The sequence below is a fragment of the Indicator indicator genome, chromosome 16 (assembly GCF_027791375.1).
Source record: "Indicator indicator isolate 239-I01 chromosome 16, UM_Iind_1.1, whole genome shotgun sequence".
NCBI lineage: Eukaryota > Metazoa > Chordata > Aves > Piciformes > Indicatoridae > Indicator > Indicator indicator.
In genome coordinates this window covers 5,199,008-5,270,807 of record NC_072025.1, presented here as the reverse complement: position 1 = coordinate 5,270,807, position 71,800 = coordinate 5,199,008, and the positions used below count along the sequence as shown (strand labels likewise).

Sequence of the window (71,800 nt, the reverse complement as noted above, 5' to 3'; positions counted from 1 at the left end):
AATTGTAGATTAATGTCATGGAGTAATTTTTGTGTGCTTGGACTGTGGAAGCTTTAACACTAAAAATTACTGTTGTTTGATTACATATAGAACTCAGCATGTATATTTGCCAAATTAACACTAAGGAAAAAAAAGTGAAAAGGGACCTTCTATAGCTGCGGGCTGTAATAGTCTATGGAATAATGGATTTGCCGTAGATGGGAGACAAGTGCCTGAGCTGGTATCTGTTAGGTGGTTGAATCATATTTATGCCCCTCAATCATGCTTGAAACACAGCTAAGGAGAAATAACAGGGGTTACCTCACTCCTGTCTTACTGCAGGCAGCTGCTGAGCATGGCCTGGCAGGGTGCCTAGCAGCAGTGGTGCCCTGGCTAGCAGGTTCCAAAGGGCTGTTCCTAGGTGGAGGTGAGGGGAAGCCTGGAGGCAGCTGAAAACAGAGCTGGAAAGGAAGCTGGTGGCTCAGGCCTTGCAGGATGACAATCCCTTAATGAATGATTTGGGGAAAATTGGTCGTTTTCCTAAGAGGAAAGTGAGAGCTATTGTAGTGATTTACACTATTAGAGATTGCTGTTTATAGCTTGTCTAAAGGCTACAGTTTTAAAATTAAAGCGATAGCTCTTTGCTGTCATTTTAACATGTTTCAGTAATGCTGTTTATTTGTATAGTGACTTGTAACATCCTGTGAGGAACACATCATAAGGAATACATAATGAGGGTGCCTTACACCAAGAGGTAATTATTCATGGAAAAAGATGAGGAAAAACATTTACTGAAGTCCTCTAGAATAGCCGTATGTTCTAGTGCTACTTGAGACTGTGTGGAAATAATTTTTCTGTTGTATGAACAACAATTTCTTATTTGACACTTTCAATGCAACATGTAAACATTTGAGGCCATGCACACTACACTTGTGCTTTATGTATGGTATCCCTTCAGCAGGTAAACACTCTATTTAGAAACCCAGCTAATTCCAAAGTGAATTTAACCCAGTCCTTGCAGAATGAGGCTACCTGATTGCTCCATTATAGCAATTCCCTAAGTGTTACTACATTCAGGATGTGTTTGTGTAGAAGACTTATGCACCTACTGCTAATTGAGGACCAAGAACGCCAGGGCTCAGACCTAACTGCTGGAGCCGTCGGGTTCAGCCTCAAGGGTTACACCCCCGTTTGCCTGACATTACACAGAGAAGTGTCTGGCAGAGGGCTTGGGCTGGTGAGGCTACGCGTTACCCGCAAGGTCCTCCGGTGCCTCATGAAAGGGAAAGGCAGCTGCAGGGCTGGCCGCGCTCGCCCATTAAAGGCTCTTAACCGGGTGATGCTCGTTCGGGGCGTGAGAGATCGCGATCGTGCGTGCGGCCACCCCATGCTGGCTTCGGCCGCCCCATGCTGGCTTCGGCCGCGTGCTGCTCTCCGAGGCGGCCCCGCCGGCAGCAGACCTCCACTCTGGTAGGGTCGGGTCAGGCTGTGCCGAGCCACCACAGCCTGCATCTCCCATCGCGCTCTGGAGCGCTTCCGGCGCGCCGTGACGCGAGGCGGCGCTGCCTGCCGTTAGTGGGCGTGGAGCGAGGAGTCGCGTCGCTGCCTGCTTCCCTCCCTGACGCGGCCGCCCCCTCCTGCTGCGGCGGCGAGCCCGAGGGAAGATGGCGAAGACCTACGACTATCTGTTTAAGCTGCTGCTGATCGGCGACTCGGGCGTGGGTAAGACCTGCCTGCTCTTCCGCTTCAGCGAGGACGCCTTCAACACCACCTTCATCTCCACCATCGGTGAGGGGCTGCTACCGGCCGCCGCCATCGCGGGGGACGAGAGGGGTCCGGGCGGGGGGCTCCGCCGGGAGAGAAGCGGCCAGGAGGGAGGGAGGCCGCCGCTCGTTTCGCAGCCCAGGGCTGGGGTCTCTACTCGGCCGCCTCGGCGTGTCCGCTGTGGGCCCCGTGCGATGGGAAGTGCCGGGCCGCCGCCGTGCCCTGGCCGCCGCGGGGGGAGCAGGACCCACCCCGCCCGCGCTCGGGAGCGCCGCCGCTTCTGCTGTCCCCGTGGAGGCGGCAGGGGGCCCCGGTGCGGGCAGGCCGCGGGAGGTTGGGTTTGTCCCCTGGGTGGAGGGCGGCTTAGTGACGCGGCCCTTGCCAGGGACCCGGAGGACGCGAGCCGGCCCTCCGGCGGCCCCGGCACCTCTCTCTGCCCCGGCCACAGCAACAGTTGGCTCGGTCTTGGCCGTGCACAGCTCTTGGGCCGTTCGGCTGTTGTTCTACTGTGGTGGAAATGATGTTGCTGTAGGGCTGCCGGAGCAATGGCGTGTGCGGGGTTGCAGCAGTAGCGAGCCCTGTGCGAGATCCACGACGTTGCACTGGCTGAGTTACAGGATGATCTTGCTGTCGTGATTTTTTCCCCTTGCTCTTCCTTTACTGGTCGTTTTATGTGTCGACGTGAGTTTTCAGAAAGTGGAAGAGGATTTGGACTGCTTGAGCGCTCTGTGGGTCATGCGAAGCTGCGTAGTGACAGTGACTACGCTGCGCTCGGCATAGTTGAACCCAACTCTTCTCAACGCGTTTGTGTGTTCCTGCACACGCAGCTCCCGTTTTTGAGAATATGAAATAGTTCTGGTCAAGCTCCTCAGTCGGCTACAGACAGAAGCTCTTTAGTGACTAGATGGAGATCCTCCTTAACAGAAGTTGACTTTGGTAATACATTTGGTGGTGAAAAGAGGGTTTCTAAAGCTTAGCTAACCTTTTCTAATGTCATTCAGATACAAATATGAACAGCAGACTGTTTAGATACATTTCTGTAAGATTTGTCAGTCTTAAACTACTTGCTGCTAAACTGAACATAAACAGACTTGAGATTCATAGTTACTACTCATAGTTGAGGTCACTTTTAAAATAAAAAGTACAGCTTCCAGGATGAAGGGGTGAACTGCGGTGGAGGTTACTAGTATTTAGGAGGGCAAAATCAATCCTAGCTTTGAAAAATAACAGGAAGAGAGTAAGTGGAACCTTCATTGGAAGGAAATTGATTTATAGATGAAGAGGAATAATGTGTGACTTGTTACCCAAATGCCGTATTCTCTTGAGATGTTTTGTTGTGCTGAACTTGATGCTTAGGGAGAAAACAAGCTTTTGTTCAGGCAGATGTGATTGACTAAATAAGGTATAGCTGGTATTTCTAACAGTTTAAGAACAGATTTTCTGCATTTCAGAACAAAATTTCTGAAGGATTAAGGTGACACACTCATTTTCTGTCTGCAACCATTTTCAGAGTGCTCTATCACTAACACCAGCTAATAAAGATCTGAATAGAATTTTACCTAAATAGGTATTTTGCTATATCTGCAGTAGAATAAAAGGCTTAATAAACACTAATATAAATACTGTATGGTTTGGGATTTTTTTTTTAAGCCTACATTACTACTATGTTAAGTATTAAAGACCTCTTTTAAAGAGATAGCTAACATAAATGTCTGTCTTCCAACCATTTTCTTGATGTTTCTTGAACTGCTTTGCCTCTTGATATTTCTTTTACTCACTGATTCACTTTGAAGTCTTGAGGATTGTGAACGTCATTCTGGTTTTTTTCTTACCTTATTTAGTAAATATAACAATTGCTTTCATTTCCTTCCTTTATGTTTGTTTTCACAAAGGTCCTGTCTTCAACAGTCTTGAAGAAACTTAGTAATAATTGAGACATACTTCTGATTCTGTGGTTAGCATTTGTGATTTCACAGTTACGTTTTCCTTCTTATAATTTGTTTCTTTCAGTCCGTTTTATTTTTTAGGAAAGGACCTACAAACAGGAAAGTTGATTGTGCAGGAAATAGTGAAACTGTTCATGAAGTGTTGACTCATGCTTCAATAAAAAAAATACTTGGGCTGTTTTTTTTTTTTTTTTGCAGTCTTCATCATGTATTGCTTGTATTGCTTTTTGGTCAATTATGCAGATGAATTTGTTTGAAGATGTGCTCACACTTTCTCTGTGAGTGCCTGGTGGCTGCTCAATACTAGTCAGTTTTACAGTCATTGATGATACATCTCCTGAGTATAGGTGCATTCCACTTTCAACAAGTCTGAGTTTTTAGTTTTTATTTTTCCCCTTGATCGACAAAGCATAGCCAGCCATGGTGTGGAGGGAGATGCAGGGATGCAGTGCTTTTCCCAAACTGGCACCCTGCCAGTTGAAATTTTAAGATCTTCAGATTAACATTCCTAATTGACTACACTGAGTCTCCCTGAAGTATAAGCTGCCAGGCTGTTTTGTTTATATATTTTTCCAAGAAGTGGATTCTACAGTATCATGGTACTTACCATTACAGTGTGTGTTCAATTCATAATGATTTTAATTGGCATACACAATGTTATGTGCCCAGCAGTGGTGCCCTAGTTCTCTGGTCTGGCTCTCTGCAAACAAGGTTGGAGTTGGTTTAACTGTAGAAGTCTGAGAAGGCATACACTTGGGCGGTGCTGACATGAAATTTTATTCTTTAATGTAGATGTATGTATGTATGTATGTAGATGCTGTTTGTGAGTGAGGTGAGTCATTTAGATCGTAACTACATGTGGTTAAACTTTGAACTATTTCAACTTTTTTTTTTCTTTCATTCTACATCCAGAAATTAAAGCAAACTTTGTTGCTGTGATGAAAGAGCCTGTATCATGTCCAAGCACTAAATACCTTTCTGATAATTTCCTGCTCCTGTTGTTGTTAGTAGTTTACCTGAAATTAAACCATAACACTTCCGTTACCAGAGCAATGGATACAGTTTCCAAAAAGAAAAGAAGAAAGTGGGGCAGATGTGGAAATACTACTTTTGTTTTACTTTCTTAGCCTTAATGTTCATAGTGTAGAAATAAATCAATAATGAATTCTAGTTACTTATTATTTGCATGATGTACTTGTGTCATATTTTGCAGATTCCCTTCTTTTCTGCTGTCATGCCAAACATGCCTGTAAGGCTATATCCTTGTAGATTGCTTAGAGGTTTACAAATGGCCCCTTGACTTCTCAAGAATTTGATCATTCCATAATGATGGCTGTACTGATTCAAACATCCTCCAGTCTGGTGTCCTGTGGGCAACTTTAGGCAAGGCAAGTCATTGGTCTTCAGCAACTTTGCATTTTCTATGCAGGGCTCAGTAGCTCTGTTTGGAAAATCTGTAAAAAGGGTTAGGATCATAATACTGCTTTGACTCTAGTGAGGATCATCTTTTCACTGCTAACATGGAATAAAACTCTTTTTACAACACAACTGTGTTATGTAAGGTAATGTTTTTCAGTTTGCTTCCTGAGTGGAAACTTCTGCTTTTGCACAGCTCTGCACAGAAAGTGAAGTGCAGTTGAGTCAGCTGGTTTTCACACTTCAGCAGCTCTTAAGTAAAACTTATCTTGGAGTATCTTATGTGCATTTTGCTAGTAGCTTGCGAGGTGTACAAGAATTAGAAGCATTAATCGAGCAGTCTCTAAATACCTTAACTTGCTGTTCAAGTAGTGCTGTGTGGTAAAATTAGATTTGGTTTATCATTCTAAATAATGTTTATTCTTTGCATTCCTTTCAACTTCTTGCTTAAACTTGTTTCTATGAGAGCAAAGTAATATCTTTTAGCTGATAGCATTTCTGACTTGTTTCAGAGTCAGCAAGTCTTTCTACTAAAATTTATAGTATTTTTTTAATCCAAAATGATAACAGCGTTTGGCAGGAAGTTGCCCACATGAGACAGTACTGCCTCTGAGAATTAGAACAAGTTGTTGATTTTACAGAAGTAACTTTTCCTTCGCTGACTTCTTGCAAAATAGGACACTACTCCAGCAATCAAGCACATCTGTGCTGACCTTTGAACACTTTGATGAAAATCCTTTGACAAGCAAAATTATCAACTTCCCTTTTGCAGTGAAATTTCCATGTCTGTAATGTGTAATGGAAATTGTTTAGTGTACACAGATAATGCCTCACTGAATACTTTTATTCTTCTGCCCGCTGTTACTTGCCTGAGAGACAAAAAAAAATAGTGGTTGGCTTGTTGGGTTGTTATCATCCTCCCATTAAACTTCAGTATTCCCTATCCTTATTCAATGAGTTCTTTGGGGCTTTTCCAGGTATTAGGAGCTGTAGAAGAGCAAACACATCAATGATAGATGAACAAAGGGAGGGAAGAGTCACGGTATCAAAGTATATCAGAGGCTGGAGGGGACCTCAAGAGATCATCAGGTCCTACCCCTCTGCCAAAGCAGGATCACTTAGGGTAGTCTGCACAGGAATGCATCCAGGTGGGTTTTGAAAGTGTCCAAAGAAGGAGACTCCACAATCCCCCTGGGCAGCCTGTTCCAGTGCTCCGTCACTCTCACAGTAAAGAAATTTCTCCTCATGTTGAGGTGAAATCTTCTAAGTTCAAGTTTGAACCCATTGTTCCTTGTCTTATCACTGTGAACCACCAAAAAGGGCCTGGCCCTCTCCACTTAACACCCACCCCTCAGATATTTATACACATTGATGAGATCCCCTCTCAGTTTTCTCTTCTTAAGACTAAGTAGCTCCAGAGATCTCATTCTCTCTTCATAGGGGAGATCCTCAAGTCTCCTAATCATCCTTGTGGCTCTCCCTTGGATTCTCTCCAGCAGTTCTCTGTGTTTCTTGAACTGGGGAGCCCAAAAGTGGATGCAGTATTCCAGGTGTGGTCTCACCAGGGCAGAGTAGAGAGGTAGAAGAAGTTCCCTAGACCTGCTGGACACACCTTTCTTGATGTATCCTGGGATGGCTCTGGGCCACAAGAGCACATTGTTGTTGCATGGAGAACTCGCTGTTCACCAGCACTCCAAGGTCTTTCTCTGTGGAGCTGCATGTTGTTACTCCTCCCCAGATGTAGGATTACCCTTATTAAACTTCATGCAGTTTGCCTGCACCCAGCTCTCCAGCCTGTCCAGGTCACGCTGGATGACTGCACAGCCTGACGGGGTGTCAGCCCCCCCCCCAGTTTTGTATCATCAGGAACTTGCTGAGGGTGCGCTCAATCCCCTCATCCAGGTCATTGATAAAGATACTGAACAAAACTGGACCCAGTACTGATCCCTGGGGGACACCACTTGCTACAGGCCTCCAAGGTAACTCCAAGTGCCAGGAAAGCATTGTCACTACTATTTTATTGGTCATTATAATAAATAATGGTCATTATAATAAAGTAATTCTAAACAGGACTTTGAAGTGGCTGAGACTAATTGTCTCAGATGGCAACGCTGTTCATGTCTACAGAATGAAAATGCGTGTCTGAGGTTTGTAAGATCTGGGACTTGGCCATCTTTTCAGGACAGTGTGAGAAGGAGGTCAAGGGTTTATGTGGGAGTGGGGGCAGACAGCATATGGAGGTAAATATGAAACTAGAAGAATTGTTCCGTTTTCAAGGTATCTTCTAGGTAGTCAGCAAGGTATTGTCCTGATGTCAGTCAGAATGTGTTGTAGTTGGAGACTTCATAGGTTAAGAGCATTGAAGTTCATGTTTCTTGGGACACCTAGCTGGTAACAAAAGACATCAGACTTGGATTTTCATCTGCTGGTGAGATTGCGTTACCCTGCAGCATTCTGCAACAGGCCAACAACATAAGTGGAATTGTTTGGCTTTTATTATTGCAGCTTTCTTGTTGGATATTACGCTGAAAGAGTGTGGCAGATGTCTGGCTGCTCTGTGCCTGTTCCTAACTGGCAGATGGAGGTCTATCTTGTTTATGTGGTATCTGGATTTTTGAATGACAGGAGGGCAGCTTAGAGCTGCTTTTGTGACTTAGTTTGAATGCAAAGTTACAAATACAGACTAGTATCGAATGAAAGTACAGGCTTTGAGAGAGGTTTTGAGGACAGTCTGTTGAGGAATTTTTAGTTTACTTTTTTGGGAAAGATGCAATAAGGTGTCCTTTTAGTAGAAATACATCTTGAAGTGACTTATTTCAGAATTTAACTGAAATTCATATGTGTTAAATAAATACTTCTAGTGTTGCTTTATTTCACATTTTATGATAGAAATTAGATGTTTACTTGTAATGCAAAGGATGTTATATTGATTTTTACCTTTAATTGGACGTTATGGTAGCTTAAGTGCTCAGGCTAACTGTAGATATATGAAATAGATCTTATCCTTTTCTATTGTGATTAAACTACAAATAGTAGTAACTACAGCTGAGTTGCACTGTGTGAGACTCTTGTACAACCAGCATTGATCCAAGGGCTTTTAGTTACTGCACTTTGAAGTTGAAACTTAAGTCAGTAACTTCCTGTCCCAACAGGCATTGAAGTAGGAAGTAATTTAGTGCCTATTAAAGGGTTTTGACAAATAATTGCATGTAGTATGAGTTTAATCTTCTGGTTTATAGTAAGCTTTCCTCTGAAATGTAAACCATGACGCTTTTGATTAGATTCAATGAAATTTTAAAAGCAGCTACAGTACTGCATATTTCAGAAGACTTCTGCTAGGGAGAACAAGTTTAAGATAATCTGTATTAGTTTTGCTGCTGCAGTACAAACTCTATTTCTTTGGGGATCGAATAAAAAATCTGATGCTGAAAGTCAGTGGCATTCTTTTATACATATAGCAACATCTAAGAACATGTAAAGCAGACTGGTCACTGATAGGAGTCTGGCACCAAACCTGGAACTCAGGAAGAACAGGCCAAGATTAAGAAATTGTGTAAAACGAAGATGACTATTGGCCAGGAAACGTATGTGCTACACACGCACCAGTTCCTTCCTCCTTTCATCTGCCAGAGAGAAATAGCTTTCCTTTAGTGTCTGTGTGGTATAACTTCTTATGGGGTTAAGGATGAAGTGAGGTGTCTGTGTCAACTCGAGCATGGAATGAAGGAGGAAGGAGCCAGAGTAACTGCTGGGTAGCGGAAGTGACTAGAGAGGAGTACTTAGAATATGCAGTGCAGGAAAAGGAGCTGAAGTGGCCATTTAAAAAACTTTGCATGATGGAGGAAAAGAAAACTGTTATGCTGGAAAGACACATACGGCTTTTGGTAATAAGATATGTAATTTTAGCTGTTAATTTAGGTAGTAAAAGTCTTTTAAGAGAGGCCTATTTCATCATTCACATACGAAGTTAAATAAAGCAGCCCTTCGTCCTTCATGTCCTTTGCTTCCCAAACAAGGAAAACCCCACGTACGTACCCTCATGTGAAAACATGGGTTTAAAGAAGTCTCTGATAAAAATGATGTTTCCAGAGTGCGATCTTTAAAAATAACTTAAGCAACTTTGGCCCTTTTTCTTTTATCTGGCCTGATTTTGCTGCCTTACTAGATACTCTGCACACATGCTTCTGAATCATGACTGTATTTCAGACTCTAACTGAAATTCTTAGATTAGATTATTTACCATAACAAAGGTAATTCTTACTGCATGAGACATTTGTTCATCATAGGTAACCAAGATGCTTTCAACCGGAATGTCAGTTACAGAGCTAAGAACCGTTGTTGATGAGTGCTTTGCTTTTTTGGTGTTTTTATCTCTGATTGTGCTTCTGGTAATATCCATATTCTATGCACTTATCCTTCCAGCTTTAGCAGGTCTGTGCCCTCTGAAGTCCCATTTGTGACTTAACCATTTCTTCCTTTCCTTTCTGAATTCTGGAACACTGTATGCTTGCTTTTTATGTAGTGCCTCTTCTGCTGTAAACAGATGATGTTACGGCCTCCAGAAGTCTTTTTTCCCTCACTCCAAATAACCAATTTAGTATACACATCCCAATCAAATAGGAGCCCTGAAACTTGGAAGAGGCTTTTTAAAAATGTGTCATCTCCACAGTCATCTAGACCAAAATTAATGAACAAAACCAAACCTGACTTTTTTGACTGTCTTCACAGTTGAGATGTAGTATATGAACAGTGAGCAATTTTAAATCCTTTGGGGCAAGGCAGTGTTGGTTACATAGAAATTTTTTAGTAAGGCATTTTTCAACCTTTTGGATGCTTAAAATGAAAACTTTGGAATGAAGTGAGCTTTTAATTTTTTTCCCCTGCTAGCAGCAGTATTCAGTTATCTTGGTAAAAGACAGCATTTTCTATGTGTTCTCCATCTACAGGTATCTGATTTACAGGCAGGAGGTTCAGGATCATCTTTTGCTATTCTAGAGGGTTCCGCTTGCAGGTTTTTGGGTCTTAACTATTGAATGATGCTTTTGATAAAGACTCATCACATGTTATATCATATTAAGCACTGGACTTCTGAAAGAATAATCAAATGTTTGTATTCCTAAGCCACCCTCTAAATGGGAAAATCTGGTGTTGATATCCATTACAACATGTGGCAAAGTTGTTGTGTTTTTTTCTTGTCCAGTAGAAAGCCATATGCAGCACATCCCAGAGAGCTGAGGGAAACGAGCTTCAAAGTAAACGATAGACGCACAAATCTCCCATTGCTGTGTTACAGGTTAAGTGAGTATGGGGCTGGGTCCTTGGGAGATTGCTGTAGCCACAGCTGGGATTGTGAAATACAGAGCAATTCCTGTGTCAGCATGGGGCTGGGGCTGGTCAGGGACATCCTGGTGTAGGATTCACATTAAAAACTGCTTGCACGTTCTTGTCGGCCATGTTTTGGTTTGCATTAGCTAGGGCTCTAATTTAGTGATTGGAACAATGGAGTCTGTGGTCTGCTACTTCCAGGAGGACTGTTACCCAAGTTACACCATCAGTTCTCATTGCAAATGATGGTAAACTGAATTACGGAACTCACTGAGATGAAAACTAATCTGATCAAAAGAGAGAGGATTTGGTTGTGACTTGTCAGTGGAAGCATCTATTCAAGCTAGCTGTGAAACTGTAGCCTCAACTCAAGTCTGGCCAGTTTGTTGCTCTCCAGTTGCATGTTAGCTTGAAAAGAGCATGGTCTCAAAGCAGCTAAGTTACTGCATTCATCTTAGAGACAGTCTATAAATAATCCTTAAAATAAACAAACTTTACTCTCTGTATCAGTAGTGCAATTTTAATCTATTTCAAAATTATTTTGGATGAAACTGAGTTACCATCAAGTGTGGCTTATTTTCTATTCAACACAGAACAAGGGGTAGATGTTGGTTAATTTCTGTACACTTTCACAGAGCTGTCCTACTGAAGTTGTAAACTCTAAAAGACTTTCTGTAGGGACCAAACCCTGTTAAAGTTGAGCCATTGTGACAGTTGGTAACTTTACTCATGTCAGGCAGTAATGAGTTTCAACTGTTACATTGTTTCATACTCTTTACATTTAGATTGAGCATTTTTTAATATTTGGTGGTATTTTGGTGGACTAAGCAATTCAAAAGCTGCTCAAAGCAATCTAAATTCTACATTAAAAATGCTGAAAAGATAATTTCACTTACGATCTTCCAGTGTTCACACTGAAGCACTGCAGTGATGGTTGTGGTGGCAGAATTCATAGAAGCACTCTTATGAACAGGTGACTGTAGAGCACTGGATTCAAATCTTAGCATGATAATCAGATCACACTAGGATATTGAACTGTCAGAAATCTGTGTTTCAAAATGTAGTTTGATCTGATTCTGATGATTATAAGTTACATTCTGAATTCCTTGTTCTCTTTTAAACAAAAAGTAGTCTGTCCTAAGAAATAAGCTTACTGTGGCTGAAGAGACACATGCTGAATCAAGCAGCAGTTTGCTTAGCATTATGAGCTTTGATCTGATCTTGGTAGTAAGTTTCGAGGTCTTAGGATCAGGAAGCTGACTTACGTTCTATATACACATGGCACCAGCATTCTTTACTGCCTTACCTACCTTTAGTCATTTGTTTATTTTGCCCATGTAGCGTATTTAAACTTAATCTTACTAAGTATTAACATCTTTCAAGGGGCAAGACTACATACTGCAGTGTAAAGGCCACCGCCACCAGTATTAGATTTTTGTGTGTGGATGGATAGTAAGATGAAGAAGGGACAGTTAACCTGAAGGAGCCTGTTCAGTCCACTCTGTTCAGTAACGTTTTGTGGATTCTTAAAGGGTGTTCAGAAGGAGTAGAATACAGCTTTGTCCCTTTAAGTTGTGAAAAGATGAATAAAACTGGTTGCACTTCTGTGTAACTCTAAAATAAATGAATCTTCAAGTTTGAAAAATGTGGACCTTCACCCTGGTGTGTTGCTTGGTGTTAATCTGCTGTATTTCTGAATGGTTGCAATAAAAGGCTACTGTGCCTTTAATTTGCATAGTGATACAAGACGTTGCTGAGGTCATCTGAAAATGCCTCACAGATATTACTAGGGACTAAAGCCAAAAGTTCAAGTTCAAAATGACTAGACTTTGTTCTTTTGCGTGAGGCTGTATGACACACTGGTGTGTTGCAAGTGTTCCCCACCCTGCCTTTTACAATGATTTTTGTTTCTTACTTTGCCATTTCTTATGTTTACTGAAATCTTTAAGGAAAGATCCATTATAAAAGCAAATTTCTGAGGCTTCATTTATTTACCTTTATAAATTGAGTATACTGATGTTGCACAAGAAAATATTCCTTTAAGAACACCATTACAAAGAATAATTGTGTATTTAGTCCAAACCCTGCAATACCCACTGTTGATAACAACAACAACAAAAAGTAATCCCTGTGGGGAAAATCTACACAAACAAATTGCTATCCCTCAGCTGTTGGATGCATATTTAAAAGAACAAGTTTCTGGAAAAATGTTGACCTCTAGGTCTGTCTGTGCTAGGAATCTGCATGAAGGATGTTGAAACTCTTCAGTCTTTGTTTATGTGTGTCCACACAAAGCTTGTGTGTGTGATTTGATATTGATATCTGCCTGTCTGTCTTGCACTTGCAGCAGTTGATTCTGAAACACATACTGACAGGCTTGTCATGGCTCTCAAATTCAAACCTAACCTTTGGAAAATCAGCAGACAGATACCATCTGTTACAGGTGTGCTTTAGTAGTACTACTGCTTACTAGTTCTGATGTTCAGCTGTGCAACATAGTCACTTGCTGTTCACAAGAAGCAAAGCCTGTAGGGAGGAGTATTTTAAAAGTAACTCTGTTTCAGAATTCAGCAATCTGAGGGTGATGCATAGTGGTTTTTTTCAATCATGTTCCTCTTCTCGCTTCTTTTATGTGAAGGTAGGTTACAAATCTCCTTGCTCATTTCTAACTTGCTTTTAATTCAGACTTAACTCCAAGTGACTGCAGGAAAATGTTTTAATTTCCTTTTGAGTATGTTAAAGACTCTTACATGTTATGTCTCTTCCAGCCCTGCCCCTGAAAAAAAAAAAAAAACAAACCAAAACAAACCCCCCCACAACTCTACATATAAACATAGCAGGATAGGAAGGATCAGTGCTGTGAAGTTGGAGCAAGTCCAGCTTGGAAGTTGATGCATAAATTCCAGTTGTTCTGATGCTGTATTGCTCAAAAAGGATCATGAGACTTTGTACCTTGACTCCTTTCCTCATCTTGTAATTAATTTTTTATTGTGGTCTACGTCAAATGATGTTAAGTGCCACAAAGTTTCTGTTTATCGAGGAATCCTATTGGGAAAATCTTTATTTCCATTTAGTTTTCCTTACTGCATTCTAACTTCAAAAGAGTAAGGTAAGATTTAGATAAAAGAGGGTAGGGGTTTTGGGATGTGAACACCATGCAAACCATATTTCTTAATTTTTACTTCAATAAACAAGATCAGATGCTGCAGTGCATCTTTTACATTCTTTGATAGATGGGTCTAAAATTAGACTAGCAAGCAAATAGTAATTTTTTCACAGCTTCTTTGCAAATTTTTGGTGTTTAATCACTTTTTAAAATTCCCTTGGTTTGTATATTTAAAAAAAAAAAATCAAGCCACCAAAACCTACCAAATCCATTAAATGACAGTATATTTAGTACTGATTATTTTCTTTATTTGATAAAATATTGCTTTACCAGGGAAGGAGAAATACTCTACGCTGGTAGATACACAGCCTAGTGTATGCTATCAGAGGATGACATTTATTTGTGTCCCGAAAGAGGTTCATTTCCTGGCTGATTTCTTGAAACAGCTGCACCAGAAAAATATCATTAATTATATAGCTTCTATGAACTTTGAGAAAACTATTAGATCAATTTGAGTTAAAATCAACAGTAATTGTAATCTGATCATACAGCTTCCTGACATGTAAGGTTCAGCTGCTGGAAACTGGTACCAAACCACATGCAAAATTATTTTCAAATGGTGGTTAACTATGTAATACAGGTAAATATTAAATTTTTTAATATTTGCTTGCCAGTGGCTACTAAGCAGTTGGGAGATTTTATCATTAATTTCAGTATTTATTTTCTGTCTGTCTTGCAGTACTTACATTATTCAAGAACACAGCCCTTCTAGTACCTTCTTGCTAAGCAGACTGAAGATGAAATAATCTTTACCTTCAGGAAGTATCTGCTGGTACTATTTTAGTGATTTCCTTTGGTTTCTTTATGCTGTGGCATTTTCTGCAATAGAAATTTTGTTTAAAACAAGAAACAGAACAATCTGTAAGTCTAAACAGTGGTACTTTGTAGGGAAATGTAGTGGAGACCTATCTGAAACTTGTTCTGTAGCCCTGAAAAACCTGAGATGCTAGCTCTGGTGACTACAGGGTTAAAATCATGCATGAAGGGACAACGAAGGAGTTAACAGTGACGCCTTGAGAGTGAGCTACTGTTCTAAAATTGAAGTAGCAAAATGAATTGTTTCAGCACCTTCGCTCTGTTTGTCACAGAATCAGAGAATTAACCAGGTTGGAGAAGACCTTCAAGATCATCTAGTCCAACCTATCACCCAACACCATCTAATCAACTAAACCATGGCACTAAGGGCCTTGCATTCCTGGAAGAATTGTGCCCAACTAGTGTTGTTAAAGTTTGTAGCTGGAAATATTTAGTATTGTAATGCAGCTCTTTGGAACATTTCCTAACATCTCTGTAAAATGATTGCATTACAGCTTAATTGTGGGTAAAATCTGCATAGGTCAGCTGGAATAAGAAGGAATGTGTAACTAGGGTGTGGAGTGGTGGTGGTAGAAGAAGTAGTAATGGCAGAAGAGCTTTCACTGTGTGAGATGAGTATGTCTTCTTGTCTCAAACTAGGAGGCTGAGGTGAGATCAGTCTCCCTGGCCTCTAATGTTTGGCTGTGTGGTGATGGACAATGGTATCCTAGCCAGTGAATTTCTTTAGCTTTACGTCATGACACAAGGTAAATACAGCAACATGCAGCTCTGGTGAGTTGTTGTGTAAAGCCTTCATGTGGTATTAATGACACTGAGTTTTCCTTAGTGTGCAGATTTCTCTGCTCTGGGTATTCCTTGACAGCGTTTACTTGGAAGTTCTGGCAGAAAATGCCCTCAGTAAAGGAGAGAGGTGGTATCCCTGGCCTATAGTTAGTAAGGATCTGAAAAGTAAGGATCTGTAAAGAAAACAATTCCTCAACTACTTTTGCGTCATGCTGCAAGGGAAATAACACCAATTACAATCCTAACCAGTGTGCAGCTTGGGTCTCAACCTGGCCATCATCCTTGCAGACTGGAAGTTTGTGATTCCTGCAACAGATGTTCCTGTATCCATATTAGATAAGTGCTGACTTGCTAGGTGGACACCAGTGTGTCAGACTTGTGTAGCAGCACCACTCAAACAGTTAAATAATTACATTGTTAACCTTTGCCTTCTAAGAATTAAACTGGGTCAGTGTTTGCTAAGAGCGTGTAAAACTTGTCTTCAGATGGACATTCAGACGTTTCTGGGCTTTGATGCCCTACTGGAACGAGCAGCATTGCACACTGCATTTTAAAACTGAGAAAGCTGTGTGAGCCTTTGCACTCAACCTTACCTTTATGATCTGCATATGACTCTTCTTTATTAGACTGGAATGTCTTTTCATGCTTTTGTATCCCCATGTGTGATTGTGCAAAATAAGAATTCATTGATAAAGGAAATTTTCTGTCAACAATTACTTTTGAAGTGCTATAGTCATTGGAGTGTTAAAACACTCCAATAGTGTAATTTAAGGTTAACTGTAACCAAAATGTTGCTCATATTTAGCCATGCAAGTGTACTTGGCAGGAAGTGGTAGCGCATGTCACCAGGCTTGCTCTACAAATGTTTGCAGCTCACCACTTCCTTTTACTGAAGGGAAAGAACAAAAGGAGCAGCAGTTTCTAGTTGGTTTTGGCCTCTAAAAAGTTTCACTTGCATTTGTTAAACTTCTTAGTGTCTAACAAAGGTATTTATGGCCTTCCCCATTGTAGTCTTCTTTTAGCTTTAAAATTCATCTTTATTTGAGAATTTTGGTGAAGTTCCTACTAGAAATTTTACTTTCTGAGAAGGTCTGGGTTTTTGTGCAGATCCCAAGTTTTAGAAGCAATTGAGAAATGGATGTACAAATAATTTTGGTGCTGCAAGGGAAATTACTAACCACAAGAGACCAGTCTGTGCAAGACATGGATTGGTGCACACATGACTGCAGTGTAAGCTTGCCTTCTCTGAAAACCATCCCTGCAGAAGTCTTCCTGCTTATGCTGATGTGTCTTCACTTTGGTAGTTGACAGTAGATACAGAATTTACTTTAAAGAACAGTAGTCTCTGAACCTAATTTTCGTGATAGTTGTTACACTTAATTGTGAGACTTCAGGTTTAGACACAAAGGAGTTTTTAAAGATGATCTTTGCTGTTGTGCATGATACAGTACCCTTTCCAGTAATCTGTATTTGTGCTTTATAACCTTTGAGGCCAAAAGAAAATCTCTTCAGAGCAAAGGTTGGTTGTTTCCAGACATGAATACCATCATCTGTGATTTCAGCAGGTGTTGCCCCTAGTTAGGAGAAGAATCTTTACAACGAGGGAGACAAAATCCTGTCCAATGTGAAATGGAAACACTTAACCAGAAGTCTGTTACATATAGTAAGGATTGTTTTAAGTGTGCATCATTCTTCTGTGATTTTTAGAAGAATGCAAATAATGGAAGTATCTTTTTGCCTGTAAATGTACTAGTGAGTCTTGGGAAATTGCAAGTGTTGCAGTAGTCATAGCATTTTAAATGAATACAGTTCATTTCATGTGCCATTAAAAGTGCTGATGTGGTGTTTTTGCTCATAATTTGTGTTCTGACTAATGGGCTAAACTACATATTCGTAGCACATTAAGATTAAATGGCTGAAACTTGGTATTTTCAGTATATTAAAATATTAATATCACAAATGAGAAGAATGAAAAGTTGAATAGTTAATGAATATCCGTATTTCATATTCAAATGTTACTTCAGTATATTAAAAAAATCCCATAGCTTCCTGTTTGTGATGGATGAATTCTTAAAGCTAGAAACAGTGTTTTCCCAAGTAAGATGCTCTTAAATTACATATGAAGAAAGAAGAATTTAAATAATTTGCATACGCCCCAAATCTTTTAAATGCTATGTATAAACATCAAATATCTGTTTGAGACTCACTGAAGAAGAAATGGGCTATTTGTTTCAAAACAGATAAATTGGATGAGTCCATGGAAGTAGCTGTCCTTGGGTTGAAAAATATGGCACTCACATGGTGGGACTTGAGCAAGTCTCAATATGAGCTCTGTTGCAGAATCACAAAAGTTAAAAATAGTCTAGGGCAAAGGCTAATCTGTTTGGAAATGTTAGCTTTGATTCAGGCATCCATTTGATCCCTCAAAACCATAAAAGATGTTATTAAGCCCTTCTGAATTAATTACTTCATTTTTCTACCCATGGCTTAAAATCTGTCTTCAAAATCAACCTCAGAACTGATGGCTATCATGACTAAGTGTAAGAGGGGGTAAGGAGATAAGTGTTTTCTTGATACCTTTTGAAGCTTCCTAGAAAATCTAAACTACTCCTAAACTGGTATTCTTGGAAAAACTCCCATGTATGGTCTAATTCAGTCACCTTCAGTAACTATCTGTATAGCCCTCCTTTCCTGTGATGCTTTGCTGTTTACTGTGATGTCTGAGTGGACTTGCATTAAACATCAGTTTTCAACAGTAGATGCCAGTTTTATGAAGGAACGAAGAGACTAATAGTATATATCTTTCCTTTGGAGGTTCTGGGGAACTGACTTGAACTTCAGGGGCTAACCAAAGTTGGGGAAATATATATTCAAGGTAGTAACCTTACTGGTATGAAATGGAAGAATTTTGAGATGGTGCCTGAGTGAGTCTGAGTTTGGTCATTTTTCATTGCATGGAATAATTTGGCCTTGACATGCTGGGTGCAGCTGAAAACCTTGGTGTTTCCTCATCACTTCCTGGCATTTGGAAGAAATAAGTTCCTTTTTTTTAAATTTTAAAAAAAAAATTCTTTTTGGCCTGAATTCACTCTTACCAAATTGTCAAGAAACTGAATGCTTCCTTTTACTGCAAAACTTATGGTAACTCTTTTCTTTTGTCAGGAATTGACTTTAAGATCAGAACAATAGAATTAGATGGAAAGAAAATCAAGCTACAAATATGGTAAGTATTCCAGAGTAACTCAGGTTTTTTGGTGAGTATTGAATTAATCTTTGAGCAGGAGTAGTTCCTAGCTTTTGAGCCTGGCTGTACCAGAAGTTTTCATACCTTGTATTCCTTGACCATTCAAAAGGTTTATACTTTTATATAGCTTGCTCTTGGTGTGGTTCTGCTTCAGTAGCATAGGAAATAGCCTGTTCACATGCAAACATTACAGCAACTTCCCATTTTATTAAAAGCTCTCCTGTTAAATGTGCTTTTGGCTATTCTGTGTGAAAGAGAAATGTTAACTCTGTAGCTGTAAACTAAAATATGTAACCTAATCAAATGTAATCTCCTCTCGTACTTGGATACTTAGTCGTGCTCACGGAGGCACAGGTGAGCAATAAAGCTCCCATTCCTTGCATGGTGGGTTAGTAAAGTCTGATCTTCCTGTTGGTAGCAGATGAGTATTTTTGGAGTAGCATTATTACACATGCCAAGCTCTTCAAATGCTACTGGTGAATGTAGGGTTCTTGCTGATTTCTGAAGTTCTAGAAAAGATAGATGTGGCTCTGAGCAACCTGATCTGGTGTGAGATGTCCCTGCCCATGGCAGGGGGGTTGGAACTAGATGATCCTTGGGGTCCCTTCCTGACAATTCTATGATTCGATAATTGTGGTACTTGAACACAAGCCAGAATTCTTGTGACTAAGGAAGTGAAGTACAAGAAGTACAGTTGTTGTTTTTTCTGTAACATAAGTCAAAAATCTGGTTTTGGCAGGCCATTGGGGATCAGCTTCCCCTAGGTGTGACTAGTACCCAAACCCTTTGGACCTCTTGTTCACTTACAGACAGATACTGCTTTGAAGTCATCTAAGATAAAATATCATACACTAAGGTATAGTGGCTGATTTTGATAGCTAATTGTTCATGAAAACTCATTCTCCTAGAATGCTTTACTGATGCATGTTTTAACCTTTATTTAATGCAGGACTTGGATGCACCAGAGCTGCCTTTTCCATTATTCTGGGGAAGGCTGTGTAGCACTGAGTTTATTGCTTGCATGAAAACTTGAATGCTGTTGTGCCATATTTCTGATGCTGCTATAACCACTGCTGTAAGTGTAGGGTAGGTTGGGAGTGAGGAAGGTGTTGATGGCTAAAGAAGCTTGTGCAAACACCTTCACAGGATCACAGAATGTTAGGGGTTGGAAGGGACCTTGAGATCACTGAGTCCAACCTGCCTGCCAGAGCAGGACCATCTTCTGAATGTCAGGGTTTTTTCATAGTGACTTAGTACCAATATCTTGTTCCTTGTTTAAAAAGACATTAATAATTAGAGAAGACTGTAAATATCACCTCCCAACAAATATTATTTTTACTGGGTTTTTTAGGGATACAGCAGGCCAGGAGAGATTCCGCACAATCACAACGGCTTACTACAGAGGAGCCATGGTGAGTGCTCTCACTTCAAAAACATTAGGCACAACTAGTGGTTTGCTCTTCTGGTTGTATCATGTGAGTCTTCTACTGGTGGATTAGATAATTGTAACTTGAGATGTGGGGAATAATGTTTATGATTTGGTTGGGTTTTTTGGTTTAGTGATGTTTTGTTCCTCATTTTTAAACCTGGTACTTTGTCTAGTCCTGGTCTTGTGATAAAATGTAAAGGCCTATTAGTTTTTTTAATGTGGTTAAAATTTTTTGCGGATTATAACAAGCTAAATTGCCAAGTTTTAATCAAATAAGTTTTTTTTTAATGGACTCAATCCCTTTAAACTTTGAAAAGTTTGAGAAGTAAGTAATGAATTGTTTTAATCCTAAAAGCGTATTTCACTGAATTGCCTTTTTTCTTCACCTAGTAGAGGATGCAGAATTTGGGCTAGAAATACAGTCACTGACAAAAGCTACTGTTATGCTTTCCCCCATTAAGAAGGACTTGAAGTCAAGTAACTGACTTGTAGCCAGCACTCTTTGTGGTACAACTGCTTGTAGTGGTTCTTAGTGCTATGACTTGAGAAACTTTGTTGGAACACTGTTAACTTTATGAACAGATCCATAGGCTGGCTGTGGGTCCAAATACATCTACTGTTATGCAATGCAGATGGGGAGAAATAGTGATAGTTGTGGCTCTGTATTAGAGCTTTCTAGTAATTACAGAAATTTGAGCAGTGGTATGGTCTCCTTCCCACCACCCAGTCCATGGCCCAAGGACTTTTGTTTGTCCTACAGGGAATAAATGGGAAGACCATAAGGAATGAAGGTGAACCTGGCAATCTGTCCCTAATGCAGCTGCTCTGAGGTTTCCCTTGATTTGCTAATTGTTGAGAATCCATTCTAGTATATGTACATAACTGTCTAAATGAGCTCAAGCTTCTGAGAAAACATGTAGTGTCAGTTGTGCTGTATCTATCTACTGGTCCAGGCAGACTGGATTTCACAGCTTTGTCATCTTTAACTGCTTAAAGCTGCTGCTTTTGAACTTGACTTTTAACAACAGAGTCCTAGCTGCTGTTGTCAGATTTCTAAACTTTCCCTGACTGTGGGCTCATAATTTAAAACGGTATCTTGGTGGTGTGCTTGACCTCTAACAATGGCAAAAGGTGTTAAATAGTACTGTTTTGGGTAAATTCTCAGCAATGCTTTGAGAAAGGATTGTAGACATATGTTGACTTTCTTGCAAGTATAATCAAACCAACAGCATACATCAAAAAGTCAACCAACTGTGCTCGCTCATCTAACTTAGATGTTCTTCATTTCATTTAGGGAATTATGCTGGTGTATGACATCACAAATGAAAAGTCTTTTGACAACATAAAAAACTGGATAAGAAACATAGAGGAGGTAGGTGCTTTGGAAGGTACTTCATACTTGATCCCTTTTAGGATATCCCTGGGACAAATAAATCAAGTAATCACTTTCATTACAGTAGCCAACATACATGGCCAAGTTAGACTGTGCAGTGAATGCAGCAGTGGTGATTGAGGGGGAGAATGTTGTCTTGTTTATCTAGGGATAGAAAGTAGAAAACTAGAATTTCAAAAGTAAGCATAAAGTGCTCTTACTGTATGACTTTTATTCTTTTTTGCCTTTGGATGTTTCTACGGACAGGAAGAGGCAAGACCTTAGACTGGAATGGGAAAGAGCAAGATCTTAGGGTGCCTACCTTTCATTGAGATGACAGATCTGATAAATTTCAATTACTGCTGTGCTGTATATCTGATCAGAGATGTTTTACTTTTTTATTGCTCTTGGGCAAGCTTCTTTGCTGCTAACTTACTGTAAGTTATTTAGTGGGACATGCTGTCGAGTGTGGATAGGCCATTATTAATCTAGAGGAGAAATCTTGGTTTTACTGAAGCTGTAATTGGTGACAGAATTTTGGTGGGGGTTTCGGTTTTAGTGGTTCAGTGTTTTGGTTTGCACAGATACTGGGGTGTTTTTTTTGTTTTCTCTTAAACATAACATCCATGGGCTTTTCTTTAGTATTATTCTTTGGCTCTTAAGCAAAATCCCTGTTTTAGTGACCAATTTGAGCCAATAGCAAGTGGGCTAGAAAAGTTCTTCTGCTGAATTTATTATTACTTAAGAAGTCTTTTATTAATAATCTATTCTAAAAGTGTAAATGTATCACATAATGATACTCCAGCCCAATACCCCAGCTGTCCATGCACCACTTGGAAGTAAAGTTTGTACTGTTTTATTTTCAGAACGGCCAAATGCCTGTGCATGTGTACAACTTCGTACAAATCTCATGGTACTGTATTTGATCTGGAATAATGCTCAGGCACATTAAATCTTGGAGTATTTATTCCAACCTATTGAAATATTGTCTATTTCAAAAGTTAGTGTCTTTCTCAGTAATGCCTTCACATTAGGTAACTCATTAGAAATAAGGTACTCGTTTGTGAATGAGTTGGGCACATATGTTTCTTTTAAATAATGATGCATTTTGTTCCTGAGAGATTACTTTTTCTTGTTTCAGCATGCTTCTTCAGATGTAGAAAGAATGATCCTGGGTAACAAATGCGATATGAATGAAAAGAGACAAGTCTCAAAAGAAAAGGGGGAGAAGGTAAGCTTTGGTGACTTACTTTATTTAGAAGCATACTTTTCTTAGGATTTCAGCTGTTGGGTGTTTGGTATTTTTAGGCATATGAGAGATAATAAGCCTCAAATTTCTTGTTTCAGAAACTTACAGGACACCAGATTTGGGTTGGCTTTTTGTTTTAAAAATAGCACGTGACTCCAAGATAGCATAAATTTAATGGTACTACTCGAGGGGAAGATTCTGTAAAGAATATTGGCTTGCTATGGCATGAAGTATTCTAAATCTCAGTACAAAACTTTCTGTATAGTTTGATCACATTGTACTAAATTCACCATGGTGATTGCTTGTCATAAATACTGTTATTAAAGCTTAAGTATTTAGTTGTTCTGCACAGCAAGTAAGAGCACTATAGAATCTTTCATGTACACAGCTAAAATAGTGTAGTTGCTAGTAACACAATTTATGGGATAGTTGTATATAGTTATCTGGCCAAGAAATGCACATCAATGAAGATTTTATCTAAATGTTCTTTTAGATCCTAAATTAGTCTCTTTCTGAGCAATTAATTTCTTTGTTGGTTTTGAATTTGCATGAAGGTATGGCCTGTTCTAAGATTTTGTCTAATTTTCCAGAACTTAATGTTTTCGCAAGAAAAAAGCAGAAACGAAGCTTGCTTGGTTTTGTTTTTAAAGCCTGCTGTAGTATACAGCATCTATTCTGTTATGATCTTATGTGAAACATTCCTTTTACAAAGAAACTTCAAAAACACTGAAAAACTTAAACCTCTCTTCCAGTTAGCAATTGATTATGGAATCAAGTTTTTGGAGACAAGTGCAAAATCCAGCATAAATGTGGAAGAGGTAAGAGGTGGATGTTACCCATAGGTATGTCTATGGAGGCATGTTCCAAGATCTGCTGGACTTTCTGACCTGATCTGGAATGTGAAGACCCAGCTGTGTTCCTGTGTCATATTCTGTATTCCCCTCCTCTCCGATCCCCCAGTTTTGTTTTATTTAGAGAGCTACTTTAAAATCCAGCATTTCTTTTTTCTGGTAATGTCTGTGATTGTTTCAAAAATGTGTGTTAACAGAGTGGTTTACTGGTAGGGTAGCAACACTTGTTTAGACTTCTGTGCCTTGCTACTTAAAGGGCAAGTGGGTTTGGACTGAGAACAGATGTCATTTTAGAAAAATGCTTTGTGCAGTCAAGATTCTTTACTTTCAGAATAGCATGTTACTGTGTCAAGGAGCCTTCAGGTTACTACTGAATATGTGCTATGCAGATGAGACTGGAGATTTGTATGTTACCTGGAACATCTTCGTAGACTGTCATGAGCTAATGTTAGAGGAGGTCTATAATGCTCTACCTGTAGACTTGCAATCCGTTTTCCTGCAAATAAATTTTGTCCTATAAAAACAAGATTCCCTATGTATGAGACCATAGGAAATGAAATCAGAAGGAAGAGTGGCTCAACACCAGTCTGTCTTACAATGAATGACATTGGAGGAGGATCTTAACTCTCTGAAAGGTGTTTAAAAAAAAAAAAGAGGACATGGAAAGGCCAGTAAGATAAATCCATTCAGATAAGGCAGACTGGTTCTTAAATCTTGTTCTTGTACCTTTCCATGACTATGAGACACCTTTTAAAATTTCTTCAGACATATACTAAATGCTGATCATGCGGCCAACAAATTAACTAGGAACTAAAAAGATTATTGCTTTAAAGTAACACAACTGATGCAATGCCAGCAAGTGGGTTTTTTTCTGATTGCAGAGTAACTGTTATACAATGCATATTTGCATTGTGCTGCATCTGGAATGGTGCTTGACCTGATTTTCAGTGACATGATTCTTACAGTAGACACTGGAAGTGTGAACATTAGCAGCTAATACCAGTGGTGGATAGCAGTAAAAGTACTGATTTTCTTCTTCCAGGTGATTAACTTGCTCTTTCTTGATATGTCCTGCAGTTTCATTTTTACTCCTGTAGGTCATTAAATGTCTGAAATCAGTTTGGGCTTATTGCAAACAACTTGACTATTTAAATATTATTTTATATTGAGAAACAAAGAAGTAACCACATGAATAGTGGAGAAAGCATGAAAAAAATGCAGCTGATATAGGCACTCAGCAAGTAACAACTCGGTTTCTTTCTACTGAATGCTCAGCTTGTGGGAAATCACACAATTTTGTGATATTCTTGCAATCAGAAGTGAATTAATATATTTCATTTGTTGGATTTATTTGCATTAAGTGTCTGCCTTTGGATATATTCTGAACACAGTGAGAGGGAAATAATTACAGGGTTGTGGGTTTTTTCCTTTCTTGGGAACTGCAGAATTTTTCTGTTGCAGACCTTTCTTTGTTCCTTCATACATTAAAGTCTGAGGTGCCAAAATTTGCCAAATTGGTTGGTTGATTGATTTAAGAGGGATGGAACCAAAAGTAACATTATAGATAGCCAGGACTGAAATCTCTAGGGGACAGAAAACAAGCTAACCTTAACGTGAATTCCCAGGCATGCTATCCTTAAACCTCTATTGGTTTCTAGTTGTGGTGCACAGTACACTTTTGAAAGAAAAAAAAATATTAGTGTAGGCAGCCTTCTCTTTGCAGATATTTTTCCCAAGAGATCTGCAATTAGAATGTCTGCTCACTTTTTTCAAAGATTGAAGGGATGGAGAGTAAAAATAAATATTTTTTTTCTTTTAAAGTGAGCTTAATGCAGTTTTACATAAACATCTGTGGTACATAGAGTGCCTTGTAGCTCCAAGTGCTAGCAGCAGCCTACAGAATATTGTATTGTTAATATATCTGGCTACTCCAAATCCATCATAATGTGTCTTGTGACTAATTATTTTTTTATTATTTCTGCTCCTCACCAGGCATTTTTCACACTTGCACGGGACATTATGACAAAACTCAACAGAAAAATGGTTTGTATTTCCTATTAGCATACAAACTAGACACCCTGAAGCTAAATATTGGTTGACTGAGTAGTAGCCCTACCAGAAAACTAAACTGCTGGGGGTTACAGCGGATGCTAGAATTGAGCAAACAATGCTTTATGGCACTTTATTACAGATCAGAGTGCAATTACTCCTTACTTTGTGTGAACATTAACATTGGGTAACCTGAAACTGATAGGCTTTATTAAATGACAGATTACATAGGCACTCTTTCAGCTAACAGTTGAGCTCTGGATTGCTAGATAAATGTTTCTTTTTAAAGTAGCTAGTTTTATTGTCTGATTAACAGACTGTGGATAAATGAGGATGCAAGATGCAACAAACCTCTGCTCTGGTTCTTGCTTTGCAAGGGGTGGAAGTGGGAAGGGAAATAGGAAAGCTGCTTCCTCTTCCTTCGTTTGATGATATTGATTCTCTCTTCTCTTTCAGAATGACAACAGTTCATCAGGGGCAGGTGGGCCGGTAAAAATAACAGAAAATCGATCTAAGAAGAGCAGCTTCTTTCGATGCACGCTACTTTGATGAACTTCTAATGACAGACTGCAGCACACTTAGAACCTTTTCTGCTTCTTTGAAAGCACAGGGTCACAAAGCCTCAGAAATAATACCACCAAGCTGCTGCTGAGAGCTCCATTGAACGTAGACTGCGATACACAAAATACCGAGTGGATTTTGCTCACTAAGCCTATTCGCCTGTCAGGCTCTTCTTTCTGAGATATGGAAGCTATGAAGTGGAGACACAAAGAGTTAACTGTTTTCCTTTTTTACTTTCTGTTTTACTGCCTGTTGCAAAAGCTGCTATGTTTCTTTTAACTTTGCACATCCATATTGGCCTCTTAATGCCTGTTACAGCACAATCTTACGTTTATATTTGCACAGTTTGACTTGTAAGTAGGATTCTTAACAGATTTGTGCAGATTTTTTTGTTCTCATTTTGAACAAATTTGTTTCCAAGGAGGAGAGCCAGGATAAAAAGTTAAGTCTCACTTCCATTATTTTCTATGCTGTATACTTGTGGCCATGGCTGCAGTATGGATGTTGACACTCTGGTGATGAGAATCACTGTAACAATTGGCCTCTAACAATTTGTATGGGTTTTGTCTTTTAGATGCACAAATCTGTTCATGCAGAAGCTATGGCTTCTATTCTGAATGTAGTATGTGGCTTTTCTTTCTTTACCAGACTTAGCAAAGTTGCATTCTGAATTGCCAGTCACTGATTCACAGATGCACCTTTCAGTTATTCAGATAAACACAGTGTCTTTCCTCACTGAACTTCCCTTTGGTAGCTCATTCTCTGCACCTTTGCTTGTTTGTGATGAGGAATTACACTCTGGAGTTGAAATGATTGGCACGAATTGGCCTCATCACTATCACTTAAGTGGCTTGTGGGAGCTGAAAGCATGAGTTTTAAGTTACATCTTTGTGGATTCATTTGTTCAGAAATGACTACTTCTAAAGGTGACTTCCATTTCTACTGTAATTCTACGGAGAGTTTAATGTCTGTAAACACTGACCCATGCAACAGTGGTGTCCAATAACTAGCTTCCTGTGAAGTTGCTGAAGTTTATCAAGTTCTGGCACGAAGGAAATGGTCACGTGAGGGCTGTAATGTACTACTAGTTATGCAGCTAGTGCTGAATGTGTGAAGCCCTCTTTGGTCTGCTCAAGCAGTTACCTTTCATCAAAAACTGGTACAGTGACCTAGACTGTTAGAAGCAGAGTTGAAACGTAGTTGCCTTTTTTACTCAACTGAGCGTTGTATAACTTAGTCTTTGTTCTACTACTTTTTTATTGTCTTCTGAAAATTTTCCTCAATGAGCAATTAAAACAGGTGCTTTAGTTCTGTTGATGTGCCAAACTTGGACCATTGTAAGCTTTAACTACAGTTTGTGTCCAGCATGCTTGCCACTAGGAATAGATGTGTTCTGTCATTGTCAAAGTTAACGTCTGACATGCTTGCTTTTGCTTCACTACATTGTCTAGAGTTGCGAAGAGTGAGTTGGTTGTTAACCACAAATAACCACTTGGTTTTGTGGGGTCAGGTACTAAATTTGTCATCTCTGAGTCTGTTGTAAATACTTTGAAATGGAATGGGCCAATAGCGTTAGATTTAAATAATTGATTTTAAAAAGGTTTAACATTAGTAGCTGGTTCCATAAAGTTTTAAGTGGTTATCAACCTGGCCCCACGTGTAGTTTAATAGAAACAATTATTGTAACGTAGTTGCCTTTTTTACTCAACTGAGCGTTGTATAACTTAGTCTTTGTTCTACTACTTTTTTATTGTCTTCTGAAAATTTTCCTCAATGAGCAATTAAAACAGGTGCTTTAGTTCTGTTGATGTGCCAAACTTGGACCATTGTAAGCTTTAACTACAGTTTGTGTCCAGCATGCTTGCCACTAGGAATAGATGTGTTCTGTCATTGTCAAAGTTAACGTCTGACATGCTTGCTTTTGCTTCACTACATTGTCTAGAGTTGCGAAGAGTGAGTTGGTTGTTAACCACAAATAACCACTTGGTTTTGTGGGGTCAGGTACTAAATTTGTCATCTCTGAGTCTGTTGTAAATACTTTGAAATGGAATGGGCCAATAGCGTTAGATTTAAATAATTGATTTTAAAAAGGTTTAACATTAGTAGCTGGTTCCATAAAGTTTTAAGTGGTTATCAACCTGGCCCCACGTGTAGTTTAATAGAAACAATTATTGTAACTACATGGTGAATCCCATAAACTGCTGTTGCTGAATTAAACCAGAAAAATCTTCATGGCAACGAAGTTTAGTGAAAAAACAAAGCAACCCTAACTGCTCTGTTGTCTACCCTTGATGTTTTTCTTGGACAGGCTAAAGCAGTTATGTTTTCTGTATGGTTAAAAAAAAGTGCTTCTATACAGAAAGTGTTGTGACACCAATTACGAATGTCGTTTATTTTCACTAATTTACCTCTGACTTCCTTGGTGTCGTAATACTTCAGTTTTATCTCAGGGGTTGTCTGCAAACCAAAACTGACATATTCTGTGTTTGGCACCGTTTACAGAATGCTTTGTATTGTTTTTTTCTGTCTTTGCTGTGGTGGTTAAATGTTCATTCAATATTAGTCTCCATGAATTTTCCTCTGAAAGAGCCTGTAAGTAGTAGAGTCTATGAAGTGCTTCTTGAAGCAGCAGCGAATTGGGGTATCTGCTCTGTATGGGTGGGGGGTGGGAAGGGAGAAAAAAAAAAACCTTGCTATTTTCTTACATTTAGCTGTGCTAAACTGTACATAAATGTGAGGTAAGACCATAGGAAAGTCACTTTATGCATGACAAATAATGCAGTAAGTATTTCACTTTGCTTAATGTTCATGTAAAGTTCATCTTTTTCTATTTGTAGAAGAATTTAATGCAATTTTGTTGTCCCCTGCTGAAAGAGAAGAATTCTAATTTCATGTGGTCTTATGGATAAGGTAAAATGCAGATTTCTTTCTTTGTTGTTTTCCCTCACCCCTCTTTTCCAGCAGTATTAAATGGCGGAGTGGCTGCACTTTATTGGTGTGTTAACTTTTGGTCGGCATAGACCTCTTCCTGTGTACAGTCTGCCTTGTCAGACATTGAAAAATGTGCTGTATCTTAGTGTGCAAATCAGCTGTGTGTTTTACTGAGAATTTTTTTAGCTGTATTTTCCAAGTGGGGGATGATAAATGGTGTGTTCTGCCCACGCATCAGCTGCTGGGTACTACAGGCTTTTCTAATACCACTATGATTGTGTTGTGCAGTTTCTCTCTATTGCTACTTTGCTCAAGACTATATAGTCTAGACTGAAGGACTCTTAACTATACCTCAGCCAACTACTTAGTGTTTTAATGCCCATTAGAATGGAAGTCATAAAGTTATTATTCATTAAGCAGCTATGTATTTCTGTTTTGTTCCAGAAATTGCTGTTAACCTTTCAGGAAAGGCAGGCATTTTCGGTGGATTTCGATAAAACAAAAATACTGCTTATGCAATGAAGTTGTCTGAAATCTTTGCCTCAGCTCCATGGCTGTGCACTACATCTTGACCAATATTTTTCTAAATGGCTTAAGGAAAATGAAAAAAAAAGAAAAAAATATTTAAAAAAAAAGCCAAACTAAACCCAAACTGGGTGTCAGTACTTTGCAATTTTAGCTTTTGGTCTGAGCTCAGCAAAATGTGCACAAGAAGTTTTGTTGAGTCTATACAGAATATTTGGTTTACTTGCTGTCTGGAAGTTCGAATATTGCTAAAGCTTAAACCACTCATGAAACTTAATGCAACTCACTTTGCTATTTGGAAGACAGTCTCAAAACTGCTTATTTCAGACCTATAGTTCTTTTACGGAAAGCATTTCCCATTGTAAGTAGCTACGCCATACTAGTCTGCTGAAATCAAGTGAATTAAGTGGATGATTTTCACAAGTGAAGAAAGGAGGTTTGAATATACATATCACATTAAAGTATTACAAATGCATAATGATTTGAAAGTACAATATGTAAAATGCATAAATGTGTTATTTGTGAAAATGCATCTGTTATTTGGTTATCTATTAATGTAACTGAAATTTTGCCGTGTTAAACTTCTTAAGGATTGGTCTGTAGGTGATAATAGGTCTTTTTTCTCCTCCTTTCACTGAACTGCTTATCCCATTCTCGTTTGTATAAATAAAACTTGCATTTCTTTCTTCCACAAAAGCAGGATTCCCATTGATTTTTCTTGTTTCTGATGATTTTAAGTATTTTAGTGCATTCCTATGGCCTTACGAACATTTTTGCAAATAAAACTTCAATTACAGTTATTTTAATGTTATATAGCTACTAAATTCAGAATAAAAATTATAGTCTGTGAGAAAACGCTTAATTTTGAAATAGAAGTGTTCTACTGTGTGTGTTGAAGCACATTTTTATCTCTGGTATAAAGGTGTAATGTGAAAAGCTCCAGCAGATAAAAGTGAACTTGTCATGTGGTTAACTTGTAAACCTAATCATTAATTGTGTATTGATGTGTATAGACAAAAACCCAGACCCAGACCCTAAAAAAACCCTTCATACTCCCAATGGTTTTATTATTACATGTGAACTTTTTTACAACATGTGTCTCAAATAAAAGTTACATAATGAAAAGTATTTGGAGTATTTTGTATGAAATATTCCACATAGTTGTTATGCAGTTGGCATTTCTGCTGTGTTTTCTACACGTTTCATGGAAAGGTGGTCCAGCTGAGTTGCATCTGTAAAGCTTTGTCACTTCTGTGGCAAGCCACAAGGATTTTCGTATGGGTCTGCTTATTCCTAAACTGGTCCATTTTCTCTAGATTTCTCCTGAAATATCCTCTATTCCAGCAACAATTGCTTACGTCTAAGTATACTATTTCAGTGACCTTCAGCTTCATAGGGAACCATCTTTCCCCAAGCATTTAGTGTCTTGAAATATCCTTTAAAAGTAAACTCTGAGCAGTGCTAATAAAGATAACATGAGACACAATCTCCAGTTTGAGAATTACCTACTTATTTGAGCTGTTAACGTTTCCTTTTGTTGTTGTTGTTTTTAATCAATGAAAAATATGACCCTTTTTATGTGAAAGGTGTGACTTAAGTAACCTGAGGCAGAAACATCCTGAAATAATACAGCAAATATTATTCACCTCCTTTCAGTACTGTATATTAGTAGTAGTCCTCGACTTTCAAATTATTGTGGTTTGGTAGTAACTCACAACTGGTATGAAAATTAGCAAACCTAGTGAAAGAATTGTTTTATCTACCTGAGACAAAAGCCGATTGTTAAATTACCCTAGTGGGCAACCTGTGGAATACATAGGACGTGCATGGATGACAAGTAGCTTCTGAAGTCTGTGTTTTTTGTGTGTTTATCTAAGCAGCTGTATTTAGCTGCAAGGATGCATTGTCTCATTACCTTAAGCAACAGAAAGCTAGAGTTACATTCTTGATCTTACTATTTGTTGGTTTGGTTTCTTTAGTTGTGGGTGGTTACTGTTTTTCACCAGATGGCTTCTGGCAGGTAAGTTTGCTGCTTTAAGGACCAGTTGTGTAAACGTTATCTTGCACATACGCTTGATCTGAGCTGATTCTAGATGCTCAGCAGTCCTAAAATGACTTCTGCAAGTCCAGTTCTCACAGAAGTTTGTGGCATGCATCTGCAGCCCAATACCATTGTAACTACATTTATGTTCTCCATTTGTTAAAGGAAATAGCAAGCATAATTACATTGCTTAAAAATGGTGATTTATTACAGTTCCTGGATCTATATTTGGTTGCAGACCAGAAATTGCTATACAAACAGTGCACACTAGTAGATCAAAGGCAAGTTGTTGGTACACATATACAATGTGTCCAGCTTCTGTAATCTGGTAAATAGCCTTTTCCCTAAATGTGTATTTTTCTGACTTGGTTGACTAGTCTCTTCAGCGTTCTTGGAACTATACTGAAGTAATTAATGCAAGATTTTGCAATACTTTTTCTTCAGAAATATTCTAATTTTCTACAAATAAACTAAGCTTTTATTATGCATAATGTTCCTGCCATCTAGAGGATTAAAGAAAGGGCATCAAATGGAATGCAAAACACACTGAAAAGACCTTTTAGTGCTCTAGGGTATTTTGTAGTTACATCAAAACTTTTTTGCTGTCTTCATCAGAGCACATCAGCACTAACCTGCTGAGAACAACTGTTAAATAAATTTTACTTGAGCACGTATTCAGTACACACTGTTCCTACAATTTGCAAAATAAATTTTGAGCGTGATAGGAATGTTTTCCTTATATGAGGAATAGACATGTTTAATGAATTGTGGAAAGCGTGTGTAATTAACTCTACTACTGAATACACTGTACTGACTTCAAAGTGAACAAGAACTCTGTAAACATTCACCAGTTGGTGAGAATTTCACCTTCCTTGAGCAGATGAGATGACTTGCTGCCAGTCATGTTTTTTTACTGCTTCTATGCTGTCACTCCAAAGTAGTGTATGATACACAGCCATGACTGGTATCCTAAGGCCTTGTGTGCTAGGTGGGCAGTGTTCTCTCTGATGGACTTGTTTCAAAATGGTTTCTGATTTCTGAGGGAGACATTGTCATTCTGCTCACTAATCTTTCTCACTTTGTTTAACACCTTTGCAGAGCAACATAAAGAGATTATATTACTGTGAATGTACTTATCTTGGGACAGAAGATGACTCCTTCCTCAACTTCATACATTCAATATTTCTGACAGTTTCATTCACATACATTTGTGCTCATCTTGGAAAATATGCAGTCTTTACTTACCCAGTTAACTGAAGTGTAACTTACTATGTCAATATTACTACTTTTTTTTTTTTCTTTTTTTTTTTTTTGGGAGGGAAGTTGAATGTTTAGTTAATTGTGAAGGTTGTTTGCACATCCTTGGTGTTACTGTTGTACTTTTGGGGGGATTTGTGGTTGGTTTGTTTTATTTCATTTGTTGTCTGTCTGTCTCTTCTCCAGGCAATGTAACTAACTAGCTCCGCTCTGTATTCTAGACGGATGGGATTTTTCTAAGAAGCCTAAGCAAATTCTCTCATTAATGTCTAATACTGTTGATCACCACTTTTGAGCTTCCTCACGTGAAAGGCAATGACTTTGTAAAGCACATTTATGCTTTCAACCGATAAAACACGGGGAAAGCAACCATGTGTATCTTAAATACTATTTCAAGTAATGCTTGAAATTAGGAAATGGCTAAGCTGTTCTCTCAAATGTGAGGATGGGTGATCCTTTACACATAGTATTAACTTAATTAACTGTTCTTTGAGTGTGATATCCTCTTTTGTCCACACTGCGTTGTTCCACAGTTAAATTTTCTGTTTCAAGGGGGCGGAGGAAAAAGACATGTGGAGAAGACAGTGGAACTGAGGCCGTTTCCCTTCTCTGCCTCAGGGGCCAGGTAGCCCTACCCTCCCCCCCCCCCCCCCCCTCCGTCCCGTCAAGGTGCCGTCTGGGGGGAGCTCCTGGCCGTCTGAGACCTGGTTTTCCTTATAGCGCCGAGGTGGCCAAGACTGGGACTACAGGTGCGTCCTGGCGGACATCTACACCGCCACGTGTAGGGGAACCTCCCGGCTTGCGGCGGGAAGCGGCGGCTTCACCTTCAGGAGCAAACGGTCGAGCGGGCGCAGAACCCAGCCGCCACAGCCCTGGCAGCGCAGATGGGGCTGCTACCACACGTCCGCCTCCCTGGTGCATGGTGTGGGAATCGGAGCACGGCTTGCTGCAAAGCGACGCCGCGGCAGAGCAGGCGATGGGGCCCGGCGTTGCGCATCCCATGGCGCTACAGGGGAAGGGGACAGCACAGAGCATCTCCCAGGCACTCGCCGTCTCTGGGCCGCGTTCTGCAGCCGCGCGCTGCCTCCCTTCCCCCTGGCTGGGCGCGGCACGGGGGCGACGGCACGGCGTTGACGGCACGGGGTTGGAGGCCGCAGGGGGCACCCTCAGGGGTAGCGGGCTCGCGCTCTGCGGGGTGAGGCGGCCGCTGGGCCCGGCCCCCGTGGGCCTGATTGTACTCTCCTCAGCGCTAGCCGTGCCACCATCTCGGTGGGGTCCTTCTCTAAGCTGATGACGGCAGCACACTCAAGCCCTGGCCTATCCTCAGACGTTTCTGTGGACCTGTCCCCTTGGGTTACCCCAGGAGCGCTTGGCAGGCCGTATCTGCCTCAGAAAAGCAGCCCTCTCGCAGGCCTGGAGCATGGCCCCGCAGGCCCGCGCAGCCGCCTGGAACCTTTGCCCAGGCTCCCCACAGGGATCCTCAGGGCTGTGGCACTCGTGTTCTATAAACGTGCTCAGCCCGTGTCCTATGGACAAAGTGCTGGGGATATCAAGTACCAGCCATGCTCTGGGGGCACCTCGCTGTTGTGCAGTAGTGTTTGAAGGTAGAAAGTTGGGGATCTCTATGGTGGTGGTGGCGTGGTTTCTCCAGTGGCATTCTTGAGGAAGCACACGATGCTGCATAACAGTAAGTAGGCATGGGTGCGTTAGCACCCTGGGTGCAAGGGTGTGCAGCCTCCATCATGTTTCAGTTGTCCTAGAGGGCTGTTGTGCCCAACAAAGGTGCTCAGGGGGTCTCATGAGGGGAAGGCCTGGCCCTGAGCTCCATGGCATCTCCATTTTCATGTGGGCTCCAATTCATTTCAAGTCACTGTTTCCTTTTTGGCACCTAGCAGTTGAAGTTTGGTTCTGTAAATAATAGCTTTGAAGTGTTTTATGCTGGCAGCTTTCAGGCCATCTCTGGAAACGTCAATCAGATAATAAATGCACATAGGATCATGGTGCCTGTGTAAATACAATGTGTGGTTATTTAATTGAAGAGAGGGGGCTACTGCCACTTGATTCTGTCAAGGAAGAGCAAGGTGCGTCTCCAAAAAGTGACTCCATTTTCATTAATAAATTTTTACAGCTGTATATGTTTTCATTAATTAATAGAAAACTTCTTAATAAGAAATTATTGTTACCATTGCTTAAAAAGCATTTGGTTTTCCTGGGAAGACATACATCTCAGTAGTGTGTGACTACAATTCATATTGTATGTGCCTCCAAAATGGTTTTAATATGCCAAAAGTTATAGATACCTAGTTTTGTAGAAAAGTAGTCTTTGAATAATAAGATTTGACTTTTATTCCTTGTTCCATAGTAAGTGTTCCAGTATTCATGTTTATTTTACATTTTCTTTTGCTATTGTTTCCAAACTTCAAAGTATGGTGTTGTGCAGAAGTGGCAACTTCCCTGACTTGATTGAAAGTCACTAGATGGTGCTGTTTCACTTCTCTGGAAGTGAATTATACTACAGAGGACTTCAGCTGAAGTGTAACTGTGGACAGTCACTATACGTCTGCTTGGCTTTGGGAAGAATTGAAGAGTCAGCAGTGGCTCGTTTGTGTATTTCACTGTAGTCCTAGAATGCCACAGAAACAACATTGTGTAGTTTCATGTAACAGACTAAAAGTTGTCCAGGAAACTTTTGTTTCATAGTTTCACCTTAAAAAGCTATGTGGTAATTGAGTATATTATCACAACTTGTGTGCTGATTAGTTGCAAGTGATGGGTATTGTTTCCAAGTTTAAGCTCTTACTTTTTTGTTTAGCTGGTCAGAAATAGGAAGGCTTGCAAAAATAATTTCTGCAAATGCCATTGGCACTTTTTTCTAATTGCTGGAATTCAGAGAATGGCAATGTAGAATTTCATATTCACAGGAATGCTTTTTGTTAATGAAATTACTTATTTTAAGTGATCTTAGTACCAGGTGTTGCTTTGCTGGCTAGCAGTCTTTTCTTGGTGAGAAAGATGGTCTAAAACTGTAGCTGCTATATTGTGGTAGAAAGCCTTTTTTTGAGTGCATAAGGTGCAGTGGGTTAGGTTGGTTGTGGAACAACTTTGTAGGTTTCAGAAAAAGTAGCAAATACTTAAGTTGTGCAGTAATGGATCATGGTTGTAGGTTAGAACATGGGCTGGACCTTCATGATTTTAATGTAATCTAATGATTTAAAGCTGCTACCACTAAAACATGTATCCAATTGTGTGAACTGCTTGGTTCCCTGAGGCTTCCAAGCCACTCTCTCTATTACTTTTTACCTATTTTCTGAAGAGCCAAGCATATATCATGGTGCTGGATACTTAATTGTGTCAACTTGTACTGTTCTTCGCAGTTGGATGCATCCACTCCAAATGTCTAGCTGTGTAAGGCCATCCAGCAGTTACTGGTGGTTTTGCATCCACTCTGGAAAATGAACATGGTGTGAAATTTCCTCTGTGAGTTAGTCTGCTTGTTTTTGTTTGGCTCGGTTAAAGTACAGGGGATTTGAAATCTGTAAGCATTTACTTGTTGAATAGGCAGCCAAAAACTGAAACAAGGTCTCAGATTTTATTTTCTGTAATGTTCTTGATTATCTGGTGTTTTTAAAATGTAGACATGTTGCCTTCATTTAAAGAGATCTGTGAGGTAGGTTAAGCTCCAGTTTACATTTTCTAGTGATGAAGAAAAATGCTTGTCTCTTTTTTTTTAAGTAGAAGGAAAACCAAGGGAAATAAACTAAAGTAGAAGTGTTAGTGAGATTTAAATATCCTCTGCAAGGCAATAATAGAAACGTCACAGTATGTTTTTGAATTTTTATGTTCCAATCTATACTTGTGGTTAAAAAAAACCTGAACAGTTCAGTTGTAGCTTTCTGCAGTAGCAGAACAAATGATTCAATATTGTATTTATATGTTTAATGATGGGTAACGGATTTAAAGTTGGGTCTAGGCCTTAAACTTAGATTAAAATTAATTTATTGATCTTGTTACTGAATTAATAAAAGTAAAATTTTACTTCAGCATAGTAAGTTTTGCAATAGAAAAATAACTCCATTCCACCATTTTAGCTGACGGCAAGAAGCCTTCTTATGTTCCTAAAGCTTCCATATTTAATACACTTTTATTGGAAGTTAAAATTTGCCTTTCTTGGGCATTGCCTTTTAGGTACATATATTAAAATTAATCCTTCGGGGTTTATTTTTGTAAGTTAGATATGATACATGTGGAACTTTTTGTTGAAATACATTTAGTAGTGCAGGATATGTTGTCCCCCTAAGCTGTTCAGAATGTAAAAGTAAGATATTTATCATGCTCCTACTGTACTCTTAGCAGAATAGTTTGTAACTGGTCAAACAATTTGGACAAAATTGTACCAAGTTGACTTCTAACTTGGTTATATAAACTATGATAGGATGTCCTGAAGTAAATTTTTCTTTCTGAAGATAAAAAGAAAACCTGGTAGCTGCTATTTTGATAATCTCTTCCTGAGAAGAGAAATTCTTGACTAAACCAGGAAGTAAGGCAGTCAGTAAAACACCTCTGTGAGGATATTCATATTTGCTTCCAGGAAGTGAATACTCTTAAGTTTCTGCTTGAGATTATACTCTCATACTAGAGGTGCATTGTAACACAAGGGAGTGGGTTTTCTTATTTCACAAGAAAATGCAAGGACAACTCTGCACCTCTTGTGGCATCTAACTCCACTTCTTTTCTGGCTTAAGTTATTTAGTCTTAATTCCTACTATTAGAGCCTCAAGAACGGCTCATTCAGTTTAAAGAAGAGTGAATTACGATTTGTGTAATTGAACTTATTATGGTAGCATGTTAATTACATCTGTCTTTCTGATGATGCTTGATTTTTCAGGACATCTGAAATGTTGTGCATGTAAGAATGACAAAATAGATGTCCTGGGAAGTATTAAAATAATGTGATATTTTAATACTTCAATAGATTCATTAAATGATAGTGACTAACAACCCAACAAACCATGAGTTTAGATTCTTAGAGCTCAGGGACCACTGGCTGTGCAAACTGGTAACCCAGTATTAAGGAAGCCCAAAAATTCTCATGTGCTTGTGTTTTCAAAGGCTCTTCCTCAGAGTAAGCTTACAGTACTGGGTTGAGGTTTTTATGCTGCTTTTTACAGGTGGCAAGGATGTTGCATGCAAAAGAAAGTGATTGATTGATGTTTCTAATCAGTTGAGCTGAAGATTAGAATACTAATTTAAATGTCAGTCTTCTAGAAGCAATAAAAGAAACCAAAGAAACATCATAAGCATTTATTACCTATTCTTATCTTTCAACACTTGCATTCAAAGAGTAGGTAATGCTTCCCATAGCACATAAATGCTGCCTTTTTAGTAACATTTCGACAGGATGATCTTTATGTGCTTGTTTATGTGAGAGAAAAATACTGGCAAATACAGTGAACTTAGTTGTAAGATTATGTTCCTTTCATGTGCAGTATGTATTCATAAGTTATTTCTCCCACTCAAAAGCTTGCTTTTGACATCAAACAATTTTCTTGGGGGTGGAAGAGGAAGAAATGGAAACAAGTATGCATCTGCTATCTCTAAAGGAGATAACATATACAATAACAATGTATTAATTTAAAATCACAAATGAGGTGGTGGTGCTACTGAAGGTAAAATGGATCTAAGTGTAAAGTTCAGACTGGAATTTCCCCAGTAGTGTTTAACAGCATTCAGATATGAAGTTATTTTAGGTATAAGCCTGCACTTAATCAATTCCTGCCTGTATACTGAAGTACAAGCATTTCAGACACACACTTGAGATGTTCAGGAGTTATTCTGTATACATCTGGGGCTAGGCTGGCTAAACTCTGTTCTTCATTAAGTCAATGACTTCACATTGCCTTCAGTGGAAAGAGTTAGGCTTATGCTTCTCACTTGCAAAAATTAATAATGAGACTCAAGAAAGAGTAGCTTATGATATTTGAAAAATATAACTTCGATTACTTTCTAATAATTAAATAATTAAAGTCCAGAGACCTAAATCAGTAAAGCCATCTACTGTATAAGTGCAATTTTAATACATACTGTAAAACCAATCAATATTTTATTATTAAATGGCAAGTCTGCTTAAAAGCAGCAGCAGCAACTGCATTATCTCCACATCATTCATATGCACACTATAAATAAGAGCAGGGTAATTAGACAAGTTGTTTCTCTAATTCCAATGCCATACAGAGGCTGACCTCCATAACAGATTTGTGAGGTTGTGTAATAAGTGGAAAGTGAGATTTTCCTCTAGCAGTAGGGTTTTTTTCAGCACTGAGTTCCTGGGTTTGATCTTATTAACAATCCATGTGGCTGTCATTGTCTTTCCTCTTGTCTTCCTCTAACACTTCTGTTACAAAGCTAGGGGTGGATGTTGTAACATCATTTGCTGTGATTGTAAAAACTGTATCTGCTGAACAACCTAGTTCACATTCTGATCTCAAATGCACCCTGCCCTGTGTCTTGTTTATATTCATGATGCTAAAACCAATACCTTGATTTATCAGGGAAGAGTGCTTGTAGCTTGATAAGTGTCTTCAGATTTGAACACCTGTGGGAAAATCTGTGCTAAACAAACCATAAAACTGAGGTTCAGGATTAATTGTAAAATCAATTAAAAGACCCAGACTCAGTAAGCAGCAAACATTAAAAGAATATGGTGAAGAATTTAGTTCAGAAATATTCACTCATCTTACCTCCCTGGAAAGCAGGGCTACAGAAAACTTTTGGTATATTTTCAGAAAACTCTGGAATTTTATCATTAGCTAAGAACAAGAGAAGTGCTTCAAAATAAATCAGTGCTATGAATGAAAAGGGGCTTTTGTGACAGCAGGGCATCAAAGTTTGGAGATGTCTTCTTCCTCCTTGTACATGCCTGGTTTGTAGATGATCCTTCTGTTGTCTTTGCCTCCCTTTCTGCAGCTAAAATAAAACAAATGTATTAAATAATTATACCTCCAATGAGGGAAAAGCACCATCGGTTACTTAAAATAGTTGATTATGTATACATTAGATTGTTTTTCTCTGTACCAGTGCAAATGTCACAGTATTTTATTGTTACATATGTTTCAGGAGAATACATTCTGTGTGGCACTCAGTGATGATCACAAAAGGATCAGGCTGATCTCAAAGTCTGCAGTCTTAGTCTTTCTTTCAGACTTTGGCTTTGGTGGCAAACAGTGATCAAATATCAGTACAGATTTCCTCCCACTTGAAAGATGTGACCTTTGGGAAAGCTTTTTTCTAAAATTCCATTTCCTTCTTGTTTTACATACTCTTCTAGAAAAAAAAAAAAAAGAATGGATTTGAAAAGCAGCCATGCTAGCAAAAAGAACAAGAAAAAGAGGAAACAGAACTGAGAGAAACAGAAAAACTAGGTTAGCCTGATATCACAGCTTATTGTCCCACTTAGTCTGGAAAGGGAGTCTCATTACCTAGCTGCATGCCAGTACCTGGAGTGGAAAATGATTTTCTGTTCTCCCTGGTACTTGTGTACAGTTCCTTATTACCTGTCCTCGTATCCTTTAAGGGTTTACATGAGCGCTGTTCCAGTAATTTTTATTGTATGAGGAAAACAATTTATACAGTTGCTTTTCACAAGAACCAGCCGTTCCTACAACGGCAGAATGGTGACCGCTGTGGCACAAAGGTTGCAGCAAATAGAGAACTTTCAGCCGTGTTAAACCTATTTTGCTGGCAATAAATAGATTTCCTTTGGCATATATGATACAGGAGAAATAACGCATACAGTGATAAAAACAAATCAAAGCTTGTAGGAAAAGAGCCTATCTCAGATCAAATATTACCACTATAAAAATGTGCAAGGTTTTGGACACACAATCATTTCTTTGTGTCAGAAGAAAAATTTGGTTTGACTTCTTTTCCTGTGATTTGACAGCTGGACATCTTACCTTTTCCTCTTCAGTAGGCAGAAGGCCACTGCAAGAATGGTGAGAACTCCCAGAGTGAAGGCTGTAACAATAGAAACAACAAAACCTAGGAGAAAAGGGAAAGCATACAGAACAGTTTATTTCCTTTACTTGAGAGGATAAGGTGTCATAACACTTGCATTCTGCATCTGCAACTTTCCTTCAGTCTGCTCACACCACTTTGCAATTATGGACTGGGAAAGGATAACTTAATGGATGTATAATGGAAAGTCCTAATCCCACATCTCTATCCACAGTTCACACCTGCTGAAGTCACAAAGCCAACATTCAGGCATAGCACATCAGAAACATTCTGGATTTCAATAACTATAGTGTATAAGACAACATAAGTTAAACTAAAGAACTAAAGCCAGGCAATTAAGGATGTTAAATTTGAAGCCTGTTGTTTTTTTCTGGGCAGAACAACATAGAAAGTGGACTCTTAAAGAATGTTCTGCTTTGCTTAAGGGCATCTAAGAAGGTAAGAGTGAATTCAGGATATTAATACAAAGAACTGAGTCATCTCATGTTTGCACTGAGATCTCAAGCATTATTGTAGTGCCATCTTTGATAATTTGTATGTATGCATATGTATTCATATATATTTTTGGCAATGGAAGTATTTATTTTAGCCTTCCCAAAGATCCTGAAATTGAGCACTCTTTTCTAAGCTGCATTTTCAAAATTCATCTACTCATTCTTTATTATGTTTTATCAAATTACTCTCTCGATATGAACAACATCAGAACCCTTTCAGAGTGAAGCTGTCAGGTGTCATGTATTCCATCCAAATATTTTCTCTTATTAAATTAGCTGAAATGTACAGATATTTTTTCACAGAAATATAAAATCTTATCCCATTTAACCGGTTGGATACTTTAGTAATTTTAAGGCTGGATGAACAGAAGAAGCTTGCAAACCATGGAATTGAAGAAAAACTGTATTTTTAAAGAAGGGTTTTTTTTAATAGTAAAAGTGTCTCAAATGGACAACAAAATATAACACCAAATAGGTAATTGCAGAAAAAGCTTGTAGTTTGAAGAGGAAGGAGTTGTTTCTCTTTGATGAGACATCCTTCTTACAAAATTCAGTTAGAGAGTATTTCAGCATGGCGCTGTAATCAAAACTAGACTCCAGTTCCATTTAACTTGTGGATAGTGGAAGGTTTGAACACCATAATAAATGTCAGCTGCATGCATGTGAAGTTGATTTTATTAGAATAGCTGACTGACAGACAAAATACATTAGAAGCATGTTTGATTTTTGCTGAATAATCCATTAAGATTAGAGGTGTTTTGAAATGTAGTGTTTGTTAATAGTGAGCATAAGTTTAGATTCCAATTCCTGGCCCTGTTTTGTGGCCACTGTGCTTAAGTGAAGATGCCAGCCCTCAGTCTTGGCTTTGAAGAGGCAGAAAAGGTGCTCTGAAAACTTGCGTTAGCAGGGGCCTATGGTGTGCACAACAGAATTTCTTTAATAAATTTATGTGGTTGCCTGACCCAAGCCACAATTCTGTGTGTGGCCTCTCCTTCCCTTCTTAATAAGCGTACTGTATTCCTACCTGTGGTACAGCTGGCTGAATTAGCCTGGGCACTTGCAGTCAGCAGCCAGGTGCACTTTAATCTTGTGCTTTGATAGGAACCTTTTTCCCCCTGTTTTTTTTTTTTTTCTTTTTCCTTTATGTGAGGGGGTGCACCTGTGAGTGCCTTTGTGATCTTAGTAGGTGGAATGTGAGATTACAGGGGTGATGAATACCCTTTTTGAAATTGGTTGAACATTTTTCTATGCTTCACTAATAAAGTCAATGAGCTTTTGTAATTAAATGAACTTATACTGAATGGGGTTTCTATTAAAGTAGCACTGAGCAATGCCTTTCATGGTCATAAAGACCAGTTCTTGAGTGAGAACAGCAGCATGAGCTATAAGTCACACAATTCAACTCTGGTAAGTCATGCCAGCTTTATAGATACATTGAAAATGCTTCTATAGCTGGTATCACCTGGGCATGGGAGCCAAAGTATGTGACTTAGCAAAGAGCCAAGTGTTATTCTGGGGTTTGGCATTGGTTCACAACAACAATTTTGAGAAAGTCACACGTGGGTCAAATTTTTCCCAATAGATGGAAATAATAATACACTATTTCTGTGAAGTGTTTAAAGAAACAGTGTTTAGAGAAAAGCATAGTATCTGATTTTCAGTTGCTGGGATGATGGATTGTAACTCTCTACATTTTAAGTATTGAGTGTGATTTACAGAGACAAAGTAGTCAGGTGCTGAAAGGTCAGCTTAAGAAGCAGATGGAAATTTGCATTTCTCATTTCTGACCAGTCTGCCTCAGAAAATCACTGGCTTACAGATGCAGTTAGCAATCATCAACATGTCTCTGTCAAGTCCACCTTGTGTTTGAATCTTGACAAATTGAGAGAGTAGAATAAGCTTAAGATAGATCTGTAGGATTCCACAGTGAACTAGTCTTAAGCATAAGGTAGCTGCTCACTGGAGAATGTCTGTTGTTCACTGCTATCAAGGATTGTTTATGTACATGGATTTAAGAGACACCCTGTGAAGGAAGCATTACAGTCTCAGGAACTTGGCAGTCATGTTGCAAATCCTGAGACTTGGTAAGAGGTATAAAGCCAGAATAGAATCTTATGACTGTGGCTCTCAAATTCAGTAAGAAATCAAGGACAGAACAAATAGAATCTGAAGTGTGACTTGTGCATACCATGCATGTGAGTTGTATAGTCACAGAAATCTTTTTTTATTGCAGAGTTTCCAATTATTAACAATATACTATAAACAAATCTGTTTTCTTAGCTGATAAATTGATAAGAAGGTTGTTCTGCTACTTATTCTTGACTCTGAAGCAGTAAGAGTGAGGTTACTGCTTACTTATTGCCTGATGTCTGTTGTTGAAAAAAGCCATTTTATGTACTCTACAAAAACAGTGCGGTAAGAGAAGGGAGCAAAGTGAACTGTGTGAAAATGAGGCTGCTATATTTTTGTAGTGGTACAATGCAACAGGACTGCCACTTCAGTATTTCAAGTTTATGCACATCACTGTTCACTTTACCTAGAAGTATTCATACAACTTACCGTCGCGGAAGGAGATAAAAACCAGTCTTTCATGAAATTCCTGAACATTTCGGAAGTTATCCACCATTTCCAGAGGTTCTGGGTCATCACTCTCTGTGCAGTACATGGCTGTTTCCAGTGCCAGTAACTATAAAGGGAAGCACCCTGTTCAGCTCCCAGAGTACAGAAGAAGCATTGCCACCGTATGATCAGTGAGTGTGTGTGTTTGAAATCAAAAGAGTGGTCAAGGGGAAGAGGATACATTAAATAATACTTAACTCTTATGTGGCCTGTGAGTCGAAATGCAGAATAACATATAAACAATGTGGCATCTCCAAACCCTTCCCTGCATTTTGTTTATGTCTTGATAAAATTAGTCAGGCTTAGTAATTACCTACCAGTAAACTGCATGGGAGGTAACATGGTAGCACTTTACAGAGTGTTCTCCATAAAACAGTCTAATTTCTAAGCAGCCCTTAAAGCTGCTTTATGAAACAACTGTCTGCTTTGGTAAAGGCATGATCTATTAGAGTGGATAAAGTTAAGCATGGACTTTGTAACAAGGAGCATGAACTAATTTGATCAGAGATTTTGATAATAACATTTCCCTGTGTTTATAATTAGGTGAATCAGAAGATAGTGATTGGGGGTTTATGTAAGTGGCCATCAAAGAACAAAAACATTTAATTAGGTAAGCATAAAAATGCAAGCTGGAAAAAAGCCAGGGGATTCAAGACTGACAAATTAGCATGTTTTTTAGAAACTTTGCATCTATCAAACCTATCTCAGACCTAAGTCAGTCAGGATCAGAGCTACACTAAAATACTTCACAAACAGAGTTCAGACACTGAACAAAAGTGATCTGGAAGTGACTCATGGAAAGACTTAAAGTAGGAAGTAAGTACATAGTGGAAACAGAAATTCATCTCACTTGGCTGTGATTATTTCAAGCTGATACTACATTAATTGCTATGCAGCTGTCTGACCTTCATTTATTCTGGTTAACTAAGAACATGCTAACTACAAACTGCAAACTGATAGGATATTGATTTGTGTCAGTTTTATGCTGTTCTTCTCACTTAAAGGATTTTAGCAATGGTCATCTTCCAGCTTTACAGGACCAGGAAATGAGAATGTGTGGTTGCTGTGCTTTAGCAGACACCAATTAAGAAAACCTGTGCTGTATTTAAACTTGCCTGCTCCTGTGAAATTTTAACGGGGTATCGGAAAACTGTCCAGAGAACACTAGGGTAGCAAGGAGGAGTTGTCAGGGATCCTTCATAGCGATAATACTCATCCAGCCTGTCAGGAAGCAGTTCTCGAATGTTGAAGCCTGGGACTTGGGCTGTCTGATCTGAAACAGAGTTCATGTTAAATGCTGCGTCATTACTACCAGGTAGCGTATCAGTGAAGTGAGTTTGCTTTTCAGTAACTAGCATGCTTTCAGTCACATCTCTAAGTAAAGAAAAATAAGTTTTAACAGAGTTTATCCCTGTTTCATAAGGAATACAGCCTTTTAGGTTTCCTATGTACAAATCTTGCTAAGATACTAGTCAGAATTCTGTAAGATGAACTGTGGCCATAGTAACCAAAAACCACTGTGTGTAAGAAGTAATGCCCAGTCAAAAACACATGGTGCATGCTAGCCATTCGCTCCTCACAGAAATGCACTGCATTTTTAAGTCCTTCATGGCTCATGACTGATTTACCAAGGATTTCTGAACTGTTTCTTCTTCAACCAGTTCAATCCCTCTCTGGGTGAAATCTGATACTCCTAGTCATTCTCAATCCAGTGCAGGTTTATAGCCACTCACCCTTGTATTTCACATTCCGGAAGTGCCTGAAGATCTTTTCATAGGATGGGTTGAAGGGTCCAATCTGTAATGAACAGACTGTTAACAGCTGTGCAAATCACCACAGTCTGAATACGAGTCTTTGCTTCTGCATGCAGCAGACAGCAATATTTGGTGGCCTCTGTCATACAGCAAGTGTCTCCACCGTCCAGATATTAATATATCAGAATAGCATAAAACCTCTTTTTACTCAAAACATTGTCCTCAGAACTCAGACTCTTTTGCCCTTGCCTGTTCAGCATACTGTACAAATGAAGAGAAACCATTTTCCCTGAGAATATTGCAGGCAGAAGTTCTCAACTGACAGACTTCTCAGACCATCTACTGGTTTCTATTCAAAGCCACATTTTTCCACCCACAAGCATTTTTTAGTTCAGGAGGATAAAGAATGACTTTATTGGGTACTGCAGGGCCATTGGCAAGGGCTATAACTCAACTGTCTGGCAAGGGCCATAACTCAGCTACCAAAAACCATGTTTTTCAACTGCTAGCAGCAGCTTTTCAGTTTAATAATCAGTGGGTTTTTTATGGATTCTTTAGAGCTGGTGCTTAGCAGCCCCTCTGACAACCAGATATATTATACTGATTTTCTTAGACCAACTGCAATATCCAGCAATGTCTGAAAGTTATTTTAAAGACCTTATCTCCATTGTTCCTTTATTTGATTTTTAAACACCATTGCTCAGAATTAACCAGAATACTAGTATTATTCCCTAGCATAATGTACAATACTCTGACACTTTTTGTGGCTGCAACTTCCGAATGAACTGAAATTAAATGCAAAATTGTCAAAGTCTTAGAGCTGCTAGGGAGTGAGTTTGGGTAATATTAATGAGAATTAGAGCTTTGTCTGCTAACTAGAACGTTTGCACTTTTTTGATGGATATGTGAAAACCTGGATGTTTTCAGTGTTTTTTTTATGCTGCAGAAAATTCTCACAGTTAAAAGTAATCTTTATAGTTATCTTATTGAGAAGTTTTAATCCTAAAAAAGAAAGAAAATTGTATATGTACAAGCTTCTAAAAATTTTCTTTCAGATCATTATTATCTTTAATCGCTTGTATGTGAGGCTTTAGAGAGGAAAACTGGAAAGCTGTCCTTCTCTCATCTTAGGAAGGGCACTGAATTTAATTCTTTACTGTAAACTGTGATTCAAAGAATCTGGGAAGTTTGCAGTCTGAAGACTGCGGTCAAGTCCTAATTACATGCAGTGACCAAAGCCAGGGTTATGTCTGCCAGTGCCTCTCTGCTATGTTCAAACTGCTTCATGCAGTTTTAAGTAAGATTGAAATTCCTTGTTGTCTGTTGTTCGATAAACTCTGCCCATCCTTAGTTTGTAAATGACTGCAAAATTGGACTGAATATAGCTGAAGTTAATTTACTGAAAAACATGAGAAATAGTCAGAATCTCTCTTTTCTTCAAACATGTTCCTGTTTATGTATGTGCTCCTGGAATCTGGCTCTTTTTTTGTGAAAGAGAAAAGGCAGAACTTTTATTCAGCCACAGCATTGTTAAATAATCTAGCTAATTTTGTATGTTAAAGGTCTCTGGTGACTTAATGATTGAAAGCATATTTTAAACAAATAAACAAACAAAATCCTGCATCCTACCTCAAGAAGAACAGCCAAAACTGCCAGTCCATCTGCTTTGTCCATGGCTGCTGTTATATCTGGATATTTCTCAGAGTTATAATGTACAATATGCAGCTACAATGAAGGAGATACAATGTTATGGTAATGTCTGGGGCATGATGACATTTGTGTTTCACAGATAAAAAGGACCAGTGCAGCCGCCTCAGGCTGAGACCATACAATGAGATCCTTCAGTCATTTCTAGCTGTTGTGGCAAGATCTTTTTAGAGAAAAGCAAAAGGTCGTGGAACAGCTATTCCTAGCCCTGCTGTAGCTGTGTTACACACACACACCCGCTTTACATAATGTGGGATGGAAAGAGAACTGATCACTTCAGCTTCAAGGAATCTTGACTGTAGTACCAATATTTTTTTCTGAAAAAGTAACACGTTAGCAAACCCTGGTGTTAAATACAACTAGAGAAGAAATGGGTTCCTAATGTACTGTTATGCAAACAAATTATTGACTGATTTCTCTTGTAATCCTTTTGAGGTAAATATCCCAAATCCTTAGTTTGTGATTAGAAAAGATAACAAATAGCTCTTCATTGAACAGAAGAAGGTGAGTAAAGGCAGACTGAGAAGCAATGTCTTGTGGCTAGAAGATATACATGGTATACAGAGAAGAACCAAGATGTCAAAGAGCCAGCAATTTGTCTGAAATTACTCAAGTGATCCATTGCCAGCTCTGTGTTTAGAACCTAGACTCTGAGTCCCTGACTTGTGGCATATTCATGAAAGTACATCAGAGTTTATCCATTTTTTGGTGCACAGTACAGTATTTTGAAGTATATATCCAGATCATAAATACTTGGATAGAATCTTGCAACCTTTTACAGAATCACAGAGTGTTAGGGGTTGGAAGGGACCTCGAAAGATCATCCAGTCCAAACCCCCTGCCATAGCAGGATCACCTAGAGTAGATCACACAGGAGCATCCAGGCAAGTTTTGAATATCCGTAGAGAAGGGGACTCCACAACCCCCCATGGCAATCTGTTCCAGTGCTTCGTCACTCTCACAGTGAAAAAAAATTTGCCCCATGTTTATATGGAACTTCCTATGCCTCAACTTCCACCCATCGCCCCTTGTCCTCTTTTTGGGCATCACCAAGAAGAGCCTGACTCCATCCTCTTGTCACTCACCCTTTACATATTTATAGGCATTAATGAGGACACCCCTTAGTCTCCTCTTCTCCAAGCTAAAGAGACCCAGCTCCTTCAGTCTCTCCTTATAACAAAGATGTTCCACTCCCTTTATCATTTTTGTGGCTCTGCGCTGGACTCTTTCAAGCAGGCCCTGTCATTCTTAAACTGAGAGGCCCAGAACTGGACACAATACTCCAGATGTGGCCAGGGCGGAGTAGAGGGGGAAGGAGAACCTCTCTCGACCTATTAACCATTCCCCTTCTAATACACCCGAGAATGGCATTGGCTTTCTTGGCCACAAGAGCACATTGCTGGCTCATGGTCAACCTTCCGTCCACTAGGACCCCCAGGTCCTTTTCCCCTTCACTGCTCTTCATCAGCTCAGTCTCCATCCTATACTGATACATGGGGTTATTCTTTCCCAGATGCAAGATTCTACACTTGCCCTTGTTGTATTTCATTAAATGTCTCTTCACCCAACTCTCCAGCCTGTCTGCGTCTGGCTGAAAGGCAGCACAACCTTCCAGCATGTCAGCCACTCTACCCAGTTTTGTGTCATCAGGAAACTTTCTGGGAGGGCACTTAGTTCCCTCATCCAGGTCATTGATGAATATATTGAATAGTACTGGTCCCAGTACTGACCTCTGAGGGACTCCACTAGATACTGGTCTCCAAGTAGACTCTGTCCCATTGACCACAACTCTCTGACTTCTTTCCTTCAACCAGTTCTCAATCCACCTCACTACCTGATCATCCAGACCACACTTCCTCAGTTTAGCTGCAAGGGTGCTGTGGGAGACAGTGTCAAATGCTTTACTAAAATCAAGATAAACCACATCCACTGCTCTACTATCATCTATCCACTTGGTTATGTCCTCATAAGTCAAGTTGGTCAAACATGACTTCCCCTTGGTAAAACCATGTTGACTGCTCCTAATGACCCTCTTGTCCTTGATATGCCTAAGAACAGCACCAAGGATAAGTTATTCCATTACCTTTCCAGGGATGGAGGTGAGGCCAACCAGTCATAAACTGAAGATAAAGATCCTGCTTTGAACCAACAGGAACTGCCTAACCTTCTTTGTTCCTTTCCCTGATCTGAACTTATCTTACCTCTGCTGCAAAATGCTTCCCACTGACTGTGTGCTCTGAGCCTTCAGACTTGTTTCTGTTTCCCCAGTGCAGGTGAAGCTGAGATGCAGTGTATTCAAATGGGAGGTTTCTGATGTACATAGTAGGTGACAGATACATTTTCACTGTAAGCAGAGCAAAAGCAGATGGGAGCAAATGATACCACATCTTTCAAGCACAGGGCAAATAAAAATTTACTATGTCTAATGTCTACCGTGTGAGGAGCATGAACAAAGCAGATTCCTAACTCAAATCAATTCGTCTGTGCTAGGAGAGAAACAATTTAGTTGTCTTTAACCCTTTCTAGGTAATTCAGAAGAATTTAGAATGTACCCTTTTTCTGTTTTCTTAAACTAAAGGAATTGAATATGAGACTTGCTGTATTCTTCAGGGAGAAGAATGCAAAATTATCTCAGGCTTATTGAAGAGGCAATTCACAGAATCACAGAATGCTGGCAGTTGGAAAGGACCACCAGAGATCATTGAGTCTGACCAAAGCAGGATCACAGAGGGCAGGCCACAGAGGAATGCATCCAGGCAGGTTTTGAAAGTCTCCAAAGAAAGAGACTCCACAACCTCTGTGGGCAGTCTGTTCCTGTGCTCAGTCACCCTCACCATAAAGAAACGGGTCCTTGTGTTGAGGTAAAACCTCCTGTGTTCCAGCTTGTACTCGTTCCTTGTTCTATCACGGGGCACCACTGAAAAGAGCCTGGCGCCTTCATCTTGAAACCCACCCCTCAGGTATTTGTAGATGCTAAGATCCCCTCTCAGCCTCCTCAAGACTAAACAGCTCCAGGTCCCTCAGTCATTCTTCATAGGAGAGAAGTTCAAATCTTTTTATTCATCCTTGTAGCTCTCTGTTGGACTCTTTCCAACAGATCCTTGTCTCTCTTGAATTGGGGACCCCAAAACTGGACACAGTATTCCAAGTGTGGTCTCACAAGGGCAGAGTAGAGGGGGAGGAATACCTCCCTAGACATGCTGGACACACTTCTAAGTGCACCCCAGGATGCCATTGGCCCTCTTGGCCACAAAGGCAAATTTGCTGTCACGCGGATAACTTGCTGTCCACCAGGACTCCAAGGTCTTTCTCCGTGGAGCTGCTTTTCAGCAGGATGACCCCCTAATTTGTAGTGGTGCCTGCTGTTACTCCTTCCCAGATGCAGGACTCTGCACTTGTCCTTACTGAACTTCATGAGGTTTGCCTTCACTCAGCTCTCCAGCCTTATTGGCATGTTGCAGCAAAACTGAAGCTTATGTGCCACCTTTCGATCCACTTACAACAGTTGAAAACAACTTAATGAATTAATATTTCCTGAGGTATTTTTTAAACTCCTGTTGTATTGAATTATTTTGCCTCTTAATATACTTTTATAAGCATATGGCAAAACCAAATAAACTTCCACCTCTCTCCACTCTCCCCAAAACCCAGAACACTGATGTCAAGCAGACCTTAAGAGCTAGCATTTCCTCTCCTGACATGCTGAAGGAAGGCCTTTGTGTACACTGCTCTCCCTTCTGCTCACTGATGCTCTCCAGTGTGGAAGACAGAATTGATTAGTTTTTGTGTAGAAATTAAAGCGGTAATTCTTGGCTCAGCAGAAACGGAGTTGTTTGCTTGGGAATTTTGGCACTTCATAAAGAAATGGTTTATGTAAAGAACAGACCAATTTCTTTACAGTTTATTATTTTTAGTGTGAATACAGTTTGTTTCTGGAGTGTCCAGGCATGTCTTGTAGGGGAAAAAAGGCTCAAACCCTTAATGAAGGAACAGCTGCAAGCCTATGTATTTTTATGCTAGTGCTAAAAAGTTTTTCTTGATCTCTTCTGCTTTCAATCTAGCTAAAGCAGGTAACAGTATCTTGATTAGCTGGCCAATGAAGCAAGTTAATTATATGTAGAAATGATTGATACCACAATACTAAGCATCCTACTGATTTCCTCTATCCATAAGAGAAAATAGAAACAGATGGTGTAATGATGACTCCAATAGAGATTAATTTTTCATTAGTCAGAGCAATTAAGATTTGTATCTGAGTAAGGTTTCTACAGTGGGTTGCATGTCCCCTGTTTTCCAGGAGGGCACTGACCATAGAAGGGAATTTCCATTTTTACTGAGACAGGAATATATTTTTGTCTTGGTTTTCATTAGGAAGTAGTTGGACTTGTTTTAGGGGCAAGATCTGACAGGTTAGTGACAGAGGCTGTACGAGGAATTTGCTTTTACCTGTGTGACTGTTATGTAAGAATGGGCTCTCAGTGTTGCTCTTTTGTCTCCGCCTGCTCTCTGGCACCATTAAAGTTGACAGACGATGTTTCCTTCTCTGCCTGTTGCCTGTCGCTTATATCAGCCTAATACTTCAACTGTGACAATACAATCTTTCACTCGGAACCAAGAAAGGCTCTTAGGAAAAGATCCTTAGGATCCTTAGGAAAAGGCAGGGTGTCCCAGCCATTCCTAGTCTAAAGCAGCCTGCATATGATGGAGAAATTGATCAAGAGGAAAACCAGGAACCATACCCTAAGAGGCTGGCCCTTAACTGAGGGTAGGGCTTATGATGTTCTACAAAGCAGGTTTACCCCGATGAAAGAATGAGGAAAAAAAGAGATGTCTGCATGTTGGGCATCTTTTAACCAAGCATGCTGGAGAAGAGCAGATACAGAGGCCATGTTACAACACAGGTTCTTTTAATGGTTATGTAATAGGAGGATATGAAGAAGCAGGGTCTTATACTGTTCTTATTTCTATGTTATCAAATGTTTCAGGAGAAGGAACAAAAAATGGTGGGACTTCTTTACTGATATTGTATATTATGTTAATGTAGTAGACCTTTTTGACACTGCATCCTCTCTGCTTTTGCCTACTGTACTGACACTTTGATTTAGTACTACAGTGTAGGGCATGTTTGTATGCAGTTTCTAATTATTTTTCTGTCTTTTTATCTTACCTTACACTAAAGAGGTTTTTAATCACAAGTCAAGGAATAAAATGGTGCTCCTAGCTTGCCTTTTTTCCTTCCCCTCTCCCTCTCAAAATCCAGCTGAGTTGCTTTGATAGGAATGGAATGGCAGAGACCCATTGAACCCATATTTTATCAGTTTATCTTGTTTTAAAAAAAATCACAAAGTCTGTTTCAAAGCACTCCAACCAAACTAAAAAGAAAAGCTTAAGACGTAATTCTGGTATGACTAGAGCTTATTTAAAAACCACAGTCAGTTTGGCTCACTGTGAATCCATTTGTACTCAGTACATACCCAGGTTTCTGTAACCTGTTCTCTTGATGTGGGTGTGCTGATGTGAAGGCCTCATCATCACACCTTAATTTTATCTGATAATCAAAGTAGTTCACCCATGAAATAAAAATTCACAGGATCCAGCAATCTTTCCTTTACAATACCTTGCTGTCATTGAGCTCTCTTACCTGAATGACCATTATTGGTCAATGTAAAGTGGTCAGTGGAGGGCACATTATAGCCTATGAATTCTAGAGGCAAGAGATTAGAATCATACTGGAGAATATCCTTGTGGAAATCTATTGGTGATTGGAATACTCCTCCACAAAATGGGTATTTCTTCGGCCAGGCCTTCTCTCCGTCAGGACCTGTGTAAATGAACAAAGAGACACACTTGTCAACTATGAAATTAATTTAAAACCTCACATGTTTCAGCCTTCACTCAAAATCTGGATAGGAACCTTTTCTGAATTTTTAATATTTTTTTTAATCTTTTTTTTTTTAATCCTAATTTCATCTTTCCAGTGTGCCATTATATAGAAATGGGCCAAATGCCAACAAAAATCTCACATGGAGGCGCTTTACTGCCTCTTGATTCTTTGCGAATCTCAACTGCCCTTGATGTTACACTTCTGGGGAACTGCAGGCCAAGTAGCTCATCAGGTTAGGCTTGCAGGCAGCAGCACCATAGCCAGCTGCCTCTGACTCTCTTGTGGTAGTATTGTCTCTCATCAGAGCCTGCAAATGTGGCAAGTAGAGTTTGGATCTAAAACAGTATTTGGATTATTTACTGACACGGATTAATTTTTCTATGGAGATAACAGGTGTCCGTGTAGTAACGCAGCTATTCCAGCCTTCTGAAGGGAACTGCTGAAAGAAGTGACTTCATGCTGAAAAAGGAAATTTTCCATATTTTTCAGTAGACAGAAATCCAGATCCTCATAAACCTTTCCTTATCATACAAACTGTCTGGCTCTATCTAGCACTGTTGCACAATCCGTAGCGAAAAGCTAATTTGCAAAAATGGAAGGTAATTTGACCTGCAATAACTTGCTCAAGCTCGGGTGAAACTTTTCTTCATCACAGTCATTTGCCTTAGGTAGGATCTACAAAGAATAGGTAATATCAAGAGATTTTTAATTGTGCCTTTGATTTAATTACAGGTTAATAGGTAGAAGCTGTTTGCAAGCTGTAAGATGAGACCATTTGGATTTAAATAATAAAAGAGGAACTTGAAACTCGTCTTTCTCCTTGACTCTGAAGATTCATCCTGATTCTTTCTAAGGCAGGAAGGTCTTTTGGCATCACTCAGCTTGATCTGTATAACACAGGCCATTGGACCTCCCTGGTTTCATTTTTACTTCAGTGAGAATACGTTTCAGCAAGGGAAAAACATCTACTCTTCCTTTAAGCACTGCAGGGAAAAGATATTTCATTAGTGCCCAGTGGATAATTACCTCCTTGGCAGCATGCTTGTCACTGTGAGTTTGTCTAGTTTTGTCTTTCTTTAAATAGTGATTGCTTTTAATTCTTTGCTTAAAAATTGAAGAACCTCCTGTTAGCATACTTTAGTTCCTCACTGAAGTACTTGTAACATGGAGGACATAGTTTCTTGCTTCACTTAAGCTAAATACATTGCATTCCTTGACTCTTTGGTGAGAAGTGTTCTTTTCAAAATCTGTAATATTCCTTGTGGTTTCTTTGAAGTCCACCCAGTATGTTAACATCTTCCATGAATCGTGAATGCCAGAATCTAATGCTAGATTGGGTCATCAGTGGCAAAGCAACTTCAGATTTTTTTCTGAAGGAAGATTAACAGTCAGGAGAGCATTACTACAGGCTCACTTTTTTTTTAGTGTGAAAGGCAATTTCCCATACTGTGAGATACACATACTCAAGAATGTTTACCAGGAAAATATATATCAGGATATACCAGGAAATCCTAGTTTCTTGAGGTTGGACCTTGATGTGCAAGACAGTGACACTGAAAAGTATCACTTTCCAGGGAGCTAAGACTACAGCAGTGTCAGAAGGTTTGTGTGTTTTGTACACTGATAAGATAGTGAGTATGCAAGAAGACTTCTATATAATTTTTAATTTGTGCATAAATTAGAAGTCTAGTCCCAGACAGTGAAAATCATGTCATGAAGTACCACTCACTTCTTCAGTACTATGCCTGGATGAATCGAATGCACTTAGGAGCTGGCCACTGAGTATGGGAAGTTCCACAACAGCATTAGCAGTTCAGAAGGGAAACTTTTGTCTTTTCTATGTAGTGCTGTAATTATCACAATCTTTGTGTGCCTTGATCTTCAAGAGTAGTTATCCTTTCTGTGACATAAATCTGCAATTCCACTTACAAGGCCTGTAAGCTGCAGCAGTTTTTGTTTCTCACTCCTGCTCAATTAAAAAGAAACAACCAACCAACCAAAACAAAAAACCTTTTTTGGTACAAAACTAGTTTTTCTAGAAATTCTGCCTTTTGCCACATAGTCTTTGTAATTTCAGTGTCTCAAAACTCCTGTCTCAGATTGATGATCTCACTGCATCTTGGGTCTGCATATGTGAAATTGAGATTTTCATAGTAGGTAAACCATAGAGCTAGAAGGCATGTGGCAGTTTAGGCTGGGTGCCCCCTGCCACTGCCGCATGAGATACACCTCTGGTGTCCTGGGTGCCCACCCACAGGGGTGGACACAGGAAACAACGTATTTCTACCCATAAATCCTGCACCCTATAAGGCCATCTGCAGAGTCATTCTCTTCCTCTTTCTTCCCTCTCTGCTCCCACGGGAGATGTCCTCTCTTATCGGGTAATGCCGGGGGAGTATCCTCAAGGCCTCTTAGGCCTGACTAGGCCTAATGCCAGGAGGAGACTGGAGGGGGGGGCAGTCTCAGACCTGGCCAGCCTGAGGCTTGCCTAGCAGCAGGAGGGGGAAGAAAGAGCCCTGGGGGGTTTGGGTTTACCCTCAGGTGGGAAGAAGGGAAGGATTGGGAAGCCTTTGGGAATTCTGTGAGGGGTTCTGTACGCTTTGGGATACTCTTTGTCACTATGCTTTGTAGTTTGTAGTTCTCTGTAGCTTCACCAATTGCTTTTCGATTTAAACTTTCCATCACTCTCCAATCCGTTTGTGTGAGTCTTATTCTTTTGTCCCTTTCGGGGCAAGAGACGATCTGTCTGGCCCCAAACCAGAACAAAGGCATTTCTCACCTAGCTCTCTTCAAAACAAATGGTTGATTGTCAACCAGATTTTCTTTTTTCTGTCTCAGCACATCAAGATAAATCCGTGGTAGTCACATTCTGTCTACAAAGCCTTTGTGTGATCGCTACCGAGTGATACCAAAAAGGTATTAATATAAGAAGTATTGCAAAATTATCTTAATGTCCTCCTTTTTTTGACAACGACCTAGGTGTCACAGATGATGTTTGCTGCTCTGAGGACCCCATCACAACTGTGTCACCATAACAATAATTGTGCCATGGGCATGTCCTACCCACCCAATGCTATTGTTCAGCTGTTGGTCTGAGCAAATTAAGGTAAGGAGCTGCTGGTACAGGTGGAAATAGGACCCCCTCCTGCTACCACTGCTCCCAATGCAGTCATGAACATTCCTTACTGTAGAGAGTGCAAACTCCAAACTCAGGTTGCTCAAATCCAGCTTGTGGGCTGCCTTATTTTATGTGAGTTTCCAGGACCATGTTTCCCTACTTTGCTGTAAATAAGCCTTTGTGCTTTCATGGCTATTTCATAAAAGATGTCCTTAAATAAAGTAGTAATAACTCTTTGGATAGTCTTGCTGTCCAGCTGTCAGTGAGCTAAGCTAAGTACTCTCAGCACCACAGCTGCGTATGTCCATTGTGTCATTTCCTTTGACAGCTTTTAGTTTTCCATGCCTAAGCCCTCAGCCAGCCCTGAAGTACTAGCACTGCTGACTGGTGCATGACAGATGTTCCTTTAAGAATAACAGTGGTGTCTGCTCCCAGGATGTGTACATTGGCTGACTTAAAAAAAGAAGAAAGCAGGCATATGAGACACCAGTTTTACCAACAGTCTTTTGCTCCGATGACCAATTAATATCCATGTTGCTTGAGCTTCTCATGAGCTGTCCAAGTTCTCTTGATTTGAAGTAAACAAATGTATAAAAATGCATTGGCTCAGTAGCAACCAGGAATGTTTGTGATATTTTTGCAGCCAGGCAGAGCACTCTGCCCTGCTTTCAGTGAGCTAGAAGCTGCATGTCTGCTCTTAGCCTAGTGCTGAGCTAGTAATGAAGGCTGAGAGTCCAGGCTTCCTGCCACAGTGACATGACTGCATGGGTTCCTTTCACTCAGAGCCCAGGAAGAACTCAGTCATTCCATTCCATGTACAGGTATTCATTATGTGCATATCTTCCACATACATGTTCGCAGGGAAGCTTGTGAGATGGAGGGATTGCCAAGGATGGTAGCTGTCCCTGCTACTCCATTCAAGTGCTGTATCGGAAGAAATCTGGGACATGTCCTGGTGTGTTCACTAAAGCTGGCATTTCATTTCTTAAGGGGAAGCAAAGGGGTCTTAGCATAGGTTCTCACCTATGCTGTCACCGCACTGAATTGGAGTATTTCATAACAGTAGAATGAAAGAGTTTGCAAGTTCCATTAGCCTGATGTCTATTAGCAGTTCTTATGTCTACATTGTAGAATGAAGTTGTCTCTTCACGTGTTCAAGCATATTAATCATTCTGTTGGCATTATTACTTTAAACTTGGCTGTAAAGCTAGTTTTTGCCATTGAAGCTATTTCTCCACTTTCAAGGAGCGGTCCTGGTTCTTTGATTTCATTTCAGCCCTCTTATATTACAGAAACAGAAACCAGAATCTAAAGAATTGAGTCCCAGCTCTCCAAATGTACCAGTTCTCTTCTAGGGCAGGGGACTTCAGGCTTGTACCTTCCAGCCACACAGCAACATTACCGAAAGCTGCTTGCACATGCTGTCCTGAGCTATGGGGCATTGGAACAATTCTCTAAGTTCTTTAACTGATGATAGACTTCATTGACATTGTGCATTCTACAGGAGGTGAAGCAGCCCACACAGAGCAAACCTGTGTCAGAGGAGGCTGAGGGCTTTTGCCCCAGCTCACTGGCCTGCACTGTTTCTTCCAGGCAGTTTTTCTTGTTCTATATACAAGAGTAGTGAAATCAAGAAGTAACATAACTGCAGTTTGATTAAGGAAAAGGCAGATGGCAGAGAGGTTTAGACTTTGTATTTATTACACCTAATGCAGTAATTTCCATTATATCCAAGCCAAATGCTTGTTTCTTTGGAAGCTTGTGCTGAAAAGATAAGGCCTGATCACATGGAGTGTCAGCTTGCTTTGCCACAATGCCCTGAGCTGCTAATGCTGTGTCAACATTCATTTTTACATAGTGTTGTACTGAACAGATAGAATTCTTGCTGACAGTCAGCATCCAGATTTCTCCTCCACCCCTGATCTTGTACCCTGAATCTCATCTGGACATCAGCCTACACTCTAAGTATAAGGTCTTTACTTCCTTTTCTGTCCTTTGGACTTAATTTTAGTGGGAGGCTTTGCAATGTGTTGCAGAGTTAAAGGTAAATGGTGGCAGGTGTAGGATCAGTAGGAGAGTATGGAGAGGCTCTTTTCTGGCTGACTGTAGTCTCTCTAATCAGCGTTTTAATCAGTGCAGACCCATGTTCTACCTCTGCTTTTTTCCAGGTATATGAAAAGAAACATTCTGTACAAGTTGAGTTGCCACTTTAACTTTTTGAAGTTGCTTTTTTACGTTTTTCTGGATATATGTGAAAATCAGTAGTCGAAGAAAAAGTAAGAATCTGTTTTGTGAACCTTCCATCTATCCTCCAGTACATATTAGAAATCAGTCTGCAGTATGGAGGCTCTTGACAGGAATGGATTAAGTTGTGTGCTGAGAATAACATACTCTGAAATACACATGGGGATCCAAATTCCCAGAAAGTGACAAATTTATACAAGCATTACCCTGGGAAGGAAGGCAAAACTTCTGCTTTGATGGTAGTAAAAGAAGTTTTGCTTTTCTCGCTACCCAACAGGGTTAGGTTTGTCTGATGGCTGCTGTTAAGGTGGAAACCCCAAGCTTTTGTTATTTATATTATGTCAAGCTTTGTTTTTTTCCCAATGAGAACGGGAAGTATATGTATGCATGCTGGCAGTTCAATTTGTGTCTACAGACATGCAGCTGGGCAGCTTTCCTTTTGCTTATGTGAAGTGAGTCAGGTAAACTGGAGCACAACCAAAGGGAGTAGATATTAACAGCAAGTTCAACCTCAGAGGTTCTTTGTGTTGTCTTGGACCACCACTAAAGGCTTAAGAACAAGCATTTTTTTCTGAGATTCTCAGTACTGCCCACTTCCCTGTGAGCATGTGGCATGTAAAACACTACCCATATTTGATAATTCCTCTTCCTGAGCAGCCATCACATCCTTCTGGATTAGTTGCTGTCTGAAAGGACTAGTGTACAAAATAATATTGCTTTCCTAAATGTGCTGGGATCTTCAGGGAGCTGCCTCCAGTGACATAATACAGGTGACTCGCTGAACTCTGTACTTAAAAAATGAAGACCCATGTGGTTAGGGAGAGGAACTAGGCTGAAATGTGCTGCTGCTCTGTGATGGTGATGGAAACAGAGGGCTCTGGAGAACCTCTGCAGTTGTGGGGCCAGTCTTAGTCTGCTGAAGTTCTTGTCACTCTCTAAGGTAGTTTAGAACCCAATAACTGACTCTCAGTCATCCAAATACAAAAACTGATGGATGAATAACAGATTTCAAGACAACGGACCAGATCCAAACCTGGGTAAAGTTGCCAAAGCTAGTAAGTTCTCAGTGGAATACATCTGACATGTTGTCTTTAAAACACAGAAGAAGCCATAACTTCACATGCACAAATTAGTACTTACCAATATAGGACCATTTTGACCCTGTTTAAAGATAAAAGAAATATTACTGTCAATATTTGTAATTGATTGTAGTCTGTAAAGAAATACATTGCCACTTAAACCCATGTACTGAGTGCTGCAATACTTGATCTGTCTTTCTAGCCCCAGATATTAAACAAAACATAAATGCTTTCAAAAGTACTAACCCTTCTCACCCAAATTTTAATTATCTCTGTGATCCTGCCCATCGGGGTGACTTTCCTGTGGTCACTTAAATCCTTAAGTAAAACTTTTACCAATCTGCTTTTTCCTTTGTGGAATAGCCACAGACTCTGTATTAGGTATATCCCCGTGGGGCTTTTTTGTTTGTTTGTTTGTTTTCTGATTAGGAAACTTAAGGAATATAAAAGGGCTGTAGCTATAATGCTCCCTCTTACACCTAGCTGAGGAGTTTGAAAACCATTAGTGGATTGCCAGTTCCTACACTGAGAAATGATGGAAAGACTTCTGTACAGAGACTCTGAGATTTGCCATCTGAGACAGGAATGGATGGACTTTGAAAAAGCAGGAGTATGATACACAAACCTATATAACTCAGAAAGTCCTAGGGGATTGAGAGAGTGTTAAAATGACCAGTATTCATCCCCGCTTAAGGAACAGAACAGGGTCTCTGCATATCTTTGGAAATGTCTTGATTTATTAAATACTCTTTTAAAGTTGTTGAGGATTTTGTTGGATATTTTTGGTTTGGTTTGGATTTTATTTCTGTTTGTTTGTTTTATTATTTTATTCCTGCAACCTGCTTAGAGCTTGCTGTGTAATTACAGGTTCTTGTTCTGACAGACCTGAACAGTTTGGGTTATCAGGCTAATGCAAATTTGGTTTTGTTTCTGCATGGAAACCAGTCCTGAATTACGAGTCTTGCAGACACTCAGTGTGTCTGTGTGCCTGCATGCACGCAGGCAAATGTTTATCCTTAGGTGCACTTCTGCTCAGTACAGATTCTTGGCTGCATTTCTTGTACTCTGACACGTGGCCACGGATACAGCTCTTCAAAGAATGTTGTGGAAATGTTTGGGATTAGTTTGTAAAGATGCGCAAAACAGCTATACTTAGCTCTTTGTATTGATGTGTGCTGGAAGCACTATGCTCTCTGCTTCTAGCTGGTTAGGACCAGTGTCCCTTGGTTTTTTTACACTGGAATTTTCAAAATGAGGTCTGTGTAATGATGCTGCCTGAAATCCCCAGAATTCTGTCTTTGATTTAGAGATTAGAAACCTTGTTCTTGTCTCCCCTTCTCTCTGCATGGGATCAACATCTGACACTTGCCACCTCTGCTCAGTACGTTCTGGAGGTAGAACTTGCATGATGATAGCAACTGAGTGTCAACAGGTTTTAGAAATTGCCACATCCTCATCTGAGCAGGGTTTGAAGAAATACTGACTTAACTACAATAGCTACTCTCTTCTCATGCTCTAACTGCCCATTAAAATGTGTATGAAATGCCAAAACTGATTTTTATCATGTAGAACAACCTTAAAGCAGTCAGTTTCAAATATTTTTAATATTTTTGATGTTCATACCAACTGAAACAAAAATAAATGAAATCTTAAACTCTTTTGGCAAGTGACATTTTTCTTAGTCTGTGAACATTTTGATCTGTAGTTCACTACTGTTATGACTTTCCTGATGAGCACAGTAATAGCAACTTGTGTAGGTGGGGCTGAGGCACATTCAGTGCTTAATTCATCTGACTTTGATCAGCAGATGAATAGATGACCAGGTGGCAGAACCTTCTTGATTTTGTCTGTATGAACACGTGGAGCTGCAAGAGTCATTTGCTGCTATCCTCAGACTGTAAGCAAGGTTGCTATTAGCCTTATTCTGCTTGATAATGAAAAGAGGATGAGGCAGACTGTCACAAAAATCTTTCAGGGTTGGAGGAGTCAATAGAGTATCCAACTCAAATCTAGAAGGGAACTACCCACAGCTCTGTACTTGTGAGCACTGCCATGCCTCTTTGTTCATGTTGGGGTGAGTTCTGATGAGTAAAGCAGTTACATGCCCGTGTATGGCAGCGGAGGTTCCTAGAGCTAGTGTATCTTGTTTCACTGATCAATATCCAGGGTGCAAAATATGTTTCCAATGCAGCTTGGAAGCTGAGAAAGTGGGAATGGTTTTTGTTGTCATGATCTACATTAGCTGTGTCTCAGACTTGGGAAGATGTCAGAAGCAGGCAGATGCTAATCTTGCTATTTCTTGTCTATTTCTAAGATAGAATTCTCAGCATTCCCTTCAGAACATATCTCAAGACATCTTTTTGACATATCCTTTCACTTCCAAACCTTCTGTGTTGTCAGAGGAAGCATCTAAAAAACACCAAGCTTTATTCTGCTGTTCTGGAAAGCACCAAGCTGTAGGAACTTCTTCCCTTCAGGCAGTAGATTCTGCTAGGTCATACAACCATTTTTCAGTGTATATATGCCCAAAATAAGAAGGTTACCTTAAAATTTTGAATTCCACCCATTATGTAGCCCATGTGCAAACCCCATGCTTGTCTTGGCAGAGCTCTGTGTGAAGCTGACGATTCTGGATTACACTTCAGCTTTCAAGACTTTTTTCCCGTGAATATATGTGCTGAGTAAGTCCTCTCACACCTCACCCTTCACAGTGATTTTCCCTCATATTCTGCAATCACACTAGGTACCTTATTAGCTTGAATGGATGAAAATTGATTATAATCAGCCTGAATAGATTAATATTAACTCCTAAAAAGAGAGTGAGGAGTGCTGAACCCCTGAAACTGGTCCTGTTTAAATATTGAAGATATTCTTTTCTTCTGGTTTAAAAATAAACAGGGCAGAAAGAAAGGTGTGATGCTTTCACTAACTGAGAAAGGCAAGTCTGCTTCATTCTATGAGAAACAAAAAGATCACAAAGCAAGACATACTGAGCATGCAAGAAGTCTGTAATACAAACTAAATTAGAGGGCAAATTTATTTTTTGTTTATATATCAGAATACCTCTTCTGAGAAATTGAAATAAGAATACTTAGTCCAAACAACTGCAGTCTGCAACGATAAACAACATTGAGCATGATATTGAAATAGTAATAATTAAAAGCTACCAGTTTGCTGCATACATTAGCTGCCCTCAGTGTGAGAATAAAATAGAAAGCTGGAAAAGTTTACCGTTCAGCGGCGCTTGCACTGAGAGTTGTGTCTTTAAGCAGAAAATAAGCACAGCAGTGACTGTGGCTATACCGAAGCTCTTGGCTGACATCTCAAGGAAAGACTTAAAATATTCCAACAGTTGATGGGTTTCTCTGCCCTCTGAAGAAGCTCCCTTTTATATATGTGGCAAATAGCAGAATGCAAACATAGAGAACTTCTGCTAATGAGTTACTGCTCTTCTCTTCTCTTGCCTCTCTCTTTCCTCTTAGGACTGCTTTTTATAAAGCTCCTGAGACTTAACCCAAAACAAATGATGTAATCAGACCTGCCTCTAGGTCACAGCACCCTCAGAAAACTGATCATACTCTTCTTTACCTCAGTTTTAGTGAGCTACTCACAGAGCAGACTCCAGCATGTAGAGAAGGAATTTAAATGTGGAACTTCAGAAATTATTTCATAGACACAAAAATGCTTAAAAAAGTTGCCCTCTTAAAGGCCATGCCACAGTACAGTTTTTCTAAGCTTGTTTCAGAGTGTCTCCCTCAACTCCCTTTTGTGGATCAGTGTGATTTAGCATAATGGTCCACTGTGAGGACTGGAAGGAGGGAGGGGAAGAGAAATGAGGCTGTGTGTGAAACTGTCGATGACTTGGAGGGACCATGGGCATGTCTCATGAAAACCATCCAACTTGTTAGGAAGGGATTTTTTGTAAGCTGAAAGCTGTTGAAAGTGGGAGAACAATATTCATGAAGAAACCACTCTAAGAGTCTAATGTTCAGGAAGTGTAGGAAAAGGGGGCTAAAGAGGAGCATAGGGTATGAGTTAAAGTCCTCTTCTGAAGGTGACTGAGGAATAACCTCTTAAACTGAGAGCATCATGAATAGCTGAAGAGCAAAAAGTGGAATTGGAGAGGCTAACAATTTTAGTTGAGTGCATTATTATTTATAATTGTTAACTGCTTACTACATGTCAGTAACAGCTCTGTAGCATGTATTAGTTTTGACTGGTCAAACTGTTTTCAGTATCTTTATCAACCATTGTTTAAATGCTCGGTGTTACTAGACTTATTTCTTTTTTCTGCTGTTATTTATGAGGCTGATGAAAGGAACAGAAAGTTGACTGGCACATGGCCACTTGTCTCTAGATTCCAGGTAGGGATCTGTTCTAGAGCATGATTCTGGCCTATTGCTGTTGTTCCTCCCAAGCTAGGCAGAGGCAGGCTAGCGTTTATGGCTTGTAGCCTTTTAGAAGGAGCTGTCATTGAGTATGGTTCCTCTCTCATGCTTTCCCTTACTATTTTGTAAATCTAGGTTGTAATTCTGCTTGTTTTGGTTCAGCCAGATGTAATCTAGAGGGAGAGGGCATGTGCTTCAGTGAAAATGTTTTTAACATGGCTTTTTAAGTGTCATTATACAAAAAGAGGGACACTGTTTACTGTATCTACACAGAGGGGCATGCTGAGTGTGTTGAAACATGTGGGCTGTCAATAACAGTTGAAAATTACCTCCTCTACGAAAGGACTGTTGTGTGGGAGAGTGTGGACTGAGATATCTGCCAAACTGTGTTTTTATATGTCCTTCCTTCCTCTTTTCTGCCAATGTTCTTGAGAAGTTCACCATGCTGAAGTATGCTCTGACTCTTAGACTCTCCCTCAGCTCATTCTTTCATTTTCACAATCTACATACACCTCTTCTCCCCCACTTTCTGCTGTAGTTTGGCTTCACATCTCCAGGAGGAATTCCAGGCAGTGCTTGTGCTTTCAAGGCTGGCTGGATAGAAAGCTCTTCACTTGCAAGATACAAACCACAGAAAAAGAAAAAAAAGTTCTCTTGACACAGTTAGCTGCCTGTATTCTTCACAAACCACACGGGGCTTGCCATTTTATTCTATCTTGAAGGAATTTGTGTTTTTAGCAGTTGATTTTCATCTCAGCATAAGTCCAAGGTGGAGACACAGCAGGGTTTCATAGTTTGATGTGGCTTATGAGAAGTAGTGTATTTGGATCCCCATTGTGAAAGGTTAGGTTGATTTTGGTTGGTGCCTGTTTATCACAGTTTAACTTGCACTGTCTTCGTAATTGTAGTGGTGTTTGTCAAGGCAGTAGTAACATAAAGATTAATGTGATAGCCATCCTAGAAAGTGCATAAGACAAGTTTATGGCAATACATTATGCTGAAAAAAATCTTCTATGAATGAGAGTGTTTGCCACATTGAACTACACATTTACAATGCAATATGCAATAAATAAGTAGATAAGTAGATAATAAGTAAATAAGTAGATAAGTAGATAATAAGTAAATAAGCTAAGAACAGGGAGGATGATAGGGGGTGTGAATAATGGTGAAAAAACCAAAATGCAAACACCCAGCAGGATCATGGGCTTCTGAAGAGACTCGGTGTTGAATTTGCAGTACAGGATGATTTTTTTGTCCACGTTATGCTGAAACTTTGGCTTCTATGGCACCACAACATAACTAACACAATCAGGTATTAGATACTACGTCAGCCTCACCATGTACCACAGAGCTACTTTAAAAACAGATAATTCCTTCTACTAAAGTACATTTCAAAGGGCAGAAGATGCACTGATTGTTTTCAGTCAAATTCCTCTGTACCGATATTTCCTCCCAATCTCTGTGTGTAAAATTTGTGTAGAAGGTGGGACATTGTTTCCCAGGGCAGAGTGCTGTAGAAATTAGACAACAATAGAGTAAATGGCAATTAGGTAACATGAACTAGAGATGGACATGCTTATCGTGGAGACATTAATAATTAGACCCGGGCTGTGCCACAGACAAGTCCACAACCAAGTCAGCCTTTTGCTACACCTGTATTTCTCCTGTGCCTCAGGGCATACGAAGTGATCTCACTTCAGACCATCTTCCTGAACAACTTAGATTAGCAAAATGCTAGTTTAGTTTAAAAATTCACTCTCTTATTATTTTCTATGATGCATTTAAGCAAGTGCTGTCCTTCAGGAGATCCATAGGTGAGCTCTGTTGAATGTGGTAGACTGAGACTGCTATGATCACCAGCCAAGATTATTCCTGTTGCTTTCTGTGGAGCTTAGGCTTATGTGTGCTAAAAAGAGCAGCTCCTTGTGGTTCATCAGCAAAGGAAATTCTGCTAACCTGATTACAAAAGCAAAAACTTCTCGGGTCCCCACTGCTTCTATCCTCAAAATCAGCCCATCCCCATGTATTCATTTTGTGCAGCCTGTAACACACTACCTGCAGAACAAACTCCAAGTATGGATTGACAGGCACAGCAATGACACATGGCTCCCATATTGGGAAACTGCTTTCTATTAGCTCATGTTTTTTAATTTGTTCTTCACTTTTAGGATTACTAAATATTCTGTTTGTATTTGTTATTCCAACAATTACTTCATCATGAGAGTGCCCTTTACTGTGATCACAGTAGGTATGAGAATGAGACACAGGAAAACGAAATGAAAAATTTAGATCAGAAATGATGCTGTCACTGTTTGCAGTAAGTGAAGAGACCTTCAATGATTGCACAATCTAAGATTAGGTCTTTTTATGAAATCTGTTTGTATTATAAATGAGCCAGATAGCCATTTTTCCCAGCTTTATGAGAAAAGTTAAATTAGATCTGCAGCTGAGATTCAAGCCCGTCAGGAACAGCCATGTATCTGACGTGCAAATTGCCAAATTTGTTTACTAAATCAAACTCTGCTATTGTCAAACAGTCACATTTTACAATGGTTGATTCAAGAATTTGGGAAAAAGGAAATGAAACTGATATACTTCCAGCAATTTCAAATTGCAAGAAATTAGAAATATGATATGGTGATGATTGCTTTGGCCTTGCTTGCACAGTTTCGACAGCATCATCCAACATATGCCCAGATAAAATTTCTTTTATTTTTTTTTTCCTATCTTCACTGTGCTTTGCCCTGTTATATTTTTCCCGTGGAATAGATGTACAGCCATTACTGCATATACCTTGTTATATCATGTGAATTTTTTTTTTTTTTAATTTAATTCCTAAAGTCTTTCCAACACTGGAGCATGGGAAAGGGTCATATCATCCCATTATGCAAGAACAAATGAAGAGTCATGTATTTTAGCAGGAAATCAGATTGGAAATGTGGGCTTTCAGATGTTCTTCAAAGAGTGTCAACACATGAGTTGACAAGCAGGTATATGAGAGTTAATTTTTAGTGCTACTAGAAAGTTAATGGAAATGCTTTTTATCTATCTTATCTATCTTATTGCAAGCTGGTTAGTCTGGATGTGACACTACTAAATATTTGATACTCCATGCCCATTAAATGGATGATAGGAGGTCTTCTTATAAGAGAGTACATTTTGAATTTTCACTTGCAAGTTTTGTGATGATTTACTGACCTCCCTCACTCCCTCTTCCTAGTGTGTTTAGCTTCAGAGATGAAGCTGAAATAAAATGGAAAAGAAGGCTTTGAAGTAAGCAGTATCAAAGGTCAGGGGTGCTGCTGATACTACACGGATACTTTTCTTAAAAAAAAAAAAAAAATTATAAAACATGTGGGTGGGTGGTCATAACAAACAGACACTTTAAGGAGCACCGTGCATACAGTAAACAGAAAACAAACGAGAATGTCAGTTGCGTCTAAAATAAGAAATTAATCACGGCAATAACTGAAATCAGTCTGGGTCATAGTGCCATCTAGTGGGGTCTCACCAGTCCACCCCCCAGGTTTGTGAGACTGGTGGTTATTGGGGTGACTGCTGGCAATGAAACCCAGTGAGAGTGGGTGGGTGCAAGTTTACTGGTAACCTGCTGTGCCTAACCCCAGGTTTACTGGTAACCTGTGTCTAACCCCAGGACTGTCTGAAGAGTTTTGGAGACCAAAGCACAGCATCAACAGAGAGACGTAGTCTAGGTGTCTCAGAAACCCTAACAATGTTTGAGGAGTCTTGGGTACCAGGCAGTTTGCATCAGTGACCCAGGATAGAATTCTTTGAACTGGGTCCTGTTTTTGTGTTTGAGCTGTGCTGGAATATAAACCTTGATGTCTGTATTTGAAATATTAGTGCACACTGCCATGAAATCCATCCTCTCAGAGTCTCTAGTTGTGTAAGTGAAGCAAATTGTTCAGAGCTTCAATATTTGTTGTCTTCTTTTTGACAGTGGCTCCCCTAGAAAGGTCACTGTTGTTAAACCAGCTATTTATAGGTTATGGGACTTTATAAGTGACATTTTTATTTCACGTTATCTCCTTGTTTCTTTGGCATCATCTTCCTTCAGGCCTTTCAGTCTTCTAAAACCATTTCTAAGTCACTATGCAATACAGGAAGTTGTTCAGTATCTTTGCTTATATTGTACGTACCATATTTAAAAGTTCACATACTTTCAGTTAGTTGTTTGACAGGCAGATGAAGCTGAGAATAGTTCACACTGCTAGGTATTACCTGGCTGCCTTTTAGAGCCAAACCTTAGTGCTAGGAGTGCCCTCTTGCAACGTTGTACACAGGCAAGGCGAAAATCATAGACTATCCTGCATCAGCTGGCTCTAGTTACAGAGCTGATTACAAATGCTTCCTACAGATGATCCAAGACTGACAGAAGCAATATATGATACCCAAGTTCTTTTTTCTGAAAACACAAACAACTGCTGAACTCCTTGTTACTCTTTAATGATCAGTTTAGATGCACAAAATAATATGCTGAGGGTGACCAAAGAGTGAGGGAAGGTGGGAGAGCAGCCAAACTGGTAGATGCAACAATAGGTGGAAATGCTGGACTGCGTATTGTTAATTGTCATATGTGGCCATCCCAGTTCTGCCTTCCATCCTAGTGTGAAGGCCTGAAATGTACTTATATTTGGCCATTGGATCATATCTAAGAGAGCTGGAGAGGTTCATGATCTGTCTAACCCAAAGCCTTGGATCTACGTATCTTTGGGAGCTGAATTCTGATCTTGGTTGGGGGAGCACAACCAGCAGAAGCTGGAAACAGAGGAGCAGCCATGGGATAGCTCTTGTGGAAATGCACAGCTTACTCTGATTAGATCATAGATCTGCTTTTCTGCCCTTGAAGCTTAAATGCCATAAATTTCTGCTGTTGCACTTTTGTGGCTTGAGTCCTATGGTGCAGTGTTGCACAGATATGCTTATGTCTGTATGCACTTCAATATGACTCTTACTTAAAAATGAAACCCACAAGCAGTCCTGAGGGGACAAAAAGGAATTTTAGTGGAAGTCTTTCATTTGTTTTCCAGTAACAAAGCTTTAGCCTGCAGAAATAGCACATGTTTTGCTCTGTTTGAGAACTTAGGTCTTGCCGGCATCAAATGAGTACACCAATGCACGCAGTATGCACACAGTATGGGCAACAAACAAGAGGAACTGGAACTCTTGGTCCACCAGGAAGACTATGATGTAGTTGCCATTACAGAAACGTGGTGGGACGATTCTCACAATTGGAGTACTGCACTGGGGGGTTATAAGCTCTTTAGGAGAGACAGGCAAGGGAGAAGAGGAGGAGGGGTGGCCCTGTATATTAGGGAATCTTTTGATGCCTCAGAACTCGAGGTTGCAGATGAAAGGATTGAATGCTTATGGGTTAAAATCAGAGGGAGGCCACACAAAACTGACATCCTGGTTGGAGTCTGTTATAGACCACCCAACCAGGATGAGGAGGCCGATGAGATATTCTATAAGCAGATGGAAGCTGTCTCAAGATCATCAGACCTTGTCCTTGTGGGGGACTTTAACCTACCAGACATCTGCTGGGAACTTAATTCAGCAGAGAGGAGACAGTCCAGAAGGTTCCTATAATGCATGGATGACAACTTCCTGATGCAGCTCTTAGGTGAACCTACCAGGGGCAAGGCTCTGCTTGATCTGCTGTTCTCAAATAGAGAAGGGCTGGTGGGAGATGTGATGGTTGGAGGCTGTCTAGGGTGCAGCGACCATGAGATAGTGGAGTTTTCAATATGCAGGGAAATAGGGAGGAGCAGTAACAGAACCATCACTTTGGACTTTCGGAGGGCAAACTTCAGGTTGTTCAGGCAACTTATTCAGAAAGTTCCCTGGGTAACAGCCCTTAAGAACAAAGGGGTCCAGGATGGTTGGACCTACTTCAAACAGGAGCTCCTAAAGGCACAGGAACTGGCAGTTCCCACATGCCGTAAGACGAGCCGGCGGGGAAGACGACCGGCCTGGATGAGCAAGGAGCTCCTGAAGGATTTAAGGGAAAAAAAGAGGGTTTATTGCCTTTGGAAAGGGGGGGAGGCAACTAGTGATATGTTTAAGGATGTTGTTAGATCATGTAGAAGAAAAATTAGAGAGGCAAAAGCACAGTTAGAAATTAAACTGGCCGCTTCCGTGAAGGATAACAAAAAGCATTTTTATAAATATATTAACGCTAAAAAGAGGGCCAAGAGGAGCCTCCACTCTTTATTGGACATGGAGGGTAACATTGTAACTAAGGATGAGGAGAAGGCTGAGATTCTAAATACCTTCTTTGCCTCCATTTTCAACAGTAAGGCAGGAGGACTTCAGGATAACTGGCCTCCTGAGCTGGTTGATGGGGTCAAGGAGCAGTGTTGTACTCCTGAAATCCATGTGGAATTAGTTCGAGACTTGTTGAGTCACTTGGATATTCACAAGTCCATGGGACCTGATGGGATTCATCCTAGGGTGCTGAAAGAGCTGGCAGATGAGCTGGCCAAGCCTCTCTCCATCATTTTCCACCAGTCCTGGCTCACTGGAGAGGTCCCAGAAGACTGGAAACTGGCCAGTGTGACACCCATCCACAAGAAGGGACGAACAGAAGAACCTGGGAACTACAGGCCTGTCAGCCTGACCTCAGTGCCAGGGAAAATCATGGAGCAGATTGTCTTGGGGGCAATCACTGCATACCTGAAGGATAGCCAAGGAATCAGGCCCAGCCAACATGGATTTAGGAAGGGCAGGTTCTGCCTCACCAACCTGATCTCCTTCTATGATCAGGTGACCCGCCTGGTGGACGTGGGAAAGGCTGTGGATGTAGTCTACCTGGACTTCAGCAAGGCCTTTGACACTGTCCCCCACAGCAAACTCTTGGCCAAACTGGCAGCTTGTGGCTTGGACAGCAGCACTCTGCGCTGGGTTAGGAACTGGCTGGAGGGCCGAGCCCAGAGAGTGGTGGTGAATGGTGCCACATCCAGCTGGCAGCCTGTCACTAGTGGTGTCCCCCAGAGATCAGTGCTGGGCCCCATCCTGTTCAATATCTTTATTGATGATCTGGATGAGGGGATTGAGTCTATCATCAGTAAATTTGCAGATGACACCAAGCTGGGAGCAGGTGTTGATCTGTTAGAAGGTAGAAGGGCTCTGCAGAGGGACCTTGACAGGCTGGTTAGATGGGCAGAGTCCAACATGATGGCATTCAACAAGTCCAAGTGCCGGGTGCTGCACTTTGGCCACAACAACCCCATGCAGAGCTACAGGCTGGGGTCAGAGTGGCTGGAGAGCAGCCAGGGGGAAAGGGACCTGGGGGTACTGGTTGACAGGTGCCTGAACATGAGCCAGCAGTGTGCCCAGGTGGCCAAGAGGGCCAATGGCATCCTGGCCTGCATCAGGCATAGTTTGGCCAGCAGGAGCAGGGAGGTCATTGTACCCCTGTACACAGCACTGGTTAGGCCACACCTTGAGTACTGTGTCCAGTTCTGGGCCCCTCAGTTTAGGAAAGATGTTGAATTGCTGGAGCATGTCCAGAGAAGGGCAACGAGGCTGGTGAGAGGCCTTGAGCACAAGCCCTATGAGGAGAGGCTGAGGGAGCTGGGACTGTTTAGCCTGGAGAAGAGGAGGCTCAGGGGAGACCTCATTGCTGTCTACAACTACCTGAAGGGAGGTTGTAGCCAGGAGGGGTTTGGTCTCTTCTCCCAGGCAACCAGCACCAGAACAAGAGGACACAGTCTCAAGCTGCGCCAGGGGAGGTTTAGGCTGGAGGTGAGGAGAAAGTTCTTCACAGAGAGAGT

At 40.0% G+C, this 71,800-nt stretch overlaps 2 protein-coding genes across 2 annotated transcripts; one reads left to right on the top strand and one right to left on the bottom strand.

Annotated features, from left to right (window-relative positions):
• The first annotated feature begins 1,643 nt into the window (after window positions 1-1,643).
• On the top strand, window positions 1,644-26,391 carry RAB8B (RAB8B, member RAS oncogene family). The gene is made up of 8 exons (XM_054387764.1): window positions 1,644-1,767; window positions 18,358-18,418; window positions 19,791-19,851; window positions 21,163-21,240; window positions 22,382-22,471; window positions 23,242-23,307; window positions 25,333-25,383; window positions 25,846-26,391. Exons 1-8 carry the CDS (start codon window positions 1,644-1,646, stop codon window positions 25,936-25,938), a joined length of 624 nt encoding a protein of 207 aa, XP_054243739.1. The 3' UTR covers window positions 25,939-26,391.
• A 13,191-nt stretch (window positions 26,392-39,582) lies between these two features.
• Window positions 39,583-62,938, bottom strand: CA12 (carbonic anhydrase 12). Its single transcript, XM_054388054.1, has 10 exons — window positions 62,848-62,938; window positions 59,678-59,698; window positions 52,933-53,112; window positions 49,493-49,635; window positions 47,214-47,309; window positions 45,564-45,627; window positions 44,946-45,103; window positions 43,771-43,897; window positions 40,657-40,741; window positions 39,583-39,667 (listed from the first exon to the last, which is right to left on the bottom strand). The coding sequence occupies exons 1-10, from the start codon at window positions 62,936-62,938 to the stop codon at window positions 39,583-39,585; spliced, it is 1,050 nt and encodes a 349-aa protein (XP_054244029.1).
• Window positions 62,939-71,800: the final 8,862 nt, after the last annotated feature.

Excerpts from the sequence above, each read along its gene's own strand:
- CA12 (XM_054388054.1), bottom strand. The coding sequence starts at position 62,938 with ATGTCAGCCAAGAGCTTCGGTATAGCCACAGTCACTGCTGTGCTTATT. Across the intron at positions 59,699-62,847 it reads AGTGCAAGCGCCGCTGAACG|GGTCAAAATGGTCCTATATT; the intron begins GTAAACTTTTCC and ends ATCTTTAAACAG. Across the intron at positions 47,310-49,492 it reads GGAAGCATTTTGCAGCAGAG|CTGCATATTGTACATTATAA; the intron begins GTAAGATAAGTT and ends CCTTCATTGTAG.
- RAB8B (XM_054387764.1), top strand. The coding sequence starts at position 1,644 with ATGGCGAAGACCTACGACTATCTGTTTAAGCTGCTGCTGATCGGCGAC. Across the intron at positions 19,852-21,162 it reads CTTACTACAGAGGAGCCATG|GGAATTATGCTGGTGTATGA; the intron begins GTGAGTGCTCTC and ends CATTTCATTTAG. Across the intron at positions 25,384-25,845 it reads CAAAACTCAACAGAAAAATG|AATGACAACAGTTCATCAGG; the intron begins GTTTGTATTTCC and ends CTTCTCTTTCAG.